General features: G+C 41.9%; 1 protein-coding gene across 4 annotated transcripts; it reads right to left on the reverse strand.

The window, feature by feature from the left end:
• Positions 1 to 22,588: 22,588 nt before the first annotated feature.
• Positions 22,589 to 56,236, reverse strand: kidins220b (kinase D-interacting substrate 220b). 4 transcript variants are annotated; one of them, XM_038270770.1, is made up of 30 exons: positions 56,073 to 56,236; positions 51,518 to 51,680; positions 48,529 to 48,627; positions 48,317 to 48,415; positions 48,134 to 48,232; positions 47,947 to 48,045; positions 47,758 to 47,856; positions 45,379 to 45,576; positions 45,194 to 45,292; positions 44,356 to 44,454; positions 43,915 to 44,013; positions 43,567 to 43,744; positions 43,326 to 43,490; positions 43,064 to 43,243; positions 42,823 to 42,988; positions 42,599 to 42,750; positions 40,057 to 40,346; positions 37,250 to 37,390; positions 36,938 to 37,175; positions 33,530 to 33,621; positions 33,120 to 33,264; positions 32,886 to 33,048; positions 32,621 to 32,799; positions 32,099 to 32,334; positions 31,684 to 31,806; positions 27,512 to 27,541; positions 24,659 to 24,796; positions 24,483 to 24,581; positions 24,170 to 24,400; positions 22,589 to 24,089 (listed from the first exon to the last, which is right to left on the reverse strand). In XM_038270770.1, the coding sequence occupies exons 2-30, from the start codon at positions 51,647 to 51,649 to the stop codon at positions 22,938 to 22,940; spliced, it is 5,220 nt and encodes a 1,739-aa protein (XP_038126698.1). In that variant the 5' UTR covers positions 51,650 to 51,680; positions 56,073 to 56,236; the 3' UTR covers positions 22,589 to 22,937. The 4 variants fall into 4 exon arrangements, with proteins under 4 accessions (XP_038126698.1, XP_038126700.1, XP_038126699.1 ...); XM_038270772.1 differs by lacking the exon at positions 31,684 to 31,806; XM_038270771.1 differs by lacking the exon at positions 27,512 to 27,541.
• Between the last annotated feature and the right edge of the window lie 9,856 nt (positions 56,237 to 66,092).

Consider the following 66,092-nt stretch of genomic DNA (forward strand, 5'->3'; position numbering starts at 1 on the left):
CGTACTTGAGTAAAAGTACAGATACTTGTGTTAAAAAATACTCTGGTAAAAGTGGAAGTACTGATTAAACTTCTTTACTCAAGTAAAAGTAACAAAGTACAGGCTTGTAAATTGACTTAAAGTATAAAAGTAAAAGTAGAAACCACTTTTTTCATGCCGTTGCCTACATTTTAAATGGATGTCTGCCAATAGGACTAGATCTCCGTTGTGTTCATTTTCAATCATCTCGTCGTCCATGCTACTATGCTAACGCCACCGCCACCAAGCTGCAATGATTTGCCGCCAATGAATACCGCCGAATCTGTCATCTTGTAGTGGTGCGTCAAATGCAACGTAGATTCCCATCCAATTAGATTGAATTTGGTATTGATGACGTGAAAAATAATAACGGTAACTCCATTGAAATGATTCAAAGCTAAAGTAACGAGCCAATTTTTTAAAATGTAAGGAGTAGAAAGTACAGATATTTGTGTAAAAATGTAAGGAGTAGAAGTAAAAAGTCGCCATAAAAATAAGTAGTAGAGTAAAGTAAAAATATCAGAAAAATCTACTTGAGTACAGTAACTTTGTTACTTCCCATCTCTGTGTGGAACCAACTACCAGTTTTAGTCCGTGAGGCAGACACCCTGTCTACTTTTAAGGCTAGGCTTAAAACTTTCCTTTTTGATAAAGCTTCTAGTTAGAGTGGCTCAGGTTATCCTGATCTATCTCTATAGTTATGCTGCTATAGGCTTAGACTGCTGGAGGACATAGGGACCCCTTTTTCATCATTCTGCTTCATTCTATCTCTATTCTCCCACTCTGCAGAATCTGTTAGTTCAATCTCTAACGTTCTGCTCTCTCTGCTTTTTCTCATAGTAGCTTCATCTGGTCTGTTCCTGTTTGGCTGTGACTCCATCCTGGAGAGAAATATCAGCTGTGCTGCTGCCATCAACACCTTTGTTTCTAGATGTTGGAGCTTGGCCTGTTTTCCAGTGTAGTCCTGTTTCTCTGACTGTGACCAACTGGATGTGCTCTCTTCATCCTCTGACATGGGAGCTGGCTCGGAGCTCGTCTGCCTGGCTGTGTGTTTCCTGGATGGAGCCGCCTTTTACAGCTGCTTTTTGTATCTATGCTTCTTTTTCTATGTCTTCTTCTGTCTCCTTGAACCCCAGTGGGCCTCAGCAGATGGCCGCTCACACTGAGCCTGGTTCTGCTGGAGGTTTCTTCCTGTTCAAAGGGAGTTTTTCCTCTCCACTGTCGCTACAAGCATGCTTAGTGTGAGGGATTGCTGAAGAGTCAATGAGTCGATGCAATCAGCTGGTTTTCCTTAGATAGAAAACTTTGAATCAATCTGACTGGATGATCTGGATCTATAAAGTGACCTGAGATGACATGATGTGAATTGGCGCCGTATGAATAAACTGAAATAAATTGGAGGATTTTCGCAATTTCCTGAAAGGATCCGCCCTCTGCACTTTATTAAAAACCCTGTACCCGCCCCCGAGAGGGAACCCCTATTAAACCTGAGCAAGAGCGTGCATGAGCCCATTCCTCCTCGTCCACGCTCTGTTTAAAAGTTGCTGTTTGCATCGCTCATGCAAACTTACTTTCTAAAAGAAGATTTGCAATTTTTCCGCTATGTCAGACTCACCACTGTTAAGTGAAAATGGGGACGAGCACGTAGGACAGACGTAAACACATCAAAGGAATGATTGACAATTAGGAGGACCACTGAGTTTGATGATCCACCCAGAAAAACAACATCCTCCACTGTGCCTATAATTTAAATCATAAACCTGAATCACAGCCGTTCAGGAGGACAGTGGGAGCTGCTGTTCTTTAATATGACGGAAACGTTCCCCCTGCAGACGTCCTTCCACACAAACCGGTTCTCTGCTGTCAGACGTTTACTCTGCTGCTAAAACAGGAAACCTCTAAAAATATGGAAATGAAGAAAACTGAGAGTCAGGTTATCAGAACAGAGTGGAGCAGCAGAGGAGCAGAGTCCTCCCCCGGCCTTTCACTGCACCGGATCAAGCCCCGCCCACCGGGTTCACGGCCGTTTGGACCACAACAGCCTCACAGGGAAACTCTTGGGCCTACCAGCCAGACTGCTACAGGCCTCAGTGAGGTCAGAGGTCATGATCAAACACTCAGAAAGAAAGACTGGTCAGAAATGGGCTCCAGGGTGGAGATCCCAGACCAGAACCACTACTGACCCAACATCACACCAAGATCTGGCTCACATTTAACAAACATCCCTTTGATGATCACCAAGGATTCAACATATTCTCATTATCAGTTCGTACGAAATCGTACGAAAAGTTATGCACAGTATTTTGTACGTTTTTGACGTTTTTCCTCGAAAAAACAGGGAGACAGACGAAAAAAGCAGATCCGCGGACGGACGTAAAACTGGGAAAAACAGTGCAATAATTACTTCATGATGTCTCTAACTACGTTGCTTGCTGTTTTTTATCTTAGGGTTAGGCGTTAGACACTCTGTCGATGACCCCCCCCACCCAGTCCGACGACTAGAGCAGTTGGTTAGGGGATCAAAGGCATTGCACGGGCCGGCGCACATTTGTTGGTATCTCTCAGATCCATAGCCAAGCCAGTTTGTAGAACTTGGATAATTAGGGTTAGCTTTTAGAGTAATGGCTAGGTTTTAGGGTTAGGGCAAGGCTTAAAATTAGGTTTTAGGGCAAGTGTCAGGGTTAAGGATCAGCTAAGTGTAATTTTAAGGCAAGGGTCAGGTGTTAGGTTTAGGTATGGATTCCACTAATCTTAGGGTCAGTAACTAATTGGTCTGGTAAGGTGATATGTGCTATAAGTGTAGTATAAGGGTGGAGGTTATGATTAATTGAAGGTAAGTATATTAATTTTTAGTTCAATGGAGGAAGGAGAGTCAGGGTAAACCACCCTAGAATGGGCTAAGTTGGGTTAGGGTTAATTGTAGGTTAAATTCTATGTTATTGAATGGTACGTAAGAAGTGCATGCGCAAGGATATCTTGTCTAGAGGCAAGACGTAAAAATACGTCGAAAGACGACGAAAAAAACATCAAAAACGTACGAAATTACTGTGCATAACTTTTTGTACGATTTCATACAAACTGATAATGAGAATACATGAAGGATTCTAGAAAACTCCAGCTTTCAGGAAGACTTTGGTGTCGTGACATCTGGGATAAAACCATAGACACAATTTAAGAGTAGATGCCGCAGTGACTGTTGCATTGCAGAAATTACGGGCGCCATATTGGGGAGGTCGACCCGAATGTCTTTGTGAAGGTGATACACACATATATATGTACACTACCGTTCAAAAGTTTGGGGTCACCTTGAAATGTCCTTATTTTTTAAGGAAAAGCACTGTACTTTTCAATGAAGATAACTTTAAACTAGTCTTACCTTTAAAGAAATAAACTCTATACATTGCTAATGTGGTAAATGACTATTCTAGCTGCAATGTCTGGTTTTTGGTGCAATATCTACATAGGTGTATAGAGGCCCATTTCCAGCAACTATCACTCCAGTGCTCTAAAGGTGCAATGTGTTTGCTCATTGGCTCAGAAGGCTAATTGATGATTAGAAAACCCTCGTGCAATCCTGTTCACACATCTGAAAACAGTTTAGCTCGTTAGAGAAGCTACAAAACTGACCTTCCTTTGAGCAGATTGAGTTTCTGGAGCATCACATTTGTGGGGTCAATTAAACGCTCAAAATGGCCAGAAAAAGTTAACTTTCATCTGAAACTCGACAATCTATTCTTGTTCTTAGAAATGAAGGCTATTCCATGCGAGAAATTGCTAAGAAATGAAAGATTTCCTATAACGGTGTGTACTGCTCCCTTCAGAGGGCAGCACAAACAGGCTCTCTCTCTCTCTCTCTCTCTCTCTCTCTCTCTATATATATATATATATATATATATATATATATATATATATATATATATATATATATATATATATATATATATATATATATATATATATATATATATATATATATATATATATGTAGCAAGTGTGCAAAAAATGTTTATATTTCACTCCAAATCCGTTTTGATAATTTATTTTATATTTGTTTTTAAATTGTATTTTATTTTGGCGGAGAAGCTTTTATTTTCTTGTTTCCTGTTTTCGCGTCATATCCTGTGTGTTCCCGCTGCTTTCCTCAGTTCGCGCCGAGCCGCGCTGGGGAGAGGTAAGCATACAGTGTGGTCTTCTATTTGTTTCTTAAAAATATCAAAAATGTATGTTTTATAAACTCACGTTGTTATATACCTTTGGTTAAATGTTATATGTTTAGTGCAGCGCTGTTTTGGGTTTTTAATTCCTACACTGGTGACATTTATTGGGTCTACTGTGCCAATGTGGTTCTTTTCGTTCTTCTCATTTGTTAAGGTGTATGTGTGGGGAAGCCCGAACCCAAGAACTGCTGTCCTGAATTTTCTTTTGTTTTAAACAGGTATCTGAGTTGTTTAATTAATGTATTCAGTATATTTTTATGGAAAGTTCTTTTTATTATTAATTCAATTTGGCCTGAAAGAATTGCAAATATTGGGCAGATTATTTCCGTTTGCATTTTATTTAATTGTTTTGAATGAATGAATGTATTATTTTATTATTTTTGAACCTCTGAGAGGAGTTTAGTTGTTTTGAACACATTCCTGTCTGAGTTCGCGCCGAGCCGCGCTGGGGAGAGGTGTATGTGTGGGGAAGCCCGAACCCAAGAACTGCTGTCCTGAATTTTCTTTTGTTTTAAACAGAATAAACCTGCCCTACTGCTGCAATACACCTATGGTCCTCGTCTGCTGATTCCTTTGACTGTTATACACAACGCAGAGTTCAGATTAGGGCGGCTACAGTGGTGCCGTGACCCGGATCCACACTGCTTCGGACAAGTTCATCGTGGTTCGTGAAGAGTGGATCAACGTCAGCTGGTCACCTGAGGTTGCTTGTTACATTAACACATTTACACAGACTGAATAGTATGACAGAGTTGAACGTGGAATAGTGTTTTGCTCTAGCAAAAAAAAAAAAAAAAAAAAAAAGAAAAAAATTGTTTTTATGTAGAGAATAGTGAGAAAAAAAAAAGGCTGAAAATGACTTATGTTAAAGATAAAGCAGACGAGGATAAATGTTCATTGAGTGGTGTTAACTTTACATTTGGGAGAGGGAGAATGATTGAGGCTTTGCCCTTTACCCCAGCTCGAAACACTAATGTTGCAGGCTCTCCAGCCCTTTGTTCTACACGTGTGGTTGAGAATGTATCCTCTAGTAATGTGCACGATGGTGTGGCCCTGGACAATCCCGTTAGTGCTGACCCGCCATTAAGTGACCTTATTACAAGCATTGCACAGCAAGTTGGACAATCTATAATGGATCGTCTTAAGGGTGAATATAGAGAAGGGAATGATATGGGTCTGCAATCTCAGGACGGGGTGGGTCAATCACAGAGTGAACCAACTTACCTCAACTTGACTGGGGCAAAGCTAGTACTGCAGTCAGACGTCAAAGAACCCCCCACATTTAGGGGAGATGGATCTGACAAAAACACTGTTGGTGAGTGGGAAGAGTTAATGAAAATCTACTTCAGAAAACGAGGCACACCCACTAATGAACAGTATTCTGAGATCCTCTCTAAGTTGATGGGAAAGGCTAAGGATATTGTGAGGATAACACTGCGAAGCAGTCCTTCACTAAAGCCTCAGGAAAAGCCGGATATTGTCTACAGCATCCTCAGACAACATTTTAGTGATGTGCCCTATTCATGTATGCCGATGGCCGACTTTTACAACACTGTGCCATTTGCAAGAGAATCGCCTCTTGATTACTGGGTATGCTTGAATAAGGCAGTTGATGCAGCAGAAGAGGGCTTGAAGAGATTAGGGCGGCATGTAGATAACCCTTGCCAAGAAGCAACTATGATGTTTGTGAAACATTGTCCAGACCCAGCTCTTGCTGCTATTTTGAAGTTCAAAGCACCAGACAAATGGACAGCGAGTGAAATTCAGGAGCACATTGATCGTTACCAAATTGAAACCAGAGAGCAGGCATTTTCCAGGTCGAGATATCCTAAATTAGCTACAGTTCATACTCAAGCTCCTGTTCCTGAACCACCATCCTACCATTTAAGAGACATTCCATCACACCAAGAGACTGGTGCAGCAGCCCCGTTACAGTGTAATGACAGCTGCATGAGGACTTTAATCAGTCTTTTTGAACGTACACTCTCACAGAACAGTCAGATTGCAGGCAGGCAAGACTCACCTAGCCAAGTACATCACAAAGCATGCAGGGTTTGTCAGTCTCGAGATCATTCCACCGTCTCACACTGCAAACAGAAACGCTTGTGTTTAGCATGCTTTGAACCAAATCATATCAAGCGAGACTGTCCCAACCGCTCATCTGTCAGAAGCGAGCATGGTCTTCAGTCACAAGACCCTCAGCATTTAAACTAGCTGGCCTGCATGGGATGAGGGGTGGTGTGGGCTCACAAGAAAAGACCCTCAACAATGACATTGAACAGCAATATGAAAAGGCATGTGCAGCAGCACCAGTCGGTGCCAGAGTGATAGCTCAAAACACACAACGAGTTGAGCCATTTGATGAACTGTTTTATACACCTGTGACTTTAAATAACAAGTTTCAGCTACAGGGGATGCTTGACTCAGGTTCCATGGCCTGCACACTGAGTGAGAAGGTGGAACAAATGATGCTGAGTCAGAACTCACTTTCAGAACCAATTCCCCTTTCTCAAGAAATTGTTCTCATTGTTTGTGGTGGGACACTAAGCAAACCCCGCTGTATGTATGAAGTGGAAATGAAACTTTATGGTGAGACATGTGTTGTCCCTGTGTTAGTAGTGCCAGGTCAAAGGGACGATTTAATCATTGGCACGAATGTCATAAGATTTCTCATGCATCAGCTGAAAATTAACAACGATTATTGGTGTCTAGTGTCTAGTCCCAGTCTTCTCCCAGAATGTGAGCAGTTTCTAGACATGATGGCAAGTACTTCTCGATGGAGAGGTGAAGAACTTCCAGAGAAGATTGGCACAGTCAAACTACAACAGTCTGTTACTCTGCTGGCAAGGACTGAACACCTGCTGTGGGGTAAGCTGCCACATAATATCCCCATGTCTCCAGGGAGTACTGTAATCACTGAACCAACTTCATCTAAGTCGATGCCACGTAACATTATGGTTGCTCGCATTATCACTCCTTTATGGGGAGATAGGTGGGTCCCTTTAAAAGTCGCTAACCTGTCAGACAAGCCCATCACACTGAAAAGAAACAGCAAATTGGCAGATGTGTCTCCTTGTCTGGCGGTTGAAGATTTTGAGGTTCTTCAAGGTATCAGCCAGGTTGAAACCACTGCTCCAGAAAAGGGACATGTCGAAGACAGGCCCACAGATCTGAAACTGCGATTACAACAGGTTGGGCTTGGTGATCTTGACATTGACTTATGCCACACTGATGATGCAGGAAAAACAAGGTTGGTCGAGCTGCTTGAGAAATATAACGATGTTTTTTCTAAGCATGCTCTAGATTGTGGCAAGGCAGAAGGCTTTGTGCATCGCATCCGGCTTGTTGATGATAGACCGTTCCGTCTTCCATACCGCCGAATCCCACCAGCCCATTATCACAAGCTGCGTCAAGTCTTATCTGACATGGAGGAACAAGAGATAATAAAGAAATCTGTGAGCGAATATGCCTCTCCGCTTGTGCTAGTCTGGAAGAAGGATGGCAGTCTGAGGATATGCACAGACTTCAGGTGGTTAAATGCAAGGACACTCAAGGACGCACACCCACTTCCACACCAGTCCGACTGTTTAGCTGCTCTTGGAGGCAACACTTATTTCAGCACTATGGATTTGACATCAGGATTCTACAACATTCCTATGGCGGAGGAGGACAAGAAATTCACAGCATTCACAACTCCAATGGGGTTATACGAATATAATAGAATGCCTCAAGGCCTGTGTAACAGCCCTGCCTCTTTCATGAGGATGATGCTCAGCATATTTGGAGATCTGAACTTTAGTAGCTTGTTGTGCTACCTGGACGATCTCCTTGTTTTTGCTTCGAGTGAAAAAGAGTCTCTGGAGAGGTTAGAGGTTGTGTTCCAACGCCTTCGCTTGCACAATCTCAAGTTGAGTCCCAAGAAATGTCACTTTATGAGATCATCAGTGAAATTTCTGGGGCACATCATAGATGGCTATGGAGTGTCTGTCGATCCTGGAAAAGTTGAGATCATTACAAAGATGGCAACGACTGACCTGATGGAGGATGATGGACGCACACCTTCAGCCAAGAGGATAAAGTCCTTCCTCGGTATGGTGTTTTATTACCAGCATTTCATTCCGAGCTGCTCGTCTGTGGCCAAGCCACTGTTTGCTCTAACTGCTGGACAGAAGAGGAAGGGCAAAACCAAAATGACAACGAATGCGGGTTCTTACAGAAAACTGAAACCATCTGACTGGACAAAGGAGTGTGAAACAGCCTTTCTGAGTCTTAAAGAAAAGTTGTTGAATTGTGTTGTCCTTGCACATCCAGATTTTTCACAGTCTCTGATTTTGTCTATTGATGCTTCACTGGATGGACTTGGAGCTGTCCTGTCTCAAGTACCATCTGGAGAGGAGAAGGCTCGCCCCATCGCATTTGCCAGCAAGACGCTGAGTAACTCTCAAAAGAAATATCCAGCTCACAGGCTTGAATTTTTGGCTCTGAAATGGAGTATATGTGAGAAGTTCAGTCACTGGTTAAGAGGTCAGACATTCACGGTGTGGACTGATAACAACCCGCTCACCTACATCATGACAAAGCCAAAACTTGATGCTTGTGAGCAGCGTTGGGTTGCGAAATTGGCACCCTTCTCTTTTGATCTGAAACACATACCTGGGTCCAAGAACACAGTGGCTGACGCACTCAGTAGGGATCCATTTGCAACAACTGTCAGTCATAGGATCATCACTGAGGGCTACTCTCGTCTTCTCATCGAAGCTGATAGCATCAGCCAAGATGGGGTCCAGGATGCGTTCCACCTAAAGGTCCAGAGCCAAAAAGTGGAGAGACCATCTTGTGTCGGTCCAGAACCTCATTGTAGTTTGCAACCTTCACAGAGTGATGCAGTCAAGGCTCTTCTGGAGATGCATGACGAGTGGGATTTGGTTACTGAGACTCGTGCGATAGCACTAATTCAGTCTGTTCAAGATGTGGGCATACCAGGACAAGATCCGCTCCCTGTGTTCACTTTGGATGAACTACAACATGCCCAAAAGCTTGACCCTGATGTCTCCAAAATCTTGCCATTCATAATCCGAGAGAGGCGACCATCAAGACGTGAAAGAGCAAGACTCGGTTTAGGAGCAATGGTGATCCTTAAACAATGGGAGAGACTTAAAATTAAGAATGGGATCCTTTATAGAGTCACTCGAGACCCTCTCAGCAAACAGAAAAGGCACCAGTTTGTTCTTCCTGATAGCCTCAAGGACAGAGCTTTGCAAGGCATTCATGACATGGCTGGACATCAGGGGCAGGCACGGACACTTCACCTGGCAAGACAAAGATTCTTTTGGTCAAAGATGGATACTGATGTGAAGGAGTACGTCAAGTGTTGTCAGAGGTGCATTCTCGCCAAAACACCAGAACCTTGTGCTCGAGCCCCTCTTAAAAGCATAAGAACGTTCGCCCCGATGGAGTTGGTGTGTTTAGACTTCTGGAGCGCGGAGGATAAAAAGCAAAACTCAGTGGATGTGCTTGTCCTGACCGACCATTTCACAAAACTAGCCCACGCATTCCCTTGCACCAATCAAACAGCAAAGCAGGTTGCAAAAAAGTTGTGGGACCGCGTGTTTTGTGTGTATGGGTTTCCTGAACGGATCCATTCGGATCAGGGAGCAAACTTTGAAAGTGAGCTAATTGCTGAACTGCTTCGACTGGCGGGAGTATCAAAGTCTCACACCACTGCATATCATCCCATGGGAAACGGAGGCACCGAGAGGTTCAATCGCACACTTGGCAGCATGCTCAGATCATTGCCACTCAGAGAGAAGAACAAATGGCCTGAACAGATACAAACATTGACTTTTGCATATAATGCTACAGTTCATGAGACTACAGGATTTGCTCCATTCCAACTCATGTTTGGTCGGGTTCCGAGGCTCCCAGTGGATGTGATCTTCAAACAGGTGTTGTGTGATCCAGTGACTACTGATTATAAGACCTATGCCAAAACTCTCATGTCACATCTGTATGAGGCAGCTAGGATAGCTCAAACACATGCTGTGGAAGAACAAGACAAACAGGCAGAAGGATACAACAGGAAAGTTAAAGGTACTCACCTGAACATTGGCGACAGAGTTTTGCTAGCAAACAAGGGTGAAAGAGGGAAGAAAAAGTTATCTGACAAGTGGAATGCCACAGTTTACACAATTGTCGACAGAAATCTCCAAACTCACACATACAAGTTGGAGGACAAAGAGGGTAACAAAAAAGTTGTGCACCGAAACCTGATACTGGACATCAGTTTTCTACCTGTGAGGACAGGCCAGGATGAGATCTCTGTTGTCGGGGTAGAGGAGGCACAAGCCCTGTCGGACTCCTTTGACGCTTTGGAAGAGGGAAGTTTGGGTGATGGAGATAATGCATGGGAGATGAGTAAAACGATGAACTGTGACAGCAATGTCTCTCTGGATCAAGAAGTGTCAGAACCAGGCTTATCCAACCAGAGTCTTGCGACCCCTCACAGTGTAATGGTACTCTCAGGTGAACATACTGATGGCCATTCGGCAGAAGAAGAGTTACATACAGTGAGTCAAGCGCATTCTATGGATACAGAGGTTCTTGTAAATTCAGATGCAAACATGGACATGGGTCATCCTCTAGAGAATACTGACCAAGTTGTTAGGACTCGGGTGGGTCGGGTCAGCAAAAGGGTGAACAGACTCATTGAATCTATGGTTCAAAGACCTTTTGATTTTAGTGATTTGGCAAATTCTGTGAGCCAAAAATCCCAGACCATTCTTACTTGGTTTTGAGTTAATCTGTTTAGAGTTCTGTTCATGGACAGTTCAGCAATGTAATTTTAATGGGATATTGTTTTCCTCTAATTTGTATCTTGTGTTTATGGGTGTAAAGTTGGCACAGAATTGTATGGTGTAAATGGCATCATATTGATCTGAGAAGGGCAGAGGCCTGATCAACCGTATGTCCCTTCGAAACCTGTTTTGTAGGTGGCTCTCAAGCCGAGTGTTATACTAGGGTATAGCAACCCTGTGCTAAATGTTCATCAAGTTTGTCAGTTTTCCATGTATTGGGATCGTAAAATTTAGACTGACTTGGATTTTGGTGAAATATAGGAGGGGTGGATGTAGCAAGTGTGCAAAAAATGTTTATATTTCACTCCAAATCCGTTTTGATAATTTATTTTATATTTGTTTTTAAATTGTATTTTATTTTGGCGGAGAAGCTTTTATTTTCTTGTTTCCTGTTTTCGCGTCATATCCTGTGTGTTCCCGCTGCTTTCCTCAGTTCGCGCCGAGCCGCGCTGGGGAGAGGTAAGCATACAGTGTGGTCTTCTATTTGTTTCTTAAAAATATCAAAAATGTATGTTTTATAAACTCACGTTGTTATATACCTTTGGTTAAATGTTATATGTTTAGTGCAGCGCTGTTTTGGGTTTTTAATTCCTACACTGGTGACATTTATTGGGTCTACTGTGCCAATGTGGTTCTTTTCGTTCTTCTCATTTGTTAAGGTGTATGTGTGGGGAAGCCCGAACCCAAGAACTGCTGTCCTGAATTTTCTTTTGTTTTAAACAGGTATGTGAGTTGTTTAATTAATGTATTCAGTATATTTTTATGGAAAGTTCTTTTTATTATTAATTCAATTTGGCCTGAAAGAATTGCAAATATTGGGCAGATTATTTCCGTTTGCATTTTATTTAATTGTTTTGAATGAATGAATGTATTATTTTATTATTTTTGAACCTCTGAGAGGAGTTTAGTTGTTTTGAACACATTCCTGTCTGAGTTCGCGCCGAGCCGCGCTGGGGAGAGGTGTATGTGTGGGGAAGCCCGAACCCAAGAACTGCTGTCCTGAATTTTCTTTTGTTTTAAACAGAATAAACCTGCCCTACTGCTGCAATACACCTATGGTCCTCGTCTGCTGATTCCTTTGACTGTTATACACAACGCAGAGTTCAGATTAGGGCGGCTACATACACTATATTGCCAAAAGTATTTGCTCACCTGCCTTGACTCACATATGAGCTTAAGTGACATCCCGTTCCTAATCCATAGGGTTCAATATGACGTCGGTCCACCCTTTGCAGCTAGAACAGCTTCAACTCTTCTGGGAAGGCTGTCCACAAGGTTTAGGAGTGTGTTTATGGGAATTTTTGACCATTCTTCCAGAAGCGCATTTGTGAGGTTGCACACTGATGTTGGACGAGAAGGCCTGGCTCTCAGTCTCCGCTCTAATTCATCCCAAAGGTGTTCTATCGGGTTGAGGTCAGGACTCTGTGCAGGCCAGTCAAGTTCATCCACACCAGACTCTGTCATCCATGTCTTTATGGACCTTGCTTTGTGCACTGGTGCACAGTCATGTTGGAAGAGGAAGGGGCCAGCTCCAAACTGTTCCCACAAAGTTGGGAGCATGGAATTGTCCAAAATGTCTTGGGATGCTGAAGCATTCAGAGTTCCTTTCACTGGAACTAAGGGGCCAAGCCCAGCTCCTGAAAAACAACCCCACACCATAATCCCCCCTCCAACAAACTTTACACTTGGCACAATGCAGTCAGACAAGTACCGTTCTCCTGGCAACCGCCAAACCCAGACCCGTCCATCAGATTGCCAGATGGAGAAGCGCGATTCGTCACTCCAGAGAACGCGTCTCCACTGCTCTAGAGTCCAGTGGCGGCGTGCTTTACACCACCGCATCCGACGCTTTGCATTGCACTTGGTGATGTATGGCTTGGATGCAGCTGCTCGACCATGGAAACCCATTCCATGAAGCTCTCTGCGCACTGTTCTTGAGCTAATCTGAAGGCCACATGAAGTTTGGAGGTCTGTAGTGATTGACTCTGCAGAAAGTTGGCGACCTCTTCGCACTATGCGCGTCAGCATCCGCTGACCCCGCTCCGTCAGTTTACGTGGCCTACCACTTCGTGGCTGAGTTGCTGTCGTTCCCAAACACTTCCATTTTCTTATAATACAGCTGACAGTTGACTGTGGAATATTTAGGAGCGAGGAAATTTCACGACTGGATTTGTTGCACAGGTGGCATCCTATCACAGTTCCACGCTGGAATTCACTGAGCTCCTGAGAGCGACCCATTCTTTCACAAATGTTTGTAAAAACAGTCTGCATGCCTAGGTGCTTGAATTTATACACCTGTGGCCATGGAAGTGATTGGAACACCTGATTCCAATAATTTGGATGGGTGAGCAAATACTTTTGGCAATATAGTGTATATATATATATATAAGAACCCTTTTGTTTTCCCACAGTGAGTAAATTTTGTTGTTACAGCAGCAAAATATTACAGCAAAAGTTGTCACACAACTGTGGACCTTAAAAAGTGTATTAAAAATAAGGGAATAAGTGACAATACGTTAAATAAGTATGAAAAAATAAACAAAATTCTGTACTGTACGGTGTTTTTACAAATAAATATAGAGTTCATTTGAAAAATAAATAATCAATATACAGCTGTGGATATCTTTACAGTATTTTAAAGCATTTTTACAGTGTATTTATATAGAGATACATATATATGTTGAGAGAGAGAAAGATGTCTATAAATATATATATATATATATATATATATATATATATATATATATGAGGGAGTGAGTGAGGGATATGAGTATATAAACTGGAAAAACAATCTAGAAATAACTAAATTTTTCTCAAATTAAGTGTATTTACCCTTAATTTGAGTAGGTAAATTAGATGTTTTGCCAACTGAACGACTGTTTTTACTCTTAAAATAAGATATTTAGATAAAATGCACTTGAAATAAGACAATGCGATTGTGTTTTCTTATTTTAAAGGTAAATTGTCTTGTTCCATTGGCAAAATGTCTCCTTTTCATTCTCAATTCAAGAACAAATGCACTTATTTTAAGCAAAAAATGACTTATCTAGATTTAGATTTTTTCCAGTGTATATCTATGTATACCTGTATAAATATGTCTGTTTATATAGTAATAAAATAAAAGTATGAGCGGCTGTGCTTTGCAACATTCATACATCCTATCAGAATATTCTATTACTCTTAACAAGACTAAAAGTATTCAAATGCATTGAACCATTTGTTTGTTTTCAGCAAAAAAACTCAACCGTGAAAATAAGTTTATTGATTTAAAGTTGATTAGAATAGATTATTTTACAGAGCGAAGCAAAGAGAGCGCCACCAAATCAGGTCAGAGCCCACAGGCCAAACAGGTCTACTCTTACATTCTGTCTATGGATAAAACCACCAGAGCATTTCAGGACATCCTGGGATCAAACATGGTGGTGGAGGAGTGATGCTCTGGGCTGCTTTAGAAGGACAGAACCGGGAACGCCAGCTCTAAGCGGATAAAAGCAACCGAATCGAGGCGTTGGAGTGGCCTATTCAAAGTAAAGTTTAAAAACTGAACAGCAGCTGCACCCTGAGCTGCTGCTCTGAGCCCTCATGCTGTGCAGCAGGTCAGAGCAGCTGGGTTACAGTTGAACTCTCTGCCTCTTATCTGTTTTCCTCCCTCAGAGATTTGCATGTTTTCACTGTACCTGAAACAGGCTTATCGGGCGACGCGCCACAGCGGATCGGGAAAGTTACCGGCAGGCGTCCTCTATCTGAAACATCTCGGCATAACAGAAGTATTTTTAGAAGCCTTGAACCCTGAAGCTCCAACTCTGCTGACTCTGATCTGATCCATTATACAAACATTTCAAGATTAAAGTCTCTCCTTCCTACACCTGATTTCATATCATCAGTTCATCAAGAAAATCCACCTAACAAGGACCAACTGATAGCTAAACACCATCAAAGGAAACCTGCTTTGTTTTATCATAAGCATAAATTGTTTTTCCCATTTTAAAATGGGCAATAAACGCCCAACTTTTAAGGAAGTTAGCAGGTCTTTGGCGCCATCTGCTGGACAGCAGCGGTCAAAACGTTTATTTTTTTTCCTCCACAAGAAAAAACATATAGCTTCAGTAAATACATGTAAAAAATAAACAGCCCAATTCCTCATTAGATCCCAAATATTTAAAGAATAGGAAAACCTTATGTATGTATATGTATATATATATATATATATATATATATATATATATATATATATATATATATATATATATTTTAAGTTTTCTTTTTTGAGTTTTCAGTTATACTTTGATTCATGTCTTTCTGTGTTTACTGGTTTATTGGTTTTATTTCCATTTTGTGTTATTCTGTTTACACTCACCGGCCACTTTATTAGGTACACCTGTCCAACTGCTCTTTAACACTTAATTTCTAAGCAGCCAATCACATGGCGGCAACTCAGTGCATTTAGGCATGTAGACACGGTCAAGACAATCTCCTGCAGTTCAAAGCGAGCATCAGTATGGGGAAGAAAGGTGATTTGAGTGACTTTGAACGTGGCATGATTGTTGGTGCCAGAAGGGCTGGTCTGAGTATTTCAGAAACTGCTGATCTACTGGGATTTTCACGCACAACCATCTCTAGGGTTTACAGAGAATGGTCCGAAAAAGAAAAAACATCCAGTGAGCGGCAGTTCTGAAGGGCGGAAATGTCTTGTTGATGCCAGAGGTCAGAGGAGAATGGCCAGACTGGTTGGAGCTGATAGAAGGGCAACAGTGACTCAAATAACCACCCGTTACAACCAAGGTGGGCAGAAGAGCATCTCTGAACGCACAGTACGTGGAACTTTGAGGCAGATGGGCTACAGCAGCAGAAGACCACACCGGGTGCCACTCCTTTCAGCTAAGAACAGGAAACTGAGGCTACAATTTGCACAAGCTCATGGAAATTGGACAATAGAAGATTGGAAAAACGTTGCCTGCTCTGATGAGTCTCGATTTCTGCTGCAACATTCGGATGGTAGGGTCAGAATTTGGCGTCTACAACATGAAAGCATGGATCCATCCTGCCTTGTATCAACGGTTCAGGCTGGTGGTGGTGGTGTCATGGTGTGGGGAATATTTTCTTGGCCCTCTTTGGGCCCCTTGGTACCAATTGAGCATCGTTGCAACGCCACAGCCTACCTGAGTATTGTTGCTGACCATGTCCCTTTATGACCACAATGTACCCAACTTCTGATGGCTACTTTCAGCAGGATAATGCGCCATGTCATAAAGCTGGAATCATCTCAGACTGGTTTCTTGAACATGACAATGAGTTCACTGTACTCAAATGGCCTCCACAGTCACCAGATCTCAATCCAATAGAGCATCTTTGGGATGTGGTGGAACGGGAGATTCGCATCATGGGTGTGCAGCCGACAAATCTGCGGCAACTGTGTGATGCCATCATGTCAATATGGACCAAACTCCCTGAGGAATGCTTCCAGCACCTTGTTGAATCTATGCCACCTAGAATTGAGGCAGTTCTGAAGTGAGTGTATTTTTATATTATTTGACACCCAGGGTGCAGACCAGGACGCAGAGTCGTAGTTTAACACACCTCTCTGCAGCTTCTCTGCTGTTTCCCACTCATTACTCCATCAACGACCAAAATCTAATAAAATAGAAAAGATTCCCAAAGGACTAAATCATGATAATCTAATTAAAATTGAAATAAAAATAAATGTGGTCTATTTAACATAAGATCTCTTTCCTCAAAAAGTCTGTTGCCTTACAGAAACCTGGCTGCAGCAAGAGGATTATGTGAGCATAAATGAGGCAACTCCTTCTAGCTATTTAAATTTTCAGAACTTCTGGGTATGTGAAACTGTAAAGGTCCTTGAGATGATGTGTTGTGAATTGACGCTATAGAACTAAACTGAATTGATTGTAGTTGAGTTCTTAGGTATTGTTATCCCTCTGCTGCCCTCTTGTGTCTCTTTTATCCCTTCTAGACTCCTCTCTCTACACCTGCTCCCACTCTGCTAATTAGGCTGCTCTTTGTTCAGTCTCCCATTTATACACCTCATGTTCAGTCAGTGTTTGCTGGTTCCCTGATGTTGGTCTGTTGCTCCGTCGTTTCCTGGTTCCTCATGTGTGTTTTTCCCTAAAGTCCCCTAGATTTTGGTTTTCATTATTATTATTATTTCTTTTTTTATTATTTTTGCCTCAGTTGCCCCTGGAAACATATTAAAACTGAAAACTCATCTTCATTATTATAAAAAATTTTTTTTTTAGAAAATCTTTATTATGCTTTTACCTGTAGCACTTTCGAGATTTTTTTAATTTATTATCATCTATTATGCATTCGGGTCCTCAAAACCTCCACCCAACCTGACATATTTTAGATTAAATTCAACAAAACGTTAAAAAAATATCCCAATAATTTAAGACTTTCAAAATAATTTTGATTTTAATTCTGTAACTTTTAACAATTAAGATCAAATGCGAGACAAAAAGCTGTTGTCTGATTGGCTGGATGTTTTCTCTGACAGCAAACAGAGTAGATTTGCAATCACTAGTTTTTCACTCTTTCCTTATTGTCAGGTTGGTTGAAGCAGTAACTAAAAAAGCTTTCAGATAAAATAGAAAATATGATATTTTGGGTTTGATGCACATTTTTTCACAGACATTTATTTCTAAATGTCTTCTGACTCCTTAATAAACATTCTGCAGTAAGAACTGAACAGAACCCAGGGATGAAGCCACATGGATGAAAAACAGATGATCTGAATGAAGCAGATCTGAAACAGGCAGTTTCATCTTCTCTCTCTCAGGTCTGCAGCTCGGCTACGATCCAACTCTTCTAACATGCAAAACATGAAGGAGGAGAGCAGCTATGAGGCAAATATTCAGTCAGAGGCTTCAACGTTCAACGCAACAACTTCTGACTAATGATGCAGTTTCAGAGTAAAAACTAAATGTTTTTTTAAACTGAGAAGCAGGTTTTAAAGATGGTGGCATGAAAACCCGAGACTACGATTCCTAAGAGAATAAAGATTAGGTTTATAACACCCATGACATAAAAAAAAAAGTCACATTTTTCATGAGGCCTGAGTGAACTTAGTCACTAATCAATGTGAGCAAACCTCAGCAGCAGGGGCGGTTCTAGGACCAGAGGTTTAGGGGGGCTGAGCACCCAGAGAGCTGTCTGGTCAGGCTGTTGTAATAATGTTAGTATGGGAAATATTAATTATTACCAATAGGTGGCGCCAAACGACTATAGAATGTATGTTTTATCCAGTGCAGAAGGTAGATCTTAGAACCTCCGATTAGATTCTGATAAAAGTACAAAGTTGGCATCAGTATTTTTGTAGTTCATTTATTACAAGTTGCCAAACATAAAAGATTAATTTCACTGTTTTTTAAACATATTTTTGAAACTTGATCAGTGTGTTTTGTTAATAACTGACTCCATTATTCCCTATCACATCCTATCTGTTCTATTCAGTTTATTTCTATAGCTCCAATTCACATCATGTCATCTTTCCAGTTCACCAGATCATCCAGTCAGATTGATTCAAAGTTTTCTATCTAAGGAAAACCAGCTGATTGCATCGACTCATTGACTCTTCAGCAATCCCTCACACTAAGCATGCTGGTAGCGACAGTGGAGAGGAAAAACTCCCTTTGAACAGGAAGAAACCTCCAGCAGAACCAGGCTCAGTGTGAGCGGCCATCTGCTGAGGCCCACTGGGGTTCAAGGAGACAGAAGCAGACATAGAAAAAGAAGCATAGATACAAAAGGCAACTGTCAACCAGCTCCACAGGCGGCCCCGTCCAGGAAACACACAGCCAGGCAGACGAGCTCCGAGCCAGCTCCCATGTCAGAGGATGAAGAGAGCACATCCAGTTAGTCACAGTCAGAGAAACAGGACTACACTGGAAAACAGGCCAAGCTCCAACATCTAGAAACAAAGGTGTTGATGGCAGCAGCACAGCTGATATTTCTCTCCAGGATGGAGTCATAAATCATAAAATAGATTATAAATTCAAATAACTAGAAACTAAAAGAAATTGTAGCAATTTACTGATGATTCACTAAATTTAAATATTGATAATGAGTTGTGGTTTTGAATATAATCAAACAAACCAATCTCAGACACATTAGAGCTAGGGATGCACGATATTGGGATTTTGGCCGATATGCCGATATTTTAAAACTCATGTAGCCGATAACCGATATCGATACCGATGTTAAAGCTGGACAAAAATAAGTAGTCATTGAAAATAGCAGTTTTGTTATCCATTTCTGACACTTTGAAAAACAATAAACTCAAATATATTTTCATATGCTGATATCAAATAGATTTTTAAAAACGCGGTATCGATCTATTTTACTTTCAAAATCTCGTGAAATTTCATCGTTCTGTTACAAACTCGTGATATTTTGCAAATTCTTGTGAGATTTTGTTAGTAAAATAGATCGATACCGCGTCAATATATCAACATATAAAAATATGGCAACATTTGGTGAATTTTCGGGGGATTTCGTAGCATAACGATGACATATAGCAATATTTCATTAGTAAAAGAGATTGATATGGTGTTTTTAAATGGCAATATATCAGCATATGAAGATATTGGGATATTTTAATGGATCAATATTTTTTCCCTCGTCTTTAGAAGTTTTTAAGTCTGTAAAAAAGAAGTTTTTGAGGAAGAAGAAGTAGTATATATATTTTTTTTAGACTTTAGAAACTCAGAAGCTGATCAAATATCGGGTTAAATATCGGTGGGGTGGCCGATGTCCGATATTCAGTTTTAAGGCCGATACCGATAGGGGGACGATTATATCGTGCATCCCTAATTAGAGCACCTGAACATTTCACCAAAAAAACAATCAATAGGTGCAGAAATCTGAGATTTCAGAAACACCTGAACGCAGCGTTTTCCTCAAAGCCTTGGTCAACATTTTAGTGAAGGAGCTTCATCTGGTTTGTTCACTTGTTTTTCTTTTTGTATTTCTGACTAACCAGAACATATTTCAGGGGTCCTTTGATTCAAATCAGGGTTGCTTCAAAAAATAGGCTAAAAACGCCAAAGTTCAGCAGGATGTGGGAAGAGAAGGAGGCGACCCATAAAGGCAGCAGGAAGCAGGATCTGTTTTGCACATCCACGTTTTATTTGTCATTTTTTTTTCCACAACAGAGTTACGTGACCACAGCACACGACATCATCTTAAAAACACAGGTTTACATTTTCAGGATGTGGATTCATCAGTCTGGCTTTTATTCTGAAGGGCCAACTGTTACTCCTGGGCTTTTTAAAGCCCCAGTTCTCTGTTAGACAGCAGGAATAATCAGATTTAAGGTTTTTCTTTCTTCATTGAGCGTAAAATGTTTCTAACTTTGCTTTTTTTGACATAAAGAGATCTGATTTATATTTTTGTCACAATATGTAAGAATCAACCCAGCTTATATTTTATACTCTGCTTTTATTGAGGTTTAAACCCATTCCTTTAACGATGAAATGAATTATAACATATATATATATATATTATATATTATATTATATATATTATATTATTATATATATTATATATTAAGATAACCATTGAACTGCCTTTATAACATGTGATGCTTAATAAATCAACCGAATCGAATGGAAACGTAAAATGTTTTTACCCGCCTGTTTCCTTTATTTTACAGATTAACAGCTATGAAACTAAAATAAGCCTTAAATGTTTTTATTTTTTAATTAGATATATTTTTATATCCTGAAAACAGAGAAGAGTTTGTAAACATACATATTTCCCAATCAGTTCAACCTTTTCTGTGTTTATCCAGATGGGAGGAAGCTAATAGCTAATGCTACGTGTTTCCTTGATTATGGCGCCCTCTGCTGTTTGTTCTTAAAAACCAGCCTTAAAATGAGAACATCTAATACCTCATTTACACTTTTTAAGGAAAAGTCCGATCATATTCAGAATTCAAACTTCTGAAAGTTCTTTAAATCTGAAATGATTCCATCCTGTTCAATAAATGATCAGTGTTTTTAATTCATAGTAATTTTCATGTGAATGTGCTTTACTGGAGGCATCCATGTTTGTCAAAGAACACTACTGCCACCTACCGGTTAGTGACGTCACGGTGCGGTATCGGCTGTTGATCAAGTCCCAGTGCTGTATCTGGTGTTTGTCACAACGCGCTATTATCCAAGTCATCTTGAAAACATTCTTCTACCAAATGTTGGCTACATATTACGGGTTTTTTCTCTGGCCAGAAGTTCGATGGCTCCTGGCTCCTCCCTCCCTCTTTAGGCTACGTTACTGCAGGCCTTGATGCTCAATTCCGATTTTTTTGTGAAATCCGATTTTCTTTTGGTGCGTTGCCGTATATATTTCCAAATATATGCGACTTGTATGTGATCTCCAGTGTGAACTGCATTCATACAGCTTAAGTGTCTCGCATGCGCAGTAGAGGATGCAATGACGTCACAAGCCAGCGTGCTCTGCCTTTACAGAACTAAACATGGATGTAGCGCTGGAGCGCATCTAGCGATCTTTCCCAACCTTAAAACCTCAATCTTTTCAAGATGGATAAAAAAATACTGCTCTCTGCATCATCATCTGCCATGTTTGTTTGTTTTTCTTGCTGCTTCTGTGTAGCAAGACATAGAAGAGTTAGCTTTGTCGGCTACTAATGGCGTTCAGGTCGGATGAATGCGACCTGGCCTTTCAGAAACAGGTCGCATAAAAAAAAAAACAGATTTGTTTTGTTCAGACTGTTATGAAAAGATCAGATACAGGTCGCATGTAGTGGGGAAAAAAATCGGATTTGGGTCACTTCAGGCTGCAGTGGGAACGTAGCCCAAGTTGGCGATCCAACGACCAACCCGTCCGTGGAGGATCAGGAATCAGAAAGGTGGAATAACTTTTTTTTTTCTCTTTTACCCGATGTATTCCAGCATCCAGCTGCCATGCACGTGGGCATTGTCAGTTTCACTATAGCTCTGGTGAATTTCAATGGTGAAGTCCTCTGGAAATCTTCAATAATTGTTGTTGATTGCAGATGTGTCTAGTAGTTCCCATTGATTTAGCTTGTAAAGCGGGGAGAATGGCGCTAGGCTTACCGCACCGTGACGTCACCGCTGGAAGATGGCAGGAGGGAGGGGCTACTATATTTGGACAAAAATGGCCGCTCCGAGTAGCTTTATTTTGTTACTGATTAACGCATAATTAGTTAAATAACTGCAAACATATTAGTTTTAGGTATAAATAATGATCTATTGATTATTCCAGAGAACGGTCTGAGCACGGTCACCACGGTAACTGTTGAGTATCAATGGAACGCTGTGAACTAGACCGTGTGAGTTTGCGTGATTCCTTGAGAGTTATATTATCGTTGGCGAGGAACCGTGCTAGCCTAACGCGTAAAAGGAGCTCGGATCGGTTTCAGGGAATTCGTGGAAATGGGGCATAAAGATCCTGTTGAGCCTCAGAATAAAAACCAGCTGAGAATGAAGCACCATCATCCACAAGTTTAACACCAACTTTAGTTTTTTATTTCATTTTTATTTAAGCAGGAAGTCCAGGAGGCGACACCTGGTCCAGATAAGAGCTTAAAATACTGACATCAAAGACGCCTAAAATCTAAACTAGCAGCAAATTTAGGTAAAACTCTGATGAGGAGATAAACATGCTAAGCTAACGGGATCGCTACGATGAGGCGAACGTCACGACAGCATGCAGCGGAGTTTTTTACGTCAACACGAAGCCTCAGCTGTTCCACACGTGCAACTACAACTACGACTACAACAGCTAACTGATCGACTCCAGCTTCTTTCAGGAGGCGGAGCTTCAGCGACTCTATTTCGTTCTCGCCGTGAGCTCACAGGATGCTCTCGCGCTCCTCGCCGAAGGTGACGGTGTCGGAGGTAACGGCGCAGATCTCCGGCGGGTCTCCGGGTTTCAGGCCTCTCTTCAGGTGGACCACGCGGACGTTCTCGTTGTTGGGGCCTGGCCTGGTGGCGGTGGTCGTCGGCGGGATGATGACGTCGCCAGTGGAGGTCTGGTTGGAGGAGGTGGAGCCCTCGGCTGGTGGGTGGGGCCGGCCGCCCTGCTGGGCGTTGGTGTTGTTGTTCAGGGTGACGTTGCTGGGCGTGCGGTTGAGGTTGTAGCTCCTGGAGGAGGTCCAGCTCTCCTCGGGGCTGCTGGCCAGCAGGCTGCACTGGTCCTCGGAGCAGATGGACATGCGCGCCACGGCCGGGTCCTGAAGGCCGCTCAGGCTGCTGGGGAGGCCGCGCTTCCTGCCGGCGCTCTCCTCGTCCAGCTCGATCAGGTTGGCCCTCTCCAGCTGAGACAGGTCGGCCTCCTCGTCCTGCAGCGAGTGGTTGGGAGAGCTTTCGTTGGAGCGCACGCCGGAGTCGGACGAGTCCTTCTTGTCCAACATGGCGTCCGACAGGTAGTCCTTCCCCTTCAGCGCCAGCGAGCCGCCGGGTAGCTTGGGGTCGAGCGGCTTCTTTCCGTCTTTGGGCAGCAGAGGGTTGTCGGACTCCTCGGACTCCTCGTCGTCGCTGGTCAGCTTCTGGTAACGCAGGCCGCCGCTGGCTTTCAGCTTCAGGTCGCTAGCGCCTTGGAACAATCCGCCGCGCTCGGCGGACAGCTTACGGGTCAGCAGGGACCTGGACGAGCCGGTCTTCTCGTCCTCCTCGGTGATCGGATCGAGCGAATCTCCGCCGGAGTTGAAGTCAGTGGCGTCGGCCGCCAGCTTGGCCCCGCCTCTCTTGTTGAAGGACTTGCGTCCGTCTTGCTCTGCGCCGTCCTTATTCTTGTCCCCCGTTGATGATGTCATGAACTGCCCAGGCTGAGGCTGGACGGGCTTCTCGCCGATGCCGCTCATCTCCAGCTGGGCCATCTGGGCGATGTACTCCTGGTAGGCGTTGCGGTACTCGGCCTGCTGCTTGTCGGTAAGCTTGCCGATGTCATTCGACGACTCCTGCGAGTTCAAGCTGGTCATGCTGGCGGTCCGGTGAGCGCCCCCCTGAGGACGGATGGTGATAGGACGGTTAAACAGGAAGCTACCGATGTTACCCTCCAGGACGGTTCTAAGGCGTCCCCTACCGTCCACTGGACGTTTCCGTGCCGCGGCGCCTCATCCAGCCCCACGCCACTCAGCTCCTCAAAGCTCAGGTTGAAGCTGTACATCGGCGACCCGTCCGCATTGCTGGCTCCGGCGTGCGGCGGCGCCATGGCCCGCCTCCCCACCTCAGTGGGACCCCCCACCATGCTGCCTTGCTCACTGGCGGTTTCCTCGTGCAGCACCTGACTCTCAATGTGACGCATTTCCAGAATCTGCGGCAGAAGGAAGAAGAAAGGTTAAACCCGGCGCTGAACCGGCTTCTAAAACACCTGCTGGACGGCGGCGCGTCCTGACCGTGGCTCGGAACAGCTGCCAGTCGCCAAAGTTCATATTCATCTCCTTCTTCAGCTCGTCGATGTTGCACTGGGACAGAACTCTGCCGTTGATGTTGGCCTGAGGACAGAAGGTCAGAGCAGGAACGTTAATCTGCAGTCGGTTCTGCTGCAGCCGGACGAAGCCGCGCCACCGACCTTCTTGATGGTGGCGGTGTACTGAGCGATCATGCTCTGGTCGATGCCTTCGGTCTGCCGCACACGCTCACAGACGCCGTCCGTCGTCATGGAGCTGAGGAGGATGGCGGGAGAACCCGACACGACCGACGCCGATCCCTGCGGACCGACACAGACGGCCGTTAGAAAGCGGACCTCATGGCGGGACGACCAGAACGTTATGCCATCTAAACCAGTCACTAACGAAGCAGCTACACAACCGGGTCAGTAGGTTCAGGATTTCATTCCAACTCAAATCTGTGATCAGGATCAATTAGAGCCTCAAACCAAAGGAAACAGCATCATGCAGACAGTGGGTGGGTCTACAGAAGCAGTCACAGCAAGGGGCGGGGCCTAACGTCCCGCATTAGTACTATTAATAAAACACAATGTATTTCTCTTAAAAAAGGAGCACATTTAAAATAAATAAAGACATTCTAAATATAAAATAAATCCTATAAGACATAAAAATGTCGACACGTGAACAGTTCATTTAATTGATTATTGTTTTTATTTCGTCCTGAATATCTTTTCTTTTTTAATTTGGCTTCTAAAACAGAACAAATTAAAGCAGCTCTGTGTAATGATACGTTCGTAATGACCGTAATGTCCTGCAGCGCGTTTAGAGCAGCTGAAGCAACGCCTCATGGGCTTCAGAGCATCTGAGGCGTTTCAGAAGCAGCAGCTGCTTGAGTTGGAAAAATTTTATTTTAGCTGCTGGACGCGCCGCATCAACCAATTAGAGAAGCTGATCTGGAAGCTGGCAGGGAGTCAGACACAGCGCTGCTGATGCAGAGCGCTATGATCGCTCCTCTGAAACAGTTTATTAACGCCTAAATTAACTTAGATTATCCAAACCTGACGGCAAAACATGTTTGATTTTATTATCCTGGTGCCTGCAGTTTGGATTACGTACGTGGAAAACGCTAACATCTGCCGCGAAGAGGCGAGCGGGCCTGATGCAGCTGATGCCAGTTTTTCCCAGTTTTCAGGAGGACTTTCTCACTTAAAAATATATTAAAACTACTTTTTACTCACTGATCACAGTAAATATAGCCACCATTGCTACAGGCAAAGAAAGGATAGGGTAGCTACGCCCAACTAGCCTCGTGAGACCGTCCTGATCTCGCGAGCTTTCAAGGTTTCACTCGCTAATCAGTCTGGAGACTCTCCGTTGAAGAAAATTTGGAGCCGTTCACCAAACGAACGTCCAATCAGCGTTGGCTTTGAGGCGCAACGAGAAGCGCAACAGTTCAGTCTAAAGAACATGGCGGCTTCAGCCGATGAAACTAGCGTTAGCGTGGCTATCCAGCAAGCTTTATCGGAATTACAGAGTATTTCTTCACTGAAAGAAGAGCAAAACACTGCTCTGGAGGCTTTTCTCAGAGGAAAAGATGTTTTTGCTCTTTTCCCGACTGGTTTCGGCAAGAGTTTGATCTATCAATTGGCTCCTCTTCGTCGTCGCTCTGTTAGTACGTCATATGCTTCGTTGATCTGATTGGTTTATTTGGCCCGTCTATCACCAACATAGGCCAATCAGCTAACCAGTATTTTCGCCCCTTCCCAAAATTACTACAACGGAGCAAATCCATCTGGCGGAGTCAGGTCCCAACATGCATTAGACCCACTTTTCGACCGTGCAGCTGGAGCAGTAAAGATTCTTCAGCCACGCATCAGAACTAAACTTGTACAGGCATCGAAAATGAAGCAACACGCGTGTTTTTGCTGCTCCTGCTGGTGCAGCCTGAACGTAGCATAATGCTACGTTCAGGCTGCACGCAGCAGAGGCGGCAGAAGCAGCTAGTTTACGTGCAAAGTCAATAGTTAATGCGCATCCAGGCAAATTTCTTTGAATCTGGATGAACTGACTGCACAGATGAAGTTTTAAGGTGGACTTTCTCACTTAAAAACATTAAAACTACTTTTTAACCCACTAAGAAAGAAAGGATAGAGTAGCTCCGCCCATCGCGCATCAGACCCACTAGAGCAGCAAAGACGCTTCAGCGCCGCATCAGAACTAAACTTGCACAAGCATCAAAGATGAAGCAGCACGTTTTTTTTTTTTTGTTGCTTCTGCTGTTGGCGATGTGAACGTAGCCTAAGTTTTACTCACCAGGGGTACTGCCCCCTATGTTTTTGGAGAGTACTGCACCTACAGCCGGTATTAACGTCATTCTTCTCATATATTCTTTAATATATTTTACATTAAGCTGCTTCTTGGCTCAAAGTTAATAAATATTGCTTTAATAATTTAATCCTGATTTAAATGACGGCTGTTATCATTTGCATGTTGTCTATTGTGTGGAGTCTGCCCTGCACGGTTGTCGGTTCAAGCCCTGGTTCTGGCTTTCAGTGTTGTGTCCTTAGACAAGACACTTCACCTGCTTTCCCTACTGATAGAGGTCAGAGGGCGCGGTGGCGCCTGTGTACAGCTGACATCACCAAAGCTCTATATAACTACAGGCCAATTATTAATAATACTGAGGAAAATGAAGAAACAAATCTATGTTTATGTTCATTTTGTCCCTTTTCCTGCACCATACTTTTCCCCAAAGAGGTGAAAGCGGTTTTCCAGAGTGAGAGGATCAAGGCACAGGTGAAGGTGCAGGTTGTCGAGGCAAGGTGCATGCTGGGAGTGCTGGGGTGCCATCTCTGTATGTCCACAGGACCTTCTGTCAAAAAGTGTTTGAAAGTTTCAAATGAGTCTAATTTAAAGGATTGTTTGACGTTGAAGCTGCTGATTGGTCAGGAGGACGAGCTGCAGCTGATCGCTAACGGTGACCAGTTCTGTGGACATACAAGTAACGGGTGGGGGGGTCAGGGAAAGTTCAGTACCTGCTTCCTTTTAAAAGATGAACTCTTAGACTGCAGACAGAAAGAAGGACAGACAGACAGACAGACAGACAGGCGAGGGATGGAAACATCAGGACAGAACCGACAGGATAACAAACATCAGCAGCTCTGATCAAAACCCACAGCAGAGAGAAATGGAGGCGGAGCAGCAGAAGAAGAAGAAACTGAAGCTCTGATGCTGCAGATTCCGACTGAATCAGGAAACACAGAGAAGCGGCCATCTTTCTTCAAAACCTGCCTGAATCAACTAGCCGCACTTCTCCATCATGTTTAGCCCACAGCATGATGCTGCCCTACCATGCTGAACAGTTGGTGCTGTAACTTCAGTATTAGAGCCTTGTCAGATCATTTGTATCTCCTTAAATGTCTATTTGTTCTAGATCTAGAGGAAAGAACCAATAGCAGGTTCTAACACCACTGAGGAGCCATCAAGGTTAAAACCAGTATAACACCACTGTTATGGGTGCCAGTAAAGCCAGTTAAACTTCCTCATGTTCCATCAAAAGGCTTCCTGCAATGCTACACAGATTGGGCGCCATAAGGCATGGTAGTGGCAGCACCATGCTGAGGGGCTGAGTCACAGCTAATGATTCTGGTGGTCCATAGACTCAATGAGGTGATGCAACAGAACCAGAACCTGTCAAGCTTCTGGAGCCGACCTTAAAGGAAAAGTCCGATCGGCTTCAGAATTCAAACTTCTGAAAGTTCTTTAAATCTGAAATGATTCCATCCTGTTCAATAAATGATCAGTGTTTTTAATTCAGAGTAATTTTCATGTGAATGTGCTTTACTGGAGGCATCCATGTTTGTCAAAGAACACTACTGCCACCTACTGGTTAGTGACGTCACAGTGCGGTATCGGCTGTTGATCAAGTCCCAGTGCTGTATCTGGTGTTTGTCACAACGCGCTATTATCCAAGTCATCTTGAAAACATTCTTCTTCCAAATGTTGGCTACATATTACGGGTTTTTTCTCTGGCCAGAAGTTAGATGGCAAATCCTCCCTCTTCAAGTTGGCGATCCAACGACCAACCCGTCCGTGGAGGATCAGGAATCAGAAAGGTGGAATAACTCTTTTTTTCTCACTTTTACCCGATGTATTCCAGCATCCAGCTGCCATGCACGTGGGCATTGTCAGTTTCACTATAGCTCTGGTGAATTTCAATGGTGAAGTCCTCTGGAAATCTTCAATAATTGTTGTTGATTGCAGATGTGTCTAGTAGTTCCCATTGATTTAGCTTGGAAAGCAGGGAGAATGGCGCTAGGCTTACCGCACCGTGACGTCACTGCTGGAAGATGGCAGGAGGGAGGGGCTACTATATTTGGGCAAAAATGGCCGCTCCCATTCAGTGATCATGCAGAAAATTATTATTCTTATTTCTTTTAACTGATTAACGCTAAATTCATTAAATCACAGTCAATGTTTTAGTTTTAGGTATAATTAATGATCGATTGATTATTCCTTTCTGACCAGACTTTTCCTTTAAACCATCTGACCCAGTGCGTTTAGCTCAGGTTCTGTTCGGATGTTTGGGCCACATGCAGGTCAGAGGACATTTTAAACAATTAGATGTCTTATGAAACAATTAATGTACATAGAAATGATGAATCAAAAAATTTAATGTAATAAACTAAAACTAAACTAAAATAAATGTAAAATCAAAGATCAAAATATTAGATTTTTTTTAAATATCTATTCAAAAATAATATAATTTCTCCACTTAATAAACAAATATAATGCGATTTCTTTTTAAAGGGTCTCCAGTCTGTTCCATTGGTATTTTTAGGGTCAAAGGCTGAAACTTATGGAAAGCTGTTTCATTCATAATCAAATAAAAAGAAATGTTTTAATCAATTATTATTACATATGAATAAAGGCATCGTGTTTTGTTCAGAGCTTCAACTCAAATAGCAGAACTTTAACCTCCGTGACCTGGAATGACCTGGAAGCCGTAGGAAGACTGACTGGGTTCATGTTTGACCGCAGCTCTACAACCGCAACGGTCTGCTTGAAGTTTGGGGACAAAAAAATGGACGTAACAAAACTTTACAGAATGGTTTAAGGTTGATATGCTAACAGGGATTTGTGCAAGCTAAAGCGTAGCTGGATTTAGCATGACGGCTAACTGCTAAGCTAGTGACCAGAAGCAAGATGTGATCTGTTGGTGACTAAGTGCGTAAAAAGCAATAAATGAAATCAGTAAAATGAAAATGTGTCTATCTTAGCTTCGTGTAACATGGTAGCGGAAGCTAATTGGGACATGCTAACTAGAATCTCGTTGGAATCTTCAGTCCCTTCACAGACCTCTAAAGCAGAGCTGCTGTAGCTACCGGATCTGCTTCACGCCAGTGACGTTACGCTACGTGATTGGCTGAACTTTGCCACATGATGTAAAACGTTTCGGTTGCCCTGACAACGATAATAACATGCCGAGTCAGGAGCATCTGTAGCGTTAGCGTGTCTAATGACCGATTAAGTTCTACCTGATTGATAACAAAACTGAAAAAAATCTGTTCTGGTGAACAAAGTAACTGTTAGACCGTGATATAAAGGGGGAGAGCTGGGTAGCGCTGTGGCTAGCTGTGCTTAGTAGCAAACAGGTTAGCCTCTTTTAGCTCGCTCAGTTAGCCACATTAAGCTACACTACTTTTAAATGTATGTCAACAACAACCGTTCGTTTTCTACAAAGGGAATAAGTGTTTTATTTGTCTAAAATCTCTACGAAAGTCATTTTTTAAGATGCTCCATTTGTCCTTCCTGTCTTCAGATCTTAATAAAAAGAATAAAAATAAGCTGAGACTTTTTTGTCACCTTGTTAAATAGCAGAGCTCAGTCTGTCTGTAATTTCCTTCAAGACTGACAATTATTACTTTCTACTTTCGGCTACTTTAGATCGCCAATGAAATGTAAAATAAAAGCAAATATAGGTTATAATATGTTTAGACTCCAAAAAGAGATTTGATCCTTAAGAAACGGGTGCGATACATTTTGTCCGAGTGGGGTTGCCATATTTGACGTATCTACACCGCCTCCACTTCATTCAAAACACCATTATGAAATAAATATGGAAATCTCAAAATAAAAAAGTATAAACATAAATAAAATAAAAACAGTTTGATTGAAATAAATCCTAAAAGAAATCACATATGAAATAAGTAACACAAAAGATTTTAAATTAAATACTTACATCTTAATGAATAAGTATATGCTGAAATTAAAACTTTTTGAAATAGATAAACGTTAATATATTTTCTACATAAATAAAACGTAAATAAAGTAATTAATAAATGTCAAAATAAATACATGAAAAACAAAGATAAAAATAATAAAGTATTAATTTTATATGGATTTTTTAATGGAATATTTATTAAACAATGTTTTTATAAAAATATTTTTTTATTTATTTGACTTTAAAGAAAACTGTTCTCTGACCTGAGTGAAGGGGTGGCCCCCCCACCTTCTTCAAATCAGACAAAATTAGTGTCAAACGTTTGTGCCGCTTTCATTTTTTTACAGTTTAAAATTATATAATTAGAGGTTAGCAACTTATAATTTATATGAAATTCAGAGTTTCTGAATGAACAAATGTTCACTGACCTTTGATGACCTCTACAAACTATTAATATCATTTAAATGATAGCAGTAGAAAAAATTTATATATTTTAAAATATGCATTTTTAAATTTTTAATATTTTATATTTGAAATTAATTTTAAAATTTTATATTTCTGTATGGCAAAAATTTCCATTTGTAGTGCTATCATTTCAATGATATTAATATTTTGTAGAGGTCATCAAAGGTCAGTTAACATCTGTTTTAGCTGCACAAACGGAGCCGAGTTAACTGACCCCCATTTCGTCTAATTTGAAGAAGGTGGGGGGGCTGGTTGACCTTTGATGACCTCTAGAAATATTTCTTTATATCTTTAAAATCACAGCGGCACAAACAAATTTTTGTTGCACGAATGTTTTACACTAATTTTGTCTGATTTGAAGAAGGTGGGCGGGGCCAACTTCACTCAGGTGAAGCTCTGATCTACAGCCTCGGTTAGCGTTAGCGTTGCATTTGGTTTGTGTCATTTTATGTCAGAGTTAATCTCTGGTGACGCCTGACATCGCTATCGACTCTCCGGGTTCCTGCTGCTCGTACTTACGGGTCCAGCGGCGCCGGCGTCTCTGCTGAAGGAGGTTTTAGGAGGCGGCCGTAGATGAAGATGTGGAGGGAAGGAGGCCACGAACGGGCGTGGCAGATGGTAAAGATGGTGGGAGAAATATGGCTGAGGGATGGGGGGGGGGAGAAAATCAAAATAAAGTTCATGGAGGCGTTTGAACAGAAAATAAAAACTATGACCGGTGAATCTCTGCCGTGTCAGAGCCAAAAACGCAGCTGATTGGCTGTGAGAGTCGCCCTTGCAGGTGATTGGTCGAGGCAGCAGAGATTCGCCGTCAGACACAGGAATTAAAATCAACCAAAATGAGCAAAAAAAGATGATGAACGAAACCAAAGCAGGAGGTCACATGGCGTGATGACATCACCGAGGCGATGGTGGGCGGGGCCTGTCCACTCACCCGGTTGTAGAAGGGATGCTGCGGGCCAGCCATGCCGCTGTAGTAGCTGCTGTGAGGCTGCGGGGAGATGATGCCCCCTGCTGGCGGGTTGAAGGGCCCGTTGAAGGAGGCGGAGGGCGAGCAGGTGGACGACACCTGGCTGTAGACCGAGGTGGGGCGGGGCTGGGCCTCCTGCAGGGGGAGGGCCGGGTAGGTGACCCCGCCCATGTTCATCTGCTCCCGGGCTGCGCGGACATCTGGATCGGAACAAGAACATCTGGACTGAACCACAGCTGAAACATCTGTGGGAGCCAGAAAAGCTAGATCCGGATCCAAAAGCATCTGGATCTCAGAACCGTCTGGTTCAAATCGCTCAGGAAATAGGATTGTTTTTAAATATTAGAAACATCTAAAGGAAACATAGAAAAGAACCAGAGGAACATCTGGATCAAAGACTTCACAGAAGGACAACATCTGGATGGGAGGAGATAAACAGAAGCATCTGAGCAGGTTCTGGCAGCAGGTTCTGGCAGCCGGTCTGACCTGCGATGATCTCTCGGAGCTTCGGGTCCAGGTTGACGGTGCAGGGCAGGAAGGTCCGGATGTCTCTGGCTGTCAGGACCGGCGTCCGTGACGACAGGAAGACCTCGAAGCTGCGGATGTCTCCGTCGATCTCCAGCAGCGGCTCCACGTCCTTCGTGGTTGGGATGTTCTTGGACACTCTGAGGAAACAAAGCACAGCAGCTGCTGACCCGCTGGGTTTGGACCGGGCCGGAGGCAGCAGCCTAAGGGCCGGATGACCTCTGACCTCTCGTAGATGCTCTTGAGCGTGGCCTGGTCGGGGACTCCATCTGTCTCCTCCAGGTACAGGATGAGCCAGGACGTCCTGTAGGGCCACTGCTCCGTCAGGTTGATCCAGGACGCCAGCCGGTCCCAGTTGAAGCTGATCTGATTGGCTCTCAGGAGGCGGCCTGGAGAGAGAGGCGGGATCGAACGTTAGTGGCGACACGCGGGAGCACCGGGCGAGAAGGACGCGGCTCACCTGTGACAGAGACGATGTTCAGCAGCCTCCTCATGGTCTGCGGGCTGATGTCGTTGAACCAGTCCTCCGTCACCATCAGCTTGGTCAGGTCGAAGGACATCTGACGGGTCACCGAGCGCTGCACCTGCCGCCGCCGGTACGTATCCTACGGCAACCAAAGACAAGTCATGTGACCGCAGAGGACCAGAGAACATCCTGCTAACGATCCGCTGTTCTGCCAGCATACCTACAGTCAATACGCATGCAGAAGATGTCAGATTTGCATTTATCCCTTTAGTTTTTACAGACTTTAAACTACCTTAACGGGCGTGTTTACCTTTAGTCATCTACATGGATAAACAGTTATAGACTCTGGGTATGCTGGTCTGACCAAGTATGATAGAACACCGGCCTGAACGGGTCGGACTCACCCGGCGGTTCAGCGCCGTCTTGCTGCCGAACTTGGTTAATTCTCCCAGGCTGTGCTGAGACAGCTTCCTGTCCAGCTCCTCATGCCAACCCACTGAAAACAAACACAGGTCTGCAAAGTTCAGCTTTAACCCTATAATGCCTAATGTATCATATTTGATACATACGGTTTCTGAAATGTTTTGCGTCTGACACCTTTTGCATAATTTAATGGTAAAAACTTTGCTCCAAATCCTATTGTTCACAATCAGATATACCTGATAACAGCCAGTAGAAGACTACACAAAAATAATCTTGACTTATAGTAATAAGTTATTAATAAAAAAAATGTATTTCTGTTTTTTCTTTTTACATATTTTGTTAAAAGACCAAATAAGAACCAAAAAAAAAAAGTTATTTTCTGTTTTGTTTTATTCTTGGATCGGGCTTTAAAGGGTTAAAGACGTGTTTTAACACCAAGTCAAGGTGGGAAGAAACCGCCAATCATTGTGGGTCGTGTTTTAAGCCCGTTTCTGAGGAAGAACAGACGAGAAACATCTTAAAGCTACAGTGTGTAATTTTCAGCGACATCTAACGTCCAGACTGCAGCAACATGAACATCTCCCCCCCACCGCTTCCCCCCCCCAACAGTACGGCGAGCGTTACGGGACAAAATGTCTTCCACGACGTCCGCATCACCTACCTTCTCAAGTGATGAGGTTTGTTTACATAGATAATTTTACAGATAGTATTTCATTAGTCTGTGTGTTCAGTACCGTCTCAGTTCATCTCTCTCAACTTGCCGTAGTTACTTTCGAGCGTAATGGGCGATCTCGCAATCGCTAGTTTGTTGGCTCTGCACTGCTGTAGCGCAAAGATGTCTGCCTCCATGGCTGCGAGACCCGCTCCTATGTAATTATAAATAACGAATTCTAAGGCAACGCAAATATTAAGGTTAAGAGGCTGAGCTCGTAGATGATGTATATCCCTGTAATAAGGCTCGGGCACATGACGTCACACGTTGCGCGGCAGCCATATTGATAGCTGGTCAGCCCATTGTTTACACTTTGACTTCGCGCCTGTAAGGACTAGCTTTCTTCTGCTAGTAGTTTGCTTAGTTTTTTGCCGTTTCATTTTACCTCTGCTGTCGTTATGGTCGCCCGTTGCTGTGTCGTAGGGTGTAGTAGCGCAAGCTGTGACTGGACGGGGAAAAAAATCCCAAATGGATTGTCTTTTTACCGTTTTCCAACCTGGAGGCGTCTCTATGGAAAACAAATGTCCTCCATAACAAAGAGTCGCCGGCTAGCATGGGTCGCTGCTGTAAGACGGCCAAATATAACTTTCAACTCAATCCCTGTGTCCATGAGAGTGTGTTCCCGGCATTTTCATTCTGGTAAGTTACAGAACATACTGTTTTTATTCATCTATCTCCGCCCCTGCGTGGTAGTACCATGCTAGGACAGTCATATATCATCAGAATGTAACTACATTATCCCTGGACACGTACAGTCAGCACAAGATTTGTTTAGATACATTTTTGATGTTTTACGTTAGTGCCAGCACCTAGTCTTATCACCACAACAAACACCACACCATGTTGAGACGGTAGCTTACCTTGGCTCTGATGACTGTGTTCTCATTCGGCTTGATAACTTCCATGTCATGAACTTTTCCATCTGTCAGCTGTTTGTAAGCCTCTAGCGACTTGTAGCAGCGAAATTCTTCATGTGTGTAGGCACTGACGCCACACACTAGATACGAAAATACGTCCTCCCTCGCAAACGGCGGTAGAAATTCTTCCCCAACGCACCACTCCTTGCTTTCTACTTCGTAGGGATCAAGTCCGTTTATGAAGCCCATCTTTTGCAGATAACGGTCCCTGGCTTCCCTCTGCAGTGTGTCTCGGTATATTCCGCATCCTTTCTTCGCTTTTAACATCGCTGTTTACTCGTCTTTGTGCTCTTTCTCTGTGCTGTTTTAGGTCTTTGTTTACCGTAGCAACTAGCTGCCAATATGGCGGCGTACCCAGAATGCAACGCGCTGTGCCCGAGCCTTATTATTACACACTGTAGCTTTAAACAACAACAAAAACATGTATACAGGGATTAAAGCAAAAAAAAAAAAAAAATCCTGAGCCTGGATTTTTCCAACACATGCAAGAAACTCCATACCCCATACCTGTCTATGTCTCTGAAAGGAGGGTCATTAAAGGGAAATGTTGGCCTGGCTGAACAGGCGAGGTCCTCTGTTCTCTATTGCTAAAATAATTTAAAATCCAGAATTTTTAATTATTTAATCTCTGAAGCCAAAATGGCTATCTACCTGACTCGAAGAGACAAACTGCAGGAAGGACCTCAGCTCGATGCGGTGGCTCTGTGGAAGTGTAAGCCAGGTTGAGGCTGGAGTTTTGCTTCTGGGGATTTGAAGGGATTTTTACAACTGTGGGGTTTTAATAGTGTATTGTGCACCATTTCTGACTCAGGAGAGCTGAAATATAACAAGCTGCTGATGACCTGAGTTTTTTTTAACTGTTCATTATTCAATCATTGTTAAATAAATGTTTTGTTAAAAATCAAAAAAAATTGTAGGTTTTTGAAAGCTAAAATCTGAGTCGTCCCCTTCCGTTTAAGGTTGGTTTTTCTTTCTTAACATAGATCTATGTAAAGAAAGGAAAACCAACCTTAAACAGAGGGGACAGTATGGGGCATTGCAGGCTAACAAAGAACCAAACGACCCCCATTCCAATGGGGGGGACCCATTCATCCGTTTCTATTTGCATGTTTTCTAAACTAAAACCAGGCTTTGTTGGGCTGCTGGATAAAACCTGGAACTAAACGATATTTCTGACATTTTAATTGAAAAATCTTCCTGGATGGAAGAGAAAACTTGGCAATAAAGTCCAGTGGATTGTTTTTGAACTTTTTTCGAATCTACAACTAGAGCATATTTTCATTACATTTATCAAATCTGGGTCCGGTTTTCAATGATGCATCAATAGGAGAAAAAAAAAAGCTGACTAAACCATGCACAACGGCGGCAGTATGATGATGTGGGCTTACAGAGTTACCCTAACCCAGTTTTTTAACCATTGAGATGTAGAACCCCGATCAATTTTTACAGAAAAGAAACATCATTAGAGTCAGATGCATCGGTCTATCGGATATTTTTAGCTGATATTTGTATTTTTCTGGTGTTGATACCTTCATGCGCTCAATGATTCACCAGTACAATCTGCAGCCGCAGGTTTTAAGAGCTTTCCTTCTGATTAACAGCTATTAAAAATACTTTTCCCATCTTTACTTCAATGTGAAACAAAATAAGCTGATAAAAAATCTCCAGAGAATGAATCTTTCGAACAGAACCATCAGTGGGTCGGTTCTAAAACGTTACAGAAAAACAGAGACGATCAGAAGCTTGTCAGCGTCGCTCACCTTCAGAGTTGGCGGCGTCCCCGTTGGCCGGCGCGGCGGCGCACATCTTCCTGGCGCTGGAGAGTCCTCGGCTGTTGAGGAAGACGGGCAGGTGGACGATGTTGCGCATGTAGTCGTGTCCGTTGATGTTGGAGTCTCTGAGGACGCTGTTCAGGTTCTGGTTGATGGCTTTGATGATGATGTGCGGGTCACTGGCGAAGATGGAGATGAACGGGCCTTTGGAGAACAAAACGCGGACCTGCGGAAGGTCAAACCCGGAGCATTAGAGCTGGAGAGTGTCCCGCAGGGCGCGGAATCCATTTATCTCCTCACCGTGTCGAGCATCTGTAGAACTTTATCCTGTTCACAGGAGTCCAGACCATCGATGACGACCACCAGCCTGGTCTGATGCTGGGTGAAGCTGTCAATGGTCTTCGCCATCCTCGCCATCAGCTCCACCTCCTGCTTCAACACCTGTGGGATGAAACCAGACGTGGAGAAATAAACCAACTTCAGCAGGAATCTAGACTTTTCAATTCTATTCAGTTTATTTCTATAGCTCCAATTCACATCATGTCATCTTTCCAGTTCACCAGATCATCCAGTCAGATTGATTCAAAGTTTTCTATCTAAGGAAAACCAGCTGATTGCATCGACTCATTGACTCTTCAGCAATCCCTCACACTAAGCATGCTTGTAGCGACAGTGGAGAGGAAAAACTCCCTTTGAACAGGAAGAAACCTCCAGAAGAACCAGGCTCAGTGTGAGCGGCCATCTGCTGAGGCCCACTGGGGTTCAAGCAGAGACTAGAGCAGGGGTCACCAATTAAAAATCACCGGGGTCCAAATAAAGAAAATAATCAACCAGTAAAGGTCCGGAGACATTTTTTATTATAATCTGTTACTTTAAACAGAATTTAACACAGAAATAAAATGCATGTGTTTATGCATCCATGTTAAAAATTGATTTTTTTTTTAAAGTAAATCCATTTTAAAATCTTAATTGTTTTTGAAGTAAAGAACAATCTTTCAATTTGGTATATGGACAATTTCCTGATTCCTATATTTTCTCAAACCCCTGAACTGATGGTTTGTTATTTTCTTTCTTTTTTCTGTCTTAATGTTGGCAGTGGGCTTTAGGCTGCCCTGCAATAGGGTTGTCACCATACTAAACTTTTCAACTCGATACCGATACTAAGGAAAATATTCGATACTCGATACCATTTTTGATACCACAAGGATAAAAACAAAGACTCCAAAAGTCTACAGAAATATTTTCATTAATAAATAAAATACAATACATAAACACAATAAAGGTTGTATGCTGTGCATAATATTAAGCAAGCTTGATAAAAAACTTATAAAATTAAAATTAAGTGTTCCTTCCTTGGCTATGCTTTGCACACATAACAATGACACTAGTCAAACCAGTTAAGAAACAAAAATAATTCTCAGCAGCTGCACCTGTTACAGAAAAAAGTCTGAAACTGAAAAGTGCGTAGAATTATTCAATCACACAGTGTTCTGAAAGTGCATTGTCCTCTATTCTGCACTTTAGATGAATGACTGCTTAGGTGCCACTGGTGACGGCACTGAGTATCGATACTTTTGAAAACGAGTATTGTATCCGGATACAACATTTCAGTATCGATACTTTTTTGAGTTTCAATACTTTTGACAACCCTACCCTGCAAGGCTTTAAACCTGGGTTTAACCAGAGACTAAGCCATTCTCAAGCACATATCAAGGAGCTCATTCTGAGCCTGGATCCAGATTTATTGTTGATTCTGTTCATGGTGGAGAATCCTGCTTCACAGCAGCAGGTTGAGCCAAACATCCTCTAAATGTGCAGGGTCATCTTTGAGCACGCCATTTCACTTTTCTTTCACCAGTTCACCGCAGTTCTTCCAGCAGTCCACACTTTCTCTGCTCTCTTTTTCTCATGGTCTTCTCCTTCTTTCCCATCGCCCGGCTTGCCACAGGTTTGCCTGCTGTGTCTAAGGCTACATTCACACTGCAGCCTAAAGTGACCCAATTCGGATTTTTTTGCCCATATGTGACCTGTATCTGATCATTTTATGACAGTCTGAACGACACAGATCGGATTTTTTCAAATGCGACCCAGGCCACTTGGATATGTGGTCCTGAATCCGATACGTATCTGATCTTTTCAAATGCGACCTGTGTCTGTACGGCCAGGTCGCATTCATCCGACCTACACGTCATTGATACTTGACAAATGTTACCAAATGTTGCTAATCTGCGTCCTACTAAGCGGAGGCGGGAAAAACTAACAACCATGGCGGAAGATAACACAGAGAGCAGTCAATGGAGAGAAAGTGAGGTTGCTGACTTAATTCATATTTGGAAAGATAGCTCGATTCAGACCAAACCGGAACCTGGCTCTCTTTCTTTTTGATCTTCTTAAAAAGATTTTGTTCGTAATGTGCCTGCTCCTGTTGGAGAAGAACTAAAAGTACGCAATATACGCTGCGGTATTACGACTCATGTTTACTTCCGCAAACACTGAGGACGCTTGCTACATGTGACGTCATCGCGTCCTCGAGTGCGCATGCGGGACACTTCGGTTGAACGCTTTCAGTTCACACAGTAGATCACATACAAGTCGCATATACTTGGAAGTATGAACGGACACGCAAAAAAATCAGATTTCACAAAAAAATCGGAATTGAGCATTAAGGCCTGCAGTGTGAACGTAGCCTAAAAGTAGCAGCAGCAGCAACCCAGACTGACAGCTCATTGGCTCAGTTGGAGCCGGACGCTCCGGAGGGTTTTACCGTATTGACAGGAGAAGAGGAGCAAGTGAAGTTAGATATTGTCGATGGAAAACATGCGGTAATTTGGTGGGTGGGTCTGGATCCGGACTGCGGTCCGCTAATCCGTGACCTCTGGACTAGAGGACAAATGTTTGGAAGAAACTTCCGGTTTTGTTTCTAACAACTTTTTCTGGGTTGGATTTAATGAGGATCGGAATTAGCTTTCATTAACGTGTTTCACTTGTTTTAGGTAGAATCTGATTTTAGCAAACTGAGGAAAAAAAGGCTGAACGATGAAAAGAAGATCTTAGTCTGTTGATTGAGTTTGCAGGTAGCAGAAGGCTCTTTTAAAAGCGGGTCTGACCTTCATGAAGCCCTCGCTCTTCAGCTTGTGCATCCTGTTGGCGGCGCTATGCAGCCTCTTCCTCTGCGAGTTCAGCACCGAGTCGGTGACCTGCCACCACGTCTTGCAGTTGAGCAGCACGGCCAGGCCCACCACGCTGCCGATGGCGATCAGCACGGCGTTCACCGTCTGGTTCTCGCCGTCCACCTTGAAGACGGCCAGCAGCGCCATGCCGGCGATCAGGCAGGCCAGGATGAGGACGAAGAGGACGAAGGACGGCACGCAGCACGTCTTCTTCCACTTCCTTTTACCTGCAGGACAGAAGAACTAAAGTTTCTCAGCTTTAGGATTAAATCTATAAATGATTTTATCAAAGCTGAAATAATATGTCAGTAAATCAGCAAAAATCTCTTCAACTGATGACAAAAACTCTCTACTGCCCCCAGCTGGATTGTTGAAGCATAACATGAACTTGAACACAGGCTGAAATACTGCAAATAAAAAAGGGAATTAATAATTCCTTAGACTAGAAAACAAAACAAAAAATCAATTCTAGTTTAATCTCTGTTTATTAAAATAACTATAGTATAATATCTCCTCATGTTTATTGACTAGAGGCTGATTTATTAGGTTCATCGTTCCTGTAAACGAGTTTTTAGGAGTTTTGAGAAAAAAATAAAACCCTACAAATGTTTCTTAGGCAACTAAACAGTTTTTTTTTAGCTCTACAGACGTGTTTAAATTCAAAAACAACTCTTGAAATTGAGGCAAACAAATATAAAAATGCTTTAGTGATTTACAATAAGGTTGTCTTTTAAATGGCTAATAAAGAGTTTATGATTTAAACACTTTATAACTCATTAAGTCTTTATCATTCATTCATTTAGGGCAAACTAATGACCGTTTTTTCTCCAAATATTGGACCTAATTGGGGGCTGCTCAGTGGGTAGCACTGCTGCCTTGCAGCAAGCAGGTTCTAGGTTTGAATCCCGGGTCTTCCCGGGAAGTCTGCATGTTCTCCCTGAGCATGCGTGGGTTCCCTCTGGGTACTCCGGCTTCCTCCCACAGTCCAAAAACATGAATGTTAGGCTAATTGGCTTCTCTAGATTGTCGTTCCTTCTGTCCTATTTTAGATTTCTGAATTATTTGCACATTTAAAGAAACTGAATTTACCAACTTAAGAACATTTTATTAAATTTGAGTTATTTATCATGTATTTATTTCAAAAGCTAATTTAATTAGCATCGGTAATTCTGCTTAGAAACAATGCTCCACTAAGTTTAAAAAAGGTACTTTTTTTTTTTAATCCCCATTGTATCAAGTATAGAGTAGAGTAATTTCCATGGTATTGAGTTTAGCGGTAAGTTATTGTGTATATATAACTTATATACCGTATATATATATATATATATATATATATATATATATATATATATATATATATATATATATATATATATATATATATATATATATATATATATATATAGTATATATAATAGTTTGGGATGTTTTTCCCCTTAAAAAGATAAAAAGAACAGTTCTTTCAGCCAGGGTCTAACTGGGCTCTGAGCTGCCATCCTCCTGTGTGCTGATTGGCCAGCTGATGTTTGTGTGATCATTTGATTGGTTTATTTGAAACTGTTTCGAATTAAAGAAAGAAGGAAAAGAAGAGAAAAAAGAAAAGAAAAAAAAACAAAGCAGAGCGGGACAGAAAGTGGTGAGAAAGGCCGTTTCTGTCCTAGGCTGCACTCTGGACTCAGTGGCTGAAAGGAGGGAGCTGTCCAAGCTTCCATCCATCATGGACGCCACCTTCCACCCTCTGCAGCCGACTGCAGAGGAGCTGAGCAGCTCCTTTAGTCAAAGACTTTTACAAAAATAAAAAAAAAGGAGCGCTCCCGCAGGTCATTCATCCCTGCTTCAACCAGACTCTTAAAAAAAAAAAGTTCTCATATGTGGACGTACTGTATATATTGTAGTAACCTGACTCCACCAGATGGATTTTCTCTGCATATCCATGTAGAAACCAATTGATAGATCAAACTCTTGCCGAAACCAGTCGGGAGAAGAGCAAAAACATCTTTTCCTCTGAGAAAAGCCTCCAGAGCAGTGTTTTGCTCTTCTTTCAGTGAAGAAATACTCTGTAATTCCGATAAAACTTGCTGGATAGCCACGCTAACGCTAGTTTCATCGGCTGAAGCCGCCATGTTCTTTAAACTGAACTGTTGCGCTTCTCGTTGCGTCACACCTCAACCCCGCCTCAAAGCCAACGCTGATTGGACGTTCGTTTGGTGAACGGCTCCAAATTTTCTTCAACGGAGAGTCTCCAGACTGATTAGCGAGTAAAACCTTGAAAGCTCGCGAGACACCTCCTTCTTCTTAGACTATTTGAGCTGATGTAACAAGGACATTTCTCCACTGTGAGATCAATAAAGTCAATCAATCACTAAATTTGGTGAATTTTAATGACCCTTAAGATAATATCCGAGGGGGCCGAGTATAGCACCCTGGGGAACACCGCGCTGATCTCTGGAGTAGATCTGTGACGTCCTGGGTGTCTCACCTTGCGTCTCCTCAGTCCTAAACACTCGGAACAGACGCGCTGCGAGGAAACCAAACTCTCTCTCGCAGGCGTCTGACAGCGTAGCGATCATCTCGGCCATCGACGTCTCTCCGCCGACGCTGGACAGACGGTTGTAGTCTGTGAATAGGAACCTGCGGGGGAGACATCCTCATCAGCTAACAGCAGCTTCCCCTTTATTTCCTCCAGGGTCTGATCAGCGCTACCTGACAGGTAGAGCTCTGGTGCTCTGCTCCGGCAGCTCCGGCGGATTCACGAACATCAGCCTTAGCAACAGCTCCAGGTACCCGATGTGACGGGCCAGACGGGTGCTGATCAGCCACGCCCATGTCCAGTTTTCACCCTCCCTACGGCCGCCAAAGTACACGACCACTGCAGAAAAGGAAAATCTGCTCACATCCCAGCGCTGAAGAACAGCCGGGCAGAGCAGCAGAGGTCAGGACTCACCAAAGAACAGGTAGAGCAGAGCCAGCAGGCTGAGGGAGACCGCCATGGCCAGCTTGGCGTCCACTGTGAAGCCGAGGACGACGGCGACGGAGCCGCAAAAGAGCAGAGAAAGGAAGACGACCAGCCAGGAGAACTGGAACAGCGGCTCGATCTGCTGCCCGGCGAACGTCTTCATCTCATCTGAGCAGAGGGAGGAAGAGGAGGAGAGCAGGGTGTTGAGTCCTGATGTGTGTGTGGTCAGTCAGAGGGGGGGCGGACTCACCCTCCAGCTTCTTGAGCAGGAAGGATTTCCCGCTGCCCCACTGGGCGTACAGACCCACGCAGATGGGCGGCTGCATGGTGGGTTCACTCAGGATGTCGGCCAGAGCCGAGCTGTACAGGTCGTAACCCAGCATGTCGCCGTCGGTCTCTGTGGGGGAGAGGTGACCTGTGGGGGAGGGGGGATGATGCGGTAAGCTCAACGTTTCCATAGTAACCTGCGCTGAAACCAAACAGGAACCTACGAGCCCCGAAGATCTGGGTGAGGATGCTCTTCTGGTGGCTGCAGTCAATGTTGTACGGCGTCTCTCCGGCCTTGTTGGGTCGGTACAGCAGGCGGCCATCTTTGGGGTTGCGGAGCAGCAGCTCGGCCAGGCGGCGGCTGCGGCCGCGGATGGCGATGTGGAGCGGGGTGTCTCCTTTCTGGACAAACAGGACAACACAAAGAGGGAAGTCATTCAGTGATCTTTAGAAACTTTCCTTTCTTAGCAAAAAGGAAATATGGAAATATTTTGTCTCCTATGGGACAATGGAGGCATTTTATGCCTTTAAAGGGTAAAAACTTCTGGTCAGAACTGTTCGGTTTTGCCCACCTTGTCCACAGCCGACACTTTGGCTCCTTTATCCAGCAGCAGCTCCACGATGTCGATGTTCCTCATCTTAGTGGCTTTGATCAGCGGCGTGTCTCCATCCTGACAGGAAGGAACAAACACTTTTTAATAAAGCTTCTAGTTAGAGTGGCTCAGGTTATCCTGAGCTATCTCTATAGTTCTGCTGCTATAGGCTTAGATTGCTGGAGGACATAGGGACCCCTTTTTCATCATTCTGCTTCATTCTATCTCTATTCTCCCACTCTGCAGAATCTGTTAGTTCAATCTCTAACGTTCTGCTCTCTCTGCTTTTTGCTGCTTGTATCAATCTGACTGGATGATCTGGTGAGTGTTTTATTGAAACAGGGATCAGAAACACTTCCCACCGGATCCGAATCCCTGGAATGGGACCAGAACCAGAACCCCGTACCCCGGATGGCTCACCTTGGTGCACGTCTCAGTGTCCGGGTTACACTGCAGGATGTCCCGGACCATGGTGGCGTTTCCTTTCTCCACCGCCCAGTACAGAGCCGTCTTATTGTCCTGTCGCCGTCGGTGATGGAAAAACACAAAATCAGACAAATCACTGATGTCCTTTTCTCTGAACACCAGGAAGAAATACCTGGAATCTAAACTTTAAATTCTCTCACCATCAATCAAATGTATAAATTTCAATTCCCAGTTTTTGTTCCAATATGGCTCTTTGAACAGTTTAGGCTGCCGACCGCTAATCTACATGGATCTGAAGGACTCATTCTGGGCTCTTTAACCCAATAATGCCAAATGTATCATATTTGATACATACGGTTTCTGAAATGTTTTGCGTCTGACACCTTTTGCATAACTTAATGGTAAAAACTTTGCTCAAAATCCTATTGTACACAATCAGATATACCTGATAACAACCAGTAGAAGACTACACAAAAAATAATCTTGACTTATCGCATAGTAATAAATTATTAATATAAAAAATGTATTTCATTTTTTTCTTTTTACATATTTTGTTAAAAGGGCAAATAAGGACTTCAAACCAAAAAAAAGTATTTTTCTGTTTTGTTATATTCTTGGATCGGGCTTTAAAGGGTTAAACTGATCCAGCGATTTTAGTTTCACAAAGAGGTGAAGGATGTGAAGTGGAAGAGGAATCAGACTCTGATTAGGAGGAATCTGAGGCTATAAAAAGCCTTTCATCTGTCTGTTACACTAAAATAAGCCAAATACTGTGGTTGCCAAGCAACAAACCGTGGGGTTTGCCATTGATGATGACGGCTGCTGATCTCACCTGTCCTCTGATGTCGATGTCGGCGTATTTATGCAGCAGCGCTCTGACGATCTCCACGTGGCCGCCCCTCACCGCTCCGATCAGAACCGTGTCCCCGCTCTGAAACACACAGGCTGTCGTTAGCAGCGGCCAGGCCGCCGATGAGGACGCCCCCCCCCCCCTGGCTCTGAAACACGGCGTCTCACCCGGTCGGGGATGTTGACGTACGTCCCGGCGTCCAGCAGGTCCTGGACGATCTCGGTGTAGCCTTCTTTGGCGGCGATCATCAGCGCCGTGTTCCCGTCCTTGTCCGTCATGTTGACGTTGGGGTTCCTCTTCAGGAGCTCCTTCACCACCTCCGTGTAGCCGCCCTTCACGGCCACGATCAGGGCCGTCATGGAGTTCTGAGGAGGACAGCTCGCTGTTTTTACTCAACTGGAACCAGTCACGTCTACTGGGAGGATGTCTGGTTTACACCGAATCATTACCAAACCTCTAAAGTGACATTGATCCTGTTATAGTCGTCTAAAACAAACTAATGCTCGTTTTATAAAGGAATAAGTCAGGAGAAGGTGGACTGCACTGCAAAAACAATCTAGAAATAGGTAAAAAAATGTCTTAAATTAAGTGTATTTACTGTTAATTTAAGTAGGAATGAGTATTTTAACTCTAACACTGGAAAAATGATCTAGAAATAAGTAAAACTTTCTTAAATTAAGGGTATTTACCCTTAATTTGAGTAGGTAAATGAGATAGTATGCCAATGCACTGCAAAAAATGGAAATCTAAGTAAGTAATTTTTTCTTAAAGTAAGTGCATTTTTTCTCCAATTGTGGACAAAAGTGAGAGACTTTGCCAATGGAACAAGACAACTTACATTTAAAATAAGAAAAAACAATTGCATTATCTTATTTCATGTTCATATTATCTAATTATCTAATTTTAAGAGTAAAGATACTAATTTTATTGGCAAATCCCCATATTTACCTACTCAAATTAAGTGTAAATACACTTAATTTAAGAAATTTTTACTTATATCTAGATCGTTTTTGCAGTGTGGAATTAGTATTTTTACTCTTAGAATAAGACAATTAGATGATATGCACTTGAAATATACGGAAGAGGATTAGGGCCAGTGGAAAAAAAAAAAAGTTAACTGATTTTTAAATTTTATTTCAGTTTAGTATGGGAAAAAAGTCAGAATTCTGTTTTTTTTTTTCCCATACTAAACTGAAATAAAATTTAAAAATCAGTTAACTTTTTTTTTTCCCCACTGGCCCTAATCCTCTTCCGTAGAAATAAGAGAATGCAATAGTGTTTTCTTATTTTTAGAGTAAATTGACTCGTTCCATTGGCAAAATGTCTCTTTTACCTCCTCAATCCAAGATCAAATGCACTTATTTTAAGAAAAACTGACTTATCTAGATTTCGATTTTTTCCAGTGTAACCCATTAAGCCCCGTAAATGGCCCAACTGATACCTCCTCATTTTTATCTATGTATAGAAATGGCCAAAACACAGTCACATGGTGTTTCATCCTTTCAAATTTGGCTTTAAAATTTCTAAAACATGTTTCAAAATTATTTTTTTTTACAAATACTTTTTGTTTTGTAGCTGTGTAAACAAATAAAATGAGATTTAAAATTCCACCTAACGGTTGTGACTCTGCAGGAGTAATGCAACTGCAGGTATTCATTTTTAGCCCCGCCCCCTAATGGCTGCCATCATTGAAACTAGAGGCTCAGACCTTTCCAAGGAGGGATCAAGGGTAATTGTGCGACCTTTTCAGGTCGTTTGGCTTATTTTGTTAGCCTGCTAGGTCTCTGAAAGGGGGAAGGAAGCCTAACGACCCCAAGTCCAAAGACTTGGACCCGTTTGTCTGTTTCAATTTCCATGTCAAATCTGATGAAGTGAAACCAAAACATGCCAAAACAAGGCTTTGTTTTTGGTCCACTCTATAAAGCTTTGAACTCAACGCTATTTCTGACATTTTGAATTGAAAAAGCTAATGGATGGAAATAGAAACGTCTTAAAACTTGGAAACAACTTGTTTTTGACATTTTTTGGAATGACTATAACCTGAATGACTGAGAATCTTCACCAGCAAATCATTCAAAAGTCACCTTTGATTAATCCAAGGGCTCTATGAGAAGGTTAGATGTAGAGGAATTAGATTATACTGTCGACGTCTAAAAAAACAGGTGGAAAAACGGTTAAAAAAAAAGTTAATGGAATGGACGCACTGAAACCTGGCTGCGGCTACTTCCTGTTGTGCATAAATTTGTCTCGTCAGCTTTTATTTTCATACCCAGACGGTTTACGTCCCCATGACCAGAATTTCATTGGCTGTTAAATGGTTTTAATTGGTTAAATCTGGATGGAGGTTTCTGGAACATCGGGGTGAGGGACCTCCGTCAGGATAAAGACCTTCACCTTCATCCTGATGGGTTTATTTTACTACATTTATACCAAACTAACATGTTTAGGTTTCAGTTCATCAGATTTTTCATCTCAGCTTCACCTGAAATGTGGGAGGGACTTAAGTGACGTATCGCCACGGTAACAACGCCCCCATGTTCCCTTACCGCGCCCTCCTGGTCGACGTCGGCTCCTTTCTCCAGCAGATGCATCACGCAGTCGTAGTGCCCCTTCCTGGAGGCCCAGATCAGGGAGGTGGTTCCGTACTGCCAGACAAACACAGACAGACAGACGTTTGGTGCGAAGCGCCGACGGCGGCGCGTCTCTGAACGTCAGACGGAGCTGCTCTCTGTCACCTTATCTGAACAGTTGACTTTGGCTCCGTGCTGCAGCAGCAGCCTGACGATCTCGCCGTGTCCCCGTCCTGCGGCCCAGATGATGGGATACACGCTGTACTGCTCAGAGAGGAGGGAGGGAGGGTGTCAGAGCACGCCCTGCAGCGTGACTACAGACAGCCAGGGTGTGTGGGGGGGGGGGGCCTACCTGTCCCGTGGTGTTGGGGTTGGCTCCGTGCTCCAGCAGCAGCTGGGTCACCTCCACTCGCCCTTTATAAGCCGCCCACATCAGCGCCGTCCAGCCGCCCTGAACCACAGAACGCGTCACCTTACACCAACATCCACCATAACATCAGTTCCAACTACGTTTCCCATGAGCCTCTGCTCCCACCATGTCTCTGTGCTCGATGTAGGCGCTGTTCTCCAGCAGCTCCCTCACCACCTCCAGGTGACCCTCTTTGGCTGCAGAGATCAGAGCCGACCAGCAGTCCTGAAAGCACGCACAGGGAGCGCTGTTACCACGGAAACGGCCGATCAACTGGCCCGTGTCCTAGCAACCACGGGGAAATGCATAGAAAAACAAGTGATGGGGGTATTGCTCACCACGTCGTCCAGGTTGACGTTGGCTCCCCTCCTGATGAGCTCCTGGACGATCTCCAGGCTGCCCTGCTCCGCCGCCAGCATCAGCGGCGTCTGTCCGTTCTGCACGCAGCAAACATGGTGAACACACCCAAACCACTGCTCTCTTTTCAGTCACTGGATTGCTGATTGATCAAAACAAAGTGAGGCCACCGTCCGCCATGTTGGTACTCCCCACTCCCACAGAGACATGCAATGAAAATGCCTCCATGTGAAGCATTTGGCTGCAAAAACAATCAGTTTTCTGGCTGCAGGAAGACGTTCCACACGTAATTTCCGAAAATGTGTACAAAAACAAAACAAAAATGATGCCGGCAACGCTTCTGGGTCATTTTTTAAGCGAATGTCGGTGATTTAAAAGTAATTTTGAGTGATAAATAATCTTTTTTTGCGATCATTGCACTTACCCGCCGGGCAAATGCAATGAAATTTCTACTCTCCCGACAATAAAAACTACTTGCCCCGAGCGATCGGGCGATGGTTAACATCGAGCCCTGCCACATGAATTTTATTGTGATGGTTTTGAACAATTTGTTATATTACATGATGACTATAGAGTTCATAATGACTATGCAATGTGATGTGACTATTTTTTTATTCTAAGTTAAAATAAGCTAGTGATGCTATGAAACATCCAGTGTGTCAAAGTGATGAATTTACAGCGTTCGTACACCCTTTCCAAAGTTTTTTTGGAACGTTGGCGAGGCGGTAGCGTGAGTTTGGCGCCAAGATAGTGCTGCGGGAAACACTGCAATACTAACATTACATTATCGCACCGTACTCTCAGTCACTCAGTAACTTAGCCTGTGAATTCCTAGCTAGCAGTTACTAGTAGGGATGGGGATCGTTAATATTTATTGATATCGATACCTTTATCGATACTCCTTATCGATCCGAGTCTTTATTGATACCACTATCGATACTTTTCTGTTATTTGGTGGAAAGACGATGCGACAATATGTTTTTCGCAGAACTGCTTTTATTGCTTAACAAGTGAGCATAACAAAAACGTTTCTAGCCTTCAATAAACATGGCTAATGTAATAGGCCACTTCGAAGTGACATAAAACTAACTAGAATATATTTTCACAATTGTTGGTTAATGTATTGTCTACTGTCACTTTTCATCATGTTTTTAGTGATTAGGAAAATATTTAACAAATAAATAATTGTATTTTAAATTAAATGTAATTTTTAATAAATGTTGGCATCAGTAGTTTAATTATATATTCTAAAATAATTAGAGCAATATACAACTGTATTACTCATGTTTCTTGCCAAAAACTCAATTTCCCGTTTTCTTTACGTTACACTTGAACGCATCGTGATAACCTAATTGTCGTTTTACTGAGCCAATCTGAACACATCATCACGCAGCACGTCTGAAACTATTTACTTTTCAAGCTAACTAGCTTGTATGCTTCCGATTACAACACGGATTTCACAATTACTATTTTTAACTGACCGGACAAGCTACAAAGTCTGTGTGCGCGCTTAGCAGTGGTACTCTGAGTGGACGATGAAGACGGGCCCAACTGTGGTGCGGCGGCAGCCGCAGGAGGAGGAGGAGTCTGTTCCGTTCAGCCATCCTCAAGTCGCGAGCGAAGTTAACTGCCAGACTTCACTTGTTTTACTTTTAATTTCTGTTTGCTTACAATTTCATTCCAAAACATTGGTGGACACGCTGCAGTGATTGGATTGATTAGATTTAAATGCTGTGATGCGACTCGAGGGAGTTACAGGACCTCCGGAAGAAAAAGAAAAAAAACGACCAGACTCGATAGTGGTATCATTAAGCCCAAATGTTATTGATTTTCGGGTTTTGAAAAAGGTGGAACCGGGTCCTTGATAGAATCGGGTTTCGATCCCCATCCCTAGTTACTAGCGTAAACAAATAGGCGCTAACATTAAGTGTACTAGGCTACTTCAGTTGGCTTACTTAAAAAGTCTATGACTGACCCTTCATGCGACTCGACAGCGCAGACTCGCCCGTTGCTAAAAGCTGCACATCTTTTTTTGCAGACTTTACAAGAGGCAACTCGTGGGGTTTGTCCCCGTTTAATCCATAATTTGTATTTTTCATCTTCCAGCCAACGTTCATTGAAACGAAAACGTTCACACGTAGAAATAGACTGGCACATCGCAGTCACACATAAGCGAGCAGGTTTCATTTTCGGGCTCTCCAACATTTTATTTCTCCATTTAATAAACACACAATTAGGTTAGATAGGGATTTGTTGCGAAAGAAATAGTTACAATTTCAAGCATTTTAAAGCATTTCATCCAAAATATAAGCAATTTTCAAACCTTGAAAACACGACGTCAAAATTCAAGCATTTTCAAGGATTTCCAGATTACGAACCCTGCATTCATCTTTATTTTAAAAGTCTGAAGTCCCCCTGAAAATGAGAACATCATCGTGGTTCCATGCTGTGGCGCAGGTATTGTTTACATTGCGACCGGTCTAACTAGGGAGTGCCAATATGGCGGCCGGTGGCTTCATTTCAACCATGCTCTACCAACAATCAGCATCCAGGGAATAAATCTGAGACGATAAACTAAACAAACCAAGAAACAATGAAAACTAAATACAGACCTAATTCACTTTGTTAGTAAATCACATTAAAATGAAGAGAAATATATGATTTAATTCAATTAATAGCAAATGGAATCAAAAACAAATGCTATAATACCTAAAACAATGAAATAAATATTTTGGATTGTTAAATCCATAATAATTAATCATTTATTGTTTAGTTTTCAGCACAGAATGAGACTTATTTATTGTTTTAACCTCTTTGTTTTTATGGTTTTGACTTTTTATAAGTTTTAATCATTCCTTTTTTTAAGTGAAACACTTTGTGCTTTAAAAGGAATAAAGTAGAAGAGTTTAAATTTAGATGTAAAAATATGTAAGAGTTGAAAAAAGGTGAGGGAAGCTGAGCGCTACGTACGTCGCTGCGGCCGTCCACCTCCTTGAAGCGGTCCAGGTGAGCTTTGAGGGCGCCCAGGTTCTCCTCCTCTACGTAGCTGAACAGGTTCTGGATGGCCAGAGTGGTCATCTTGATGGACGTGGTGGTGTCCATGTCTGCGGCTCGTCTGTCCCTGACCTTCTTCCTGTAGGAGACGGAGGAAAGAAGCGTTCCTGTCAGATTTAAGCTGAAAAATAACAGATGATCGACTTTAAAGGCTTTAGAAATGTCCTCAGAAGATGCTTTATGGAAAAGATGATAAACAAACGTCCCGGTGGGCGGAGCCTGTTCAGATGAAGCTTCGGCAGCTGAGAAGACGTCGGCTGACCTCAGACCAGCCGGCAGCTTCTGCTCGCCTCCTGATAAACACCTCAGCTGGCTGATAGCGGGGCGACGGCAGGATCTCATTTCCAATCAAAGACGGACATTAAAATGGACGGCTGTCACCATGGCGACAGCCTACACATCTCGCATACAAAGAGAAGCTGTTTGTCACGTCTGTTCCTGGTTTCCTCATATCTGAGTCTGGTCCAGATCAGAACGGTGGAGGATGTCTGAGAAATATCAGCTGCTGGTTTTTAAAGCCATTTTAATCCAAACGAAATTAATAATAATAATTATTATTATAATCTGATTATGGAAAAGCTTGTAAAGATCAAATAGTTCTGATCGGGGTCTCCATGTGCATCCGCCATCAACATACTGCGCCTTAAGTGGCTAATTGTTCTTAACGGCCAATCACAGACAACCTGGACTCAGCAGGTAGATTATTTTTATTTTATTTATTTCGAACAGACAGTAAAAACAATCAAGAAAGAAAAAACATTTGAATGAAACAAACTTAAGAATGAAAATATAAAACAAATTATTTTGCCCATGTGACATATTTTATATTTTCTGTTCGAAAAGGAGCAGGTAGAAGATACATTTTATAATGTCCCGCCCCTTTCCTACTTGTCAATTTATCCTCAATTAACTGTCAAAACATAAAAAAAAAACACTTGTTTCCATTCCACATGATGTTTAGCCATGTACAATTATTTTAAGTACTATTTATGTCATCAATTACATTATAGACTATTAAACGGTCATCTTATATAGCGTATTTTGAAATGAGCTCGGTTTTAATCAGTTTTTTTAATTGGTTTGCATTTATAATTTTTTTAAACTCGTCATTCAATCCATTCCAGACATTTATCTCCACACACAGATAAACAAAAACTCTTCCTGGTTGTTCTAAAGTGTTGTTTTTTTTAAAGTATCCTTCACCTCTTAGATCATAACCCCCCCCTCACCAAACATTTCCCGTATATTGTGTGAAAGTTTTTGATTTCGTACCTTAAACATGAATTGTAAAGTTCTAAATATTACCAGGTCGCAGAATTTCAGTATATTTGATTTGATAAATAACTGGTTTGTGTGTTCCCAGTATCCCACTTTATGTAGTATTCGGATTGATTTCTTTTGTAAAACGTATAATGGCTGTAAATTTGTTTTGTATATATTCCCCCAAACTTCAACACAATATGATGAGATCGCAGATGATTGTGATGTAGAAATAAAAAGTAGAGCTGCAGCAGTCAGTTATTTTCTCAATCTATTTTCTTTTTGGAGTAACTGATTCATCAAAAAGATTCAATAAATTAACGTTTCTAACTAAAAAATCATTCTAAAATACAAAAAACATGTAAATATACATGTAATGATATAATTATATACATATAATACAAAGATTTTTGATCTTGAATGGAAAATGTTTATATTTTGTAAAGTTTTGTCTGAATTTCTGCAGGAAGTAGGTTATTTTTTTCAGTAAATTATGGAGACTGAACCGTTACAATAGGCAACCATTTGATTCAATTAATAAATTAGTTTAAATTTATTGTAATAATTGATAAGGATTAATTGTTTCAGCCCCAAATAAATGTCAAAGACTCATATACACTGCAAAAAATGTAAATCTAAGTCATTTTTTCCTAAAATAAGTGCATTTTCTCTTGAACTGAGGTGGTAATTGAGACACTTTGCCAACAGAACAAGACAATTAACATTTATAATAAGTAAAAAATATTGCATTGTCTTATTTCAAGTGCATTTTATCTAATTATCTTATTTTAAGAGTAAAAATACTCATTCAATTGGCAAATAATCTTATTTACCTGCTCAAATTAAGGGTAAATACACTTAATTTAAGACATTATTACTTGTTTCTGGATGGTTTTTGCAGTGTAGCTGCTGAACAGACTGCATTAAATCTGAAGCTAACATGTGACTCCCAGGCGGCGTTAGGGTGGAGCCGTTACCCCGGCTGTTCAAACAGGGAAAATGGGCGTGCAGCCTAAACCTGCACCATCAGGATTCCCAGTAAAACCCTTAAATGCAGCAATTTGGAGGCTTCTTCTCTGCCCCGACCCGTCTTTCTGCAGATATTCAGAGAAATGCTGTAATTTGAACGTCGGGCCTTTAATGATGCCAAACAAGCAGCTGCTCCTCTGTTGGCCTCATTCTCAGACTGAAAAGCTTTTTATCTCCAACTGGGTTTTCTCTAACCGACCAATGAGGCAGAAGCTGAGCAGGAGCATCAGAACCGGCCCAGTTCTGCACCTTTCCCTGCAAGCCATAAACACTACCAATATTTTAATATTTCTTATATTTCATTTCTTTAATAGTCAGCCATCAAACTGTAATCTTGACTTAACATCCGTTGTGATAAATCCTAACATTTAGAGGGATTTCAATAATACATTTGATGTTTATAAATCCTAATTTCCACTCTTTTTTTACTTCTTTAATATATGTCTATGGTGTTAAATTGCTGCCAAAAATCAGACGAGCGTATTAAGCAATCCCAATAGTGCAATCGTTAATAACAACCTCGCATTCAATAACGTAAAGAGCGCATAGCAGAGATCGCGGGCGTGTATTGTTAATCAAGCACTCTTGAACGCAGCACGGCGTGCAGAAAAACACGCCCCCTCTCCCCCTCTTGTAGTAAAATGTCAGTCAGGGGAAGTTTCTATTCCGCTGGATCTGATTGGCCGGATTTTCAGCTCCAATCTGGTGGAAGCTAGCAGATAGCTTGGTGTTTATGAATTATTTTTTTATATTAAGTTGATGATATTACTACATATTTTAAGATTGTGAAGCCATGACCAACTGCCTCGTACCAAAATAAGCAAATTAAGTTTGCAAAATAAGTTTGTTATTTGAAGCAGTCGAATAAAGTTAATTAATCGTGATAAGCAGCTAGTTGTAGTGTAACTATACATGCCCACGATCACTGCTATGCGCTCTGTTACTATCCAATCCGTCCTGTGTATGCGCCAACACATATACATCCAGGTGTCCAAAAATAATGTAATTATTGTACTAAAATTACTTTTTTCTATCCCTAACTCTCTAAAGAATGCTAACACACATCTTTAAAAATTGTTTTATGACTTTTGTGAAACAATTTTGATGCTTTTTCTTCATTAAACTGCTTCTTTGACGTCATCATGCTACATGCTCAGAGCAGTCCGGCAAAATACGATTAAACCGCGTTTATCTGGATTTTAGTTGTTTCTTTCTTTGGGTAACAAGCTGTATACCATAATGTTAAGACGAAATAAAACTTAAAAAGACTAGATCTATGTTGCGTAGAATCCCATTTCCGATGAGTGATAAAACAGAAAGGATTTTACGGGATTTATTTTCTCAGGAAATACATTATTAACCTTTAACACATATTTCAGTACGCTTCCTATTTTGGGGGAAAACGTTATTTAGGTCTGTTTTAACAAAATAAAATTTGAGGGCGACCCGAAAGTATATCTGGATGATGGCGCATGTGCAGAAAGGATCGGGTAGTGACACGCTCTTTCGGTTATTAAATGGGCAATATTTTTATTGTTTAATACGCTCGTCTGATTTTTGGCAGCAATTTAACGCCGTATCTGTCCTGCTTTCTTTGTTCTGAGCAGGTGCACCAATGGACTATTGGATCATTTATAAAAAATAAATAAATATCTGTCCTAAAAATACATCATCTTACCAAACTGTACTGATTGGTTTTATCCTATATTTTTATTTTATTTTATTTACTTTTATGTTTTTGTGCAAAAAAAAATTAAAAACAATAATAAGCTTGTTAAACAGATTTCAGAGCTTCTATGATATAACAATAAAGCAAGTCGTTGCTTTTATCGGTAATAATATTAATCCTAATAATGATAATTGCCTTGTTCAGTGGCAGAATGAAGCCACGCCCCGTCCTTTGATGTCAGCCGCGGTGGTTTATAACAGCGTTATATGGCTGCTTTAACCTCAACAACCTTCATGCTATCGGACACGGTCACTGATTTACCGCAGGAAGACGAAATGAGCTTAAATGACACAATTCAGTCCAAAAATGAATAAATTCTGCGGTGAAAAATACCTTCACACACCCAGAGCGGGGATCTGATTCATTCCTCAACGACAAGTGTCAATCAATTATTAATCGATGGCAGAAAAAAAGGATGCTGACGGTGAGAAGAAGAGGGAGGAAGAGATTTACCTTCAGGAAAAGAACTAGTTTCACTAGAAGTTGTCCGCTTCGGGTTTTTAGATCTGTTTCCTCGGCCTGTTTGCGGATGACAGCCTGCCGTTATTCTCCATCCCCGACAACAGCAGCCATCTTGATGAGAATAGCGAGCGAAACAACAGCAGGATCCAATCACAGAGCGTCACCTGCGAAAAGCAGCACGGCACTTCCGCTTTGTCCTGTCAAAATAAAAGCACCAGGAAACGCTGCTTCCTGTTCAGTAAAAACAGACTTTAGCATCTTTTCTGCGACAGCTTGATCATTCTTATTGATTTATTTATGTCATAAATTCAACCTATAATTAAATTGATTACAATAAAACTGCATAAACTTAAAAAAATAAATATTTTCAGTGGTTCTAATTTATTAAGTGCTACTTCACATTAACAGTGTGTGTAAAATGTAATTTTTAACTTTTAACTATTATGTTATACTTATAAATTTCTCTAAGGTCCACATTTGTGTGACCATTTTTTCTATAATCTTTTTGCTACTGTAAACACCAGAATGTCCCCATTGTGGGACAATGAAGGGATTTTCTATTCTATTTTATTCTATTCTAAGATAAAGAAAAACACGTTTCTTTTTCAACTTTTAGAAGTTTGTCATTTTCCTTTTTATTTTGCTTTATGTACACAATCTAATATAGGGAGATTATGATAGACAGAGATTGTTTCTTTATCATAAAGGTCGAAGAGCAAACTTTAACAGTGGTACTTTGAACCTTTTAGACAACAACACAACTCTACAGAAAGTGAAAGGCTGAAACTTCCAGGTGTTGAAAGCTGCCAGAGATATTTGCCAAAATACCCTCAGATGCATCTGAAGGTGGCGCAAGTATCCCAAAGAATTTTTAAGACCCTTTTAAAGTCTTGTCTTGTATTATTCATCTTTCTAAATAAAGATATTTCAAGCTTTGTGTTGGTCCATCCCATAAAATACAAATAAAGTGATATATAATGAAGATAGGTTTTAAATTTAAGGTGTTAATACTAGAGTTTGCCACTGCATAATGTTTTAAAGCTTTCCATACACATGAGCCTGTGAGTTATGCAAAAATGATTAGATGTGCAGTAAATCTACTTATCTTTATTAGTTTAGAGAATAGGCAGGAACTCGTTCAGTTTAGTTTGAAGTTCTTATCAATTAAATTCTATTCAGTTTATTTCTATAGCACCAATTCACATCATGTCATCTCAGGGCACTTTCCAGTTCACCAGATCATTCAGTCAGATTGATTCAAAGTTTTCTATCTAAGGAAAACCAGCTGATTGCATCGACTCATTGACTCTTCAGCAATCCCTTACAGTTAGCACGCTTGAAGCGACAGTGGAGAGGAAAAACTCCCTTTTAACAGGAAGAAACCTCCAGCAGAACCAGGCTCAGTGTGAGCGGCCTCAGCATCTTTATTTGGCCGTGCATCAGACAATTTGAATGTCTCGATGCGTCTGTTGTTATGGACCCGTTACCTTGGCTGAGTGAAGAGAGTAATGCAGTTGAAACCAAACAAAATCATCCATCCGTGTGAAACTTAAAACCCTGAAAACATCCCAAGACTTTAAGGCAGGTGTGTTATTATGGCTGTGTTCATAACAACGTTCTGGAACTTTACATTTTCTAATTTACAAACCTTTAAGGATTTTAAGGATCTGTGGGAACCTTGTAGAATATCCTGACTTTGTTTCTCTGAAGTATTTATCCTTACATTATTAATACTGTTCATCTTCTGTCCGTCCATCCATTCATCTATCCATCACCCATTCAACTGTCCGCTAATTACCCATCCATCATAGATCTGTCCATCCATTCATCCATGTTTTCAGGATAGTCATTAAGAGCTGTTTTTGCATAAACCTTCATGTTAAGGTGCTGTTGGTGATGATAATGATTGGAAACTTGGACACATTTACTGTAAAAAAAAAAAAAAAATCCAATATTTATTCACATAAATTACAAAACAAACATGTCGGAACTACAAGGACAAGAATGGAGGCTGGTTTTGTAAATCACTGTATCACATAAACATGTTTATTAGCAATCACTTCTTTTTAACCAGGAGTCATAAAAGGAACCTAAACCAAGGAAAACAAATATGGAAGGAACAAAACTGAGAGATTCAAGAAATATTCAGATTTCTCTGTGTTTTATAGGAGAAAAAAAAAAGGATCAATGTCTTTATCTGATGGGAAGCACTGGCTGCCCAAATACTCACACTGGTTTAAATGGAAATAGAGGTTAGATTATTTCGATAAAACTAAAAGCAGCAATTAGTCTAAAGACGACATTAACAGACTGGATCTGTTCTGCTTTTAAGTCGTCTTCAAGCGAACAGGTATTAGCAGTACAACTTGACAACCATATTTCTAATGATTACTGGTTTAATTAGGTCACAAATGAACCTTTTCTTATCAGTTTTTATTTAGAAATTTTCCAATTAGATTGCTGTCATTCATCCTCAGCTCGCTCCTCTCCATTCGTTTGGGGAGACATTTTGTCCTGTATTACTGAAAGCAATCAACATGTTTCACCAGAGGAAGCTTGAAGAAAATGGCCTTCAAAAAACGGAACTTAAAAAAAAATCTCATAAAAACAGTTTTAGAAGTAATTTATAGTCTGTATGCCAAAGTTCTATTAACATTTTAAGTCTGGTAAATTTTGGATTTTATTTTGAAAACATATTTTCCCATTTGGTGATTAATCACCATATAGTGCCACGTATACTGATTAATCACCATATAGTGCCCCATTTGGTGATTAATCACCATATAGTGCCGCATATAGTGATTAATCACCATATAGTGCCCCATTTGGTGATTAATCACCATATAGTGCCGCATATAGTGATTAATCACCATATAGTGTCCCATTTGGTGATTAATCACCATATAGTGTCCCATAGTGATTAATCACCATATAGTGCCCCATTTGGTGATTAATCACCATATAGTGTCCCATTTGGTGATTAATCACCATATAGTGTCCCATAGTGATTAATCACTATATAGTGCCACGTATAGTGACTAATCACCATATAGTGCCCCATTTGGTGATTAATCACCATATAGTGTCCCATAGTGATTAATCATCATATAGTGCCCCATTTGGTGATTAATCACCATATAGTGCCGCGTATAGTGATTAATCACCATATAGTGCCCCATTTGGTGATTAATCACCATATAGTGTCCCATAGTGATTAATCACCATATAGTGCCCCATTTGGTGATTAATCACCATATAGTGTCCCATTTGGTGATTAATCACCATATAGTGTCCCATAGTGATTAATCACCATATAGTGCCCCATTTGGTGATTAATCACCATATAGTGCCGCGTATAGTGATTAATCACCATATAGTGTCCCATTTGGTGATTAATCACCATATAGTGTCCCATAGTGATTAATCACCATATAGTGTCCCATAGTGATTAATCACCATATAGTGCCACGTATAGTGATTAATCACCATATAGTGCCCTGTATAGTGATTAAACACCAGATAGTGCCCCATATGGTTATGAATCACCATACGGGGCACTATATGATGAGTACTCAATGTATGGTGTCCCATAGTGATTAATCACCATATAGTGCCCCATTTGGTGATTAATCACCATAAAGTGTCCCATTTGGTGATTAATCACCATATAGTGCCACGTATAGTGATTAAACACCAGATAGTGCTCGGCATAGTGATTAATCACCATATAGCGCCCTATATAGGGCACTAAATAGTGGTTATGCCATTTTAGAGAGGAAGAAATTTCCCACAATGCACCTTGAATGATCAGTGGTCACTAGATGAGCAGATATATCCCAGATTGCCTTGCCAGAGCTCTCCTTACAGAGCGTCATGAGATTTGTTTTAGCCGCAATAACAAACAAAGATGGCGCAGACACCGCACCGAGAGGCGGAGTCAACGAGCAACCAACCAACCAACAGGAAGCAAAAAGCAGTGATCATCTGTCTTAACGGTCAGTTCACTGAGTTCACTATAAAGTCCACTTTATAGTCTATGCTCTATATAGTGATTGAGGGATTTAGGGTTTAGTGCGGATGTTCGGACACAGCCTCAAGAAGAAAACAAAGATATTCTAAGTTTTAGCACATCATTTCATCTAAAAGCAATGTTAAAATAAATAACAAAAACATCCCAGAATAAACATACACATTAGTCACTTTGCTGAATAACCCAAAATATTAGTAACTGCAGCTAATGTTAGGAATCCAGTCTGTGTGGGTTGTGTTTTTTTGTTTGTTTTCCCTCCACCACCAGGTGGCGCCTGGTTCTCGTTGGTCCTCTCACACCCTGCGGATGGTTGCCTCATCACCTGAGGATTCTTAAGCTGGTGACTGCCACTACCTCGACGCCAGAGTGTTTGCCAGTTTTGGGAAGTCATCCTGCAAACTGGATGTTTTGGACCTTCTCTCCCTGGAAGGATCATCTAAGCTTCAAACTGAGCTGAGGATTCAAACTGGTGGTTTGGATCAACTTTTCTCCAAAGGATTGTTTGAGCTTCACACTGAGCAGGGGATTCATCTCCACCAGAAACAGTAGAGTGGCAGTCAGCTCCTCCATTCCACAAGTAAACACCTCAAACTGGGTAGACCCTCTCTGCCCTCCAACGAGCAAGTCAATTACTGGAACAACCCTCACCGACTGGATTCAGAGAAAGACACCCTTTCTGGAAAAGTGAGTCCTTTTGCCTTTATTCCCTTTTGCAAATCAGAGCTCAAATTTCCCACTGAGCCTGAACTAACCTCAGGAACTTCCCCTTCATTTTTCAGTCCCGATTCGCCAGTGTTCAGAGCAGTACTGGACCCATCTCTACCATTTCTCAAAAACATTTTAAACCTTCCCCTGGTCTCTGTTTGGTTTTCTGCATGTGGGTCAGATCTTTGAATAAAATCATGACAGCTAAACTATGTCTGGTTAAAGTGAAAGTAAACTGGTTAGTAGGAGAGAAGGCCTTTTCCCACATACTGATCATCTTTAAGGGACTCTTTTGGTTTTACATGGTTACAATAAACTATGCTAAGTGAACAAAAACATAAACTAAACATGTGTGAGTGTATTTATCCTTAGTAGGTCCCAGGAAAAAGTTTGACCCACCCAAAAACAATGAAGGTTAAGTTTAAAGAAAACTTCACATTTTCTCCTGAAAAGAATGATCACAGCACTTAAGCTCACCGGCCGCCACCATTCAGCTAAACTTAAACAGAAGTAGAAATTGAACTTTGGGGAAGTGACTCATGGTGTTAGCCTTGATGGAAAAAAAGAAAAGCTGTGGCAAAAAAAAAAAAAAACCTTCCTGTTACACTTCCTGTATTTGCGATCTGTATTTCTCTCTTAGGAATGAACTGCTATAACACTGTTTGGTTATTTTTTTGCTATTAGACGTGTGATCAAAGAGTGGTTCATTTCTTTACTACTTTCTGTGTTTCGTAGTTCAGAAAATCCATCTGGCTGTAACACATTTGAACCCTTTTAACATATTTTTTATTATTTAAATGAAGATATAATGTTAAAGTATTGCTGGAAAACATCATTTGTATCGTTAAGTCCACAGTTCATTCTATTTTGGTGCCAGATGATCTTATAATAATTCGAGGAACTGATATTTCTCTGGTCTAAAATTAACTAGTAAACGTAAAACACCCTTCGAGGAAACTTTTAGAATAAAAAATGACACAAAACCATGTATTCTACAAGAAATCTGATTGTATTGTCGTCAATAAAGACTTCTCCAATGTTACTCAAACGTTCCTTTACCCGTAGAAATAAAAGGGGAGCCTTTCTTATTGGCCTTCTTGGCCGCTCCAGCTGGAAAATCCTCCATATTATTATAATTACTACACCTATATGCGCTAATAGAAGTTTCCAAATAAAATGAGCAACAATACTTATATTCACCAAAATGATGAACTACATAATTTTTTTTGTTAACAATAACAAATACTTATTTAGTAACGATTGTGGCGATCGCAGCAATACGACAAAGTATCAGGGCCAGGCTAGATTTTGAAAAAAAAAATTTTTTCGAGAATAAAGTCGTAACATTATGGGAATAAAGTCATCATATAACAACCCATTTCAGAAAGAAAGCTTGGAGCTCCGCCCAGCAGATGACTGCTGTCCAGCTCGACCAATCAGCAACCAGAGTCCACGTTGACATCCTGCAGCTGTTGAAGCTGCTGCTAAAAGATTTCCTGATTTGTTATACCGATGCTAAAGTATAACTTCACATGATGCTCCACATTCCTCGTTTTAGGGAAGAAAGGGCTTCGCGAGGAGGTGTCATAAAATACAACTTTATTCTCGTAATATTAGGACTTCTTTATCATCATTTTCTGACTTTATTCTTCTAGTGTTACGAGTTTATTCTCCTAATTTTCTGACTTCAATCTCATAATTTACTTTTTTTACTTTATTCTAGTAATTTTATGACTTACTTCTCATAATGTTATGAATTTATTCTCGTAATTTCACGACTTTATTTTCGTAATTTCACGACTTTATTTTAGTAATTTCACGACTTTATTCTCGTAATTTCACGACTTTATTTTCGTAATTTCACGACTTTATTCTCGTAATTTCACGACTTTATTTTCATAATTTCACGACTTGATTCTCGTAATTTTACGATATTTCTCTTTGTGACTTTATTTTCTAAAATTTATGACTTTATTCTAGTAATTTTATGACTTCCTTCTCGTCATTTTACGATTATTATCTTTGTGACTTTATTCTCTAAATTTTATGACTTTATTCTTGTAATATTACAACTTTATTCTTGAAACAGAAACAAAAATCTCTAGCCCTAATACTCGTCTTACAGCAAAAACGAGTCAAAACTCTAAGAAAAAGATAAAGAGCGATAAAGAGCGAATAATGATTTTAGTCTTACCTCAGGATACCTCTGAAAATATACCAAACTACTTCATTCATTTAATTTCATTTAATTTCATTTTTTTCCCAAAAAACTAAAAAGGGTAAAAATGAAACCTTTTCTCTGTGGTTTTGCTCCTGATGTTTAGCTGATTCTTCCAAGAGTCTGAGCTACACGCATAACACTGAGTCTAATTCTACCTTCAGACCGCATGGAGCAGAAAAAACACGCGTGCTGCTTCATTTTTCATGCTTGTAACTGTTTAGTTCTGATGCGCGGCTGAAGCATCTTTACTGCTCTAGCTGCACGTTCAAAAAGCGGTTTGATGCGCAGTGGGCGGAGCTACCCTATCCTTTCTTTGCCTGGAACAACGGCAGCTATATTAGCTGTGATCAACGGGTTAAAAAGTAGTTTAAATCTATGTTGAAGTGAGAAAGTCCTCCTGAAAACATGGTCTGTGCAGTCAGTTCATCCAGATTACCATCCTGCCTTCAAAGATTATTTCTCTGTAGGAGACAGCGGCGCGCTGTCACTGGGAATCCCCAGCAGCAGCTGCCTCAGGCCCGCTCGCGTCTTTGCAGTTTTACGCTACTATTCCCGGCTGAAAGGCGTTTTTCACATACGTGATCCAAACTGCAGGCGCCAGAATAACAAAAACACATTTTGCCAGCAGGTTTTGACATTTTAAGTTAATTTTGGCATTTATAGAGCTGCTCAGCAAATTTGCCTTATCTCCCTGAGCATGCGTGGGTTCTCTCCGGGTACTCCGGCTTCCTCCCACAGTCCAAAAACATGACTGTTAGGTTAATTGGCTTCTCTAAATTCTCCTTAGGTGTGAGTGAGTGCGTGAATGGTTGTTTGTCCCTGTGTTGCCCTGCGATGGACAGTGTTGCCAACTCCTCAGTAAGGAAAGTAGCTATTGGCTGTGCTAAAAGTCGCTAGAAGTCGCTAATGACGTCATAAACTAATTTGCATAATCGGCCACAGGAAGTGACGTACATGTTATTGATGCTGTGGGAGAAATAATGTCGTTACAGAAAGACAAAAAGTGAGTAAAAACACTATATAATAGTGTTTTTACTCACTTTACTAAACAATATATAGAGCTACTTTTTTCTGTCCATTAATGTTTATTTATTTATTTTTTATTTCATTATTTTAATTCATTTGCAGTCTGGACGCTGAGGGTAAACATCCTGCGGCTCTGACTGCAGCGCTGAGAGGGACTCCTGCGGGAGCGGGAGAACGGGGTTGGGACGGGGGAGGCACCCCGAGGCAGCAGCTGCTGCTGGAGGACAAGAGTAGGAACGATACATGCTTTCACGTAAGAGTCTCCAAAAGCCGCCAGTGACACCCTAAAAACTCTCCAGATTTGTCGCTAGTCGCTTTTTTGAGAAATAGTCGCTGGAGCGGTCTGAAAAGTCGCTAATTATAGCGACAAAGTCGCTGAGTTGGCAACACTTTCTGTGGGGGCCGCTCAGACCCCCACATACCGGCGGTGCGCTGTCGCTGGGAATCCCCAGCAGCAGCTGCCTCAGACCCGGTCGCCTCTTGGGGGTTTTCCCCTACTGCTGGTGGCAGCTGGAAGTAGATGTTAGCATTTTTCAGGTATGTGGAACAAACTGCAGGCAGCAGGATAATAAAATCGAACATATTTTGCAGGCAAGTTTCAACATTTTAAGTTAATTTAGGCGTTAATAAACGGTTTCAGAGGAGTGATCATAGCGCTCTGCATCAGCAGTGCTGTGTCTGACTCCCTGCCAGCTCCTAGATCAGCTTCTCTGATTGGTCGATGTGGCGCGTCCAGCAGCTAAAGTTCAATTTTTCCAACTCCAGCAGCTGTCATGTGCTTCAGATGCTCAGAAGCTCATGAGGCGCTGCTCCTGCTGCTCAACACAATCTGCGAGACCTTTTGCTGCACCTTTATGCACGTCAACCATTGACTTTGCATATAAACTAGCTGCTGCTTCCTGCTTGCGGTCTGAACGTAGCATAAGGGTAGAACAGTGTGCTGTAGAGGAATGAAATATCTCCACCACAAACCCAAACCCGGTTAGAATAGAAAACGGGGAGGAAAAAAAAGTATGAAATATGCCTTTAAAAGGAAATCTGCTCCATCCTGTTTATTTTCTACTGATTTCTGAAGGTTTTGTGAAGATCTTTATCAAACCAAGCCTTCTTCTCAATGAAACACATATAAACGAAAGGAACAAATGTAAACGCATCCAGACGGTTAATAGACCTCCTGCAAAGCAGCGCTTTTCTTTTTTTCTTAGAATAAATAAGGTGACTGAGTGAAGAAACATTGGCACTTTTTTTCCCAAAGCGAACTTCTTTAAAATATTTAAAATCTTTTCTTTTATCGCTCTGACTTCTTTTTAAACACTCTTTTGGTCATCCAGTTTCCAGTTTAGTCTACAGGTTTCTGATCCCACCCAGCTCTCCAATGTAAACTCATATGATGTATTAAGATTCCTAAAGATGGCAGATTTTTGAGTCAGTATCCTGTCATTTCTGGCAGTCATGGTTCCTTTAAAAACACAAACAGAAATCAAACCTAGAATCACTTATATCTTCCACTGAATCCAAATGAATCAGGTTTGGATATTTTTTTTTAGTACCTAGTCCAGGAGGAGCATCACTCTGTCCCTTCAGTCTCATCCTCCCACATATTGTCCATAGAAATTTACAAAGATTTCCGCCGCCCCCGCGCGCCTCATGAGGTTTTCTCTTTGTGACAGTAGGCGGTGTCTGCAGCCTCCGGGGGTTTCAGGCCTGGATCCTGGGAGCAGCTTCTCTGTTGCTCTTTGAGGCGCAGATGTCTGGGTTTGACTGGCAGAGCTACAGCCAGGAGGATGCACATGAGGTGGAGGCTGAAGTACCACGATCTGCAGGAAGCAGGGCGGGGGAAAACGGACCATTTGAAGAAGAAGTTCCTTAATGTCTGCTGATTTATAATCCACAGCTAGGATTAAAACAGATATGAGGCAGTTTACTGACCTGTAAAACTTTAACGACGGGCCCACAGAAAGCAGGACAAAAGGCACCACCGTGTAGCAGATAGCGATCTGAGTGGCCGCCCACGTTATGACATCATACA

This window comes from Cyprinodon tularosa, unplaced genomic scaffold (assembly GCF_016077235.1).
Source record: "Cyprinodon tularosa strain WSP-4 unplaced genomic scaffold, ASM1607723v1 ctg777, whole genome shotgun sequence".
In the NCBI taxonomy this organism is placed as follows: Eukaryota; Metazoa; Chordata; class Actinopteri; order Cyprinodontiformes; family Cyprinodontidae; genus Cyprinodon; species Cyprinodon tularosa.

What these genes read in the sequence shown, in the direction of transcription:
- kidins220b (XM_038270770.1), bottom strand. Translation starts at nt 51,649, where the DNA reads ATGGACACCACCACGTCCATCAAGATGACCACTCTGGCCATCCAGAAC. An exon ending in ACACTGAGACGTGCACCAAG is followed by an intron (nt 44,014 to 44,355) that starts GTGAGCCATCCG and finishes CCTTCCTGTCAG; the next exon opens with GATGGAGACACGCCGCTGAT. An exon ending in CATCTTTTAAAAGGAAGCAG is followed by an intron (nt 24,797 to 27,511) that starts GTACTGAACTTT and finishes GTCGGTCCGCAG; the next exon opens with GGATCGGCGTCGGTCGTGTC.